Source organism: Glycine soja, chromosome 10 (genome assembly GCF_004193775.1).
Source record: "Glycine soja cultivar W05 chromosome 10, ASM419377v2, whole genome shotgun sequence".
Lineage (NCBI taxonomy): Eukaryota > Viridiplantae > Streptophyta > Magnoliopsida > Fabales > Fabaceae > Glycine > Glycine soja.
In genome coordinates this window covers 23,696,955-23,769,043 of record NC_041011.1, presented here as the reverse complement: position 1 = coordinate 23,769,043, position 72,089 = coordinate 23,696,955, and the positions used below count along the sequence as shown (strand labels likewise).

The following is a 72,089-nucleotide window of genomic DNA, read 5'->3' as shown; positions in this document are numbered from 1 at the left end:
AAACGGTACTCTTTGCTTTTATCGGTTAACATAGACCGTTCAAAAGCATAAAATCAACACATAAGTTTACCGCTTTTTGGCAAGAACTACGTAGGTCTGAGTTCCTCACCACAAATCGAGAATACGTTGGAGCAAAAGTCTCGCTTTTCTCGACCACCCATTTTCAAACAAACCAAGAGATCGTTAATGATCCAATGCCTTAACGTTTCTCTCCTTTCAAAAAAACCAAGAGATCGTTAATGGTCCAACGCCTTAACATTTCTCTCCTTTCAAAAAACCAAGAGATCGTTAATGGTCCAACGCCTTAACATTTTTCTCCTTTCGAAAACAATAGATTGTTAATGGTCCAACGCCTTAACGTTTCTCTCCTTTCAAAATCAAAAGATTGTTTAATGGTCAAACACCTTAAATGACCTTTGTTTAATTAAAATCCATCTTGTGAAAAAAGATAAAAACAACTTAACCAACGCTTAGTTCTGAAAGAACTACGTAGGTCTGATTTCCTCATCGCAATTAAGGATACGTAGGAGCGAAGGACACACCCTTGTCGACCACAAAAAGATAAAAAATACAAAAAGCCCATAAAGAGCAAAAAAAAATAAAAAAAAAAGGGAAATACGTAGTTTTGAAGTCATATTTGCACACTTGATTGAAGGTTGTCGTCCCTTGTGATGGATGCGTGGGGTGCTAATACCTTCCTTGTGTGTAAAAACAACTCTCGAACCTTTCACGATTAAAGTTCGTAGACCACACGTTTCGGTTTTTCTGACATTTTCCTTGAATAAACGTTGATGGCGACTCTGTGCATTTTCCTCCCTTGGAAGACACACCTGTGAGCCTCGCGTCGCCCTCCCGCTGAAGGGTAGGTCGCGACAATTCATATTTTAGTTACCATACATTCATTGTTCTTTTGTACTAGATAATTGTTGTTCTGTTTTCTTGTATGCAAAGAAGATCTACTGCAGGTGATTTGATTCCTATTGATTTGGAGATTAACGCCACTTGTAGAAGGCGTAATTCAAAGAGAATCAGAAATTTTTTGCAGGATTTAGAAGCAACAGCAACTCCTAAAGAAGAACCTCGATCTTCTGAGGCATCTTCTAGTTTTCCTTTTGCAGGACATTCTCATATAGAACCTGTTGAAGACACAATCATGGCTGAAGAGCTAAGAAGAGTAACCATGGAGGATTATTCAAGTTCTATTGTGCCATAATTTTTCACTAGTATTGCACAGCCAGAAGTTCAAGCTCAGAAAATTACATATCCCCTTTCTTTGATACAGCTAATTCAAAATAATCTATTTCATGGTCTACCCAATGAAGACCCTTATGCTCACTTGGCCACCTATATAGAGATATGCAATACTATCAGGTTGGCCGGTGTGCCTGCGGATGCAATCAGGTTGAGTCTGTTCTCATTTTCTTTATCTAGAGAAGCTAAGAGATGTCTTCATTCTTTTAAAGGAAATAGTCTAAAGTCATGGGATGAAGTGGTAGAAAAGTTCTTGAAGAAGTACTTCCCTGAATCGAAGACTGCAGAAGGCAAAGCTGTCATCTCTTCCTTCCACCAATTTCCAAATGAATCGTTGAGTGAGGCACTTGAAAGATTCAGAGGTTTATTGTGGAAGACTCCCACTCACAGTTTTTCAGAACCAATATAGCTCAACATATTCACAGATGGGTTGAGACTACAATCTAAGTAGCTTTTGGATGCTTCAGCTGGGGGTAAGATCAAAATGAAGACCCCTAATGAAGCAATGGACTTAATTGAAAGCATGGCCGCTAGTGACATTGCCATTTTGAGAGACCAAGCCCACATTCTGACCAAGAAGAGTTTATTGGAGCTAACCTCACAGGACGCTCTGTTGGCACAAAACAAGTTGCTATCCAAGCAACTCGAGACATTAACAGAAACACTCAGTAAGTTGCCAACTTAGCTTCATTCTGCACAAACTTCACATTCTTCTATTTTGCAGGTTGCAGGATGTACAATTTGTGATGGAGCTCATGAATCTGGATGTTGTATTCCTAATGAAGAGCAAATTGCACATGAAGTCAATTATATGGGGAATCAGCCCAGAGGCAATTTCAATACAAGTGGATTTCCAGGATTTTAGAATAACCAGTAATATCAATAGTAGAGACAGTGGCAAAATCACCCTGGTAACCAATTGAACAGAGACCAGGGTAGTTCATCTACAAGGCCACAACAGCAGATGCCAAGTCTCTATGATCAAACCACAAAGATGGAAGAGACTCTAGCTCAATTCATGCAAGTGTCAATGTCTAACCCAAAGAGCACCGAGTCTGCAATTAAGAATCTGGAAGTCCAGGTGGGCCAGCTTGCAAATCAGTTAGCTGAAAGACCATCAAACAACTTTATAGCAAACACAGAGAAAAATCCTAGAGAAGAGTGCAAAGCTGTGATGACTAGAAGCAAAATGGTGATTCAAGCGGAGGAAAGTAAAGCTAATCAGAAGGTGGAGGGATTTAAACAACAGCTGGCTGATGAACTGGCGTTGGAACCGGTTGATGACTTAGTTGAACTTGAAGAAATTGTTGAGGAAGTATAAGGTGATGAAGAAGGAGAGACACCAATAAGAGACTGTCAAGAGAAAATAAAGAAGAAGGAAGAAAAAAGAAAAAGAAGAAGAAGAAGAAATAAAAGAAGAAGAAAAAAAGAAAAAAAGTTGAAAAATGAAAAACAAAAAGAGAAGGTTGTTGAGACTGAGAAGAAGAAGGGCAAGAGTGAGGCTAACATAGAAAATAAGAAAGAGGCTACTCCTATTGAATGCAAGGAGGTACCTTATCTGTTGGTACCTTCCCAGAAAGATAAAGAGAAACATTTGGCCAGATTTCTTGATATCTTCAAGAAACTGGAAATTACTTTGCCTTTTGGAGAAGCACTTCAGCAAATACCCCTCTATGCCAAATTTTTGAAGGATATGTTAACCAAGAAGAACCGGTACATCCATAGTGACAAAATTGTTGTGGAAGGTAACTGTAGTGTTGTTGTTATTCAACGCATTCTTCCACCCAAGCACAAAGATCCAGGAGTTGTCACAATTCCGTGTTCTATTGGTGAGGTCGTTGTAGGCAAAGCTCTATTAGACTTGGGAGCTAGTATCAATTTAATGTCTCTTTCCATGTGTCGGCGACTTGGAGAGATAGAGATAATACCCACACGCATGACCCTTCAGTTAGCTTACTGCTGTGACATCCTAGAATTATTTCTACCCGGAATTTTGTAAGTGTTACATTTTAAATATATATATATATATATATATATATATATATATATATATATATATATATATATGTATGTATTATTCAGTGTGTGTATATATATATATATATTCTTGGTAGAAGTATGTACATTGGGGGAAAGATACGCGGGTTAGACTAATTAGCGAAGAGTAATCCATAACTGGACAGTTATAGATTAATCCTCAATTAATTAGTCTAAAAATTATCATTTTGCGTGCAACTTAAAATTTAACAAAACCAACCTCTGAACCACGCTCAGGGTCTCATTCTGAGCGTTTTGATATATATATTGCCTACTTTTGAAAACAGGCCCCGATGGGTGCAGAGAAACGCGAGGAACTGGAACCAGAGAAGCGGCATGCAAACCGAGGCAGGATTTTAGCATTAAAAAGGTCAAATTTTTCTCTCCTTGTGGCTGAGTATGAAGTCACATCAAGGGGAAAAGGTGGGCCCCTTTTGCTCCACTCAAAATGAGATATGTGGCATTGCTTTTAGAAAAAGGAAAGAGAAAATCTTTTTTTTATAAATAAAAGCCAAATTCTCTCTCTCCTTCTTCAGCAGATTTCAGAAAAGCTTTTCCTCCCTCTTCCACGTTGCTTTTCTTCTTCCTTTCGCCTCCACCATTGTTGCCCTTTGAAGCTCCAAAATTCCTCCACATTTCTACTCCAAATCGCAAGGAGAAGCCATTTTCGGAGTTGTGAAGCACACCTCTACGTTGTGGGGCTTCGAATTTCAGGTATGGGTGGACTTCTTCTCACATGAAATTCGTGGGTATTGGGTTTTTGGGAGCTATGATGGGTAGTTCTACTAGGTTAATGCCTTATGGTAGTTATTTGTGAAGGAATTTGTTGAAAGCATGCGAAACTTGACATGTTTGATGTGAGTAAAGCTACCCATTCTATTTTAGGGTTTTATGATGATGCTTTGTGATGTTTGTGTGCTGAAATTGTTGATAGAAAACTGGTAGAGATGATGGGGAAAGTTAACTTAGGGTTAAATGTGAGAATGACAATGTTGTAGGTAGAAAAGTGTGAGATTTTGAGGGTGTGAGAAGCCAAATTTGGGGTTAGTGGAAATTGGAGTCTAAAGTGAGTTGATTCTAGTTTAAAATGTCAATTAGGACTTGTAGGAAAGCTTGGGCAGAGCAAATGAGAAAAATGAGTGACAAATGTGAAAGAGGAGAGCCATTTCTAGGGTAAATTGGGTGTTGAGAGGTCAAATTTTGAATCGCTGGAGTTTTCGCCTTAAAACCAGTTTGAGCAAGTCTAAATCAATGTTATAGACTTGATTGAGATGAGAGTTTACCCCAAAATTAACCAATTCTCATTTTCACTTCTCAAACCTTGAAAATCCACTAAATTGATGGGTTTTGGATACCTAGATTTTGATTTACCTTGATCTGAAGCTTTTTTTTTTTTGGTTTCAATATGATTTATACATGATTTAGGACTTGTAGGATCAAATTTGAGCAAAAATTGGATGTGGGCAAGATGGATTTCGAAATCTGCCCTATTATGCAGAAAAATGTTGTTGAATTGTGCAGCAGATTTTTGATGTGTGTAGAAAAATGCTTGTGCATTGCTAGTTAGGGGAAAGGTAGTACATATTGGGTTCTAGACATTTTCTTGCAGATCCCAACGGTCAAAATGTAGATTTATGTACTAGGAACCTCCAATAAAATTTTCAAGTCGATCCAATGGTTAACAAATCGGAACAAAGAGAATGTTACTGGGATATATGAGTAAGGAAAGTTGTGATATGTGAATGTGTTTTGGGCAGAGTTTTCTGCCTCTGCCCTGTTTTCTTGGTTTAGGATAGTTTCATGGTATTTGGAATTGAATTGCTTGGATATTGTGGAAGCTTGGAGGGGTTGATGGGGACCCGGTGCTGAGAGGAACGAGGATAAGGGCTACATAGGAGTGCGTGAGCTCTGTTGAAAGGTGGGCAACTGGGGATGGTATGTTTATGTTTGACTTGTGAAAGTGGGAGAGTTGATTTGCACCATCGCCCAATCGCCACCTAGTACCACATATGACGGGTACCCCATAATCCACTAAGCTTGATGTGAGAAAGCGTGGAAGAGTTAGTCTTCCTACTTTTGTTTGTTGACCACAGAGTGGTACCTGGAGATATGTCGCAGGGGTCAGGATACCTTGGGGACGTCAGGTGGGGTGGTATTGCCCAAAACCAAGCTTGACCAATCCCGACCCAACCCGGGCATAGTCAGTCAGTGAGAACCTGTGACGTACCTAAACAGGCGAGCTCTTGGCAGTCAACCAATAAAAGAACAAAGTCCACGAAGCAAGGAAGCTTGTGTGGCGGCTGGCCAGCTATGAATCTTGAGTGGTATCTGGAAATTGGCCTCTGGCAACTGCGGCCGCATTTTATCTTTCAAGGCCTCCATATCGGCCTTCATTTGTTCTTGCACCTCTTCTATTTCACCCATGACTCTAGTTTTGGAACGGGTTCGATAGGGGTGCCTTAAAGCGTGTTTAGTTATGGTGTTTACTGCTAAAAGAACAAAAATGCAGTGAGCAATGCGACAAAGAACTAAACATGAATGCATGCTAAAGATAAGTTGTCGAAGTATTGGACTCGTGCAGAATTTTTGAGTAAAGACATAGGATTGAACCAAACTTATTTTTATTAAGGAACAAAAATATTCATCTTGTCAAAATTAAAGCAAAACTACAAATGCCTTAGCGGTTCCTAATTATGTGGGCCATTAAATCGATCATGTGCTGACAATAATCAAGGAGCCCATGAACTTCCTCGGGATCCAAGTACACGTCCGTCATCGCCTTGGCTTTGGCTAGCAGTCTTAGAAGCTCTTGACTCCCATTCAAGGTGAAAGCAAACCTATCCATCCACATCATTGCTTCTCTGTGTAATGAATCAATCACCCTCTCCCTTGCTTCCCTTTCTGCTTGTAGGATTGATACCTTCGCATACTCGTCCTCTAGCCTTTGCTCATGGGTTGAAGCTAGATTTAGCTTCTCTTTGTATAGGTCAATGATGGCCCACATGTTTTCTTCCATCCTACTCAATTGTTCGGACAAACTCCTCTTTGACCTTTGATAAGCCTTCAACTTGTCCTCTAATATCATACCTTCGACTGGTCTCTCTCGGTCCTTCGAAGCTTGAGCTTGTTGTTGCTGCCCTACAAAGCCCCTCAGAACTTGTTTTGACCCTATTCTTCCTTTTAGGCCCTCTTTGTTTCCTATTCCAATGCTTCGGCTGTGGCCACGTTGACATCTCTCAGCTTGTCGCACTCTTTTCGGACCTTGATGGCCATTGTCTTGAACCTTTCCTCAACCGCTTACGCCCTTTCAAGTTCCGCCTTCAAGGCTTGCACCTCTTCACTCTCCTCAGGGGTTTCAGCCTCTTCCTTACTTGAGAGCTTTAGCTTTAAGAGCCAAGTTATTTCTTGCGCTCTAGCCTTCTACCACTTGTGATAACCACCGACGATCCCATTGCTACTTCCCCTAAGCTCCTTATCCTTCTTTTGAACCACACTCTATGCCTTTCAGACTCTTTGAAACATCCTTACATTGGGGCCACTGAAACCCCGTGCGATGAAAGGCATGATGCTTTCTTCCGACGATGCTCCTCTCATGGGATAGTCAAGTTGTCTTATGGCAAGTACGAGATTATAATTGATACAACCCCTTGTTCCCATTAAGGGGACGTTTGAGAACCTCTCACATGAGGACAAAACTATAGCTTTTCCTTCCTTCCATCGGGGGAACCAATTAATGGATGCCTCTACCATTCCAGCCAAGAGCTGCTCCCAATTTGCCTCCCCTTTCTCGACGCACATGCGGTGACCTTGTAGGGGACAGACAGGTCTACTTTCATGATGAAAGAGGTGAGAGACCAACCATATATAAGGAACGGTTGTGCAACAGACGATCCTTGCGCCTCTCTTCTCGCATCTCCGGTCAAATATGTCATAAGCATCGGCCAAAACAGCAACGACCGGACTTTCCTTGCTATAGTGATAAGCAAGGAAGGTGTCGATCGCCACTAGATCCACTAGCCCATCCGTATTTGGAAAGAGGACAACTCCAAACACCAATAGCACCAAGATATCAATGAATGAAGCCCATTCACCTTGAACCGCTAAAGCCTTCGCTTTCTCCTCCAAATGCTTCCTTGGTATTTCGACCACCCCATTTCTATTTTGTTTTACTCAGTCCAATTCTTGTGCCGAGATTTTGATCACTTTGCCTATTCTTGCCATGGAGGGGTAGAACCCAAAAAAGAAATATGGTTTTCTTCCCCCTAGTGGGCATCCCAAGATCTCTTCAAACTCTTTACAGTCGGTACCAACTAAAAGTCCCCAAACATGAAGCACCTTAGCGACTGATCGTAATACTGAGTGAGGGATGCAATGGCTTCAACAGAGACTTTATCATAGCCAGATCCCAGCTCTTTCCATATGTCTTGTGGAAAGCTTGACGTTGGAGTTGATCCATCCGCTGTTCTAATTCTCACAAACTGGAAACTTCTAGGCTTTTGATTTTGACATGATAGAACCTTTTCTTAAAAGTGGGTGCTTGATTCAATCCCATGTTTTTGCAAGAATGAAAAACTTTGTTGATCAATACTTCGACACCTTATCATGGAGGAAATATGATGAATGCATGAGGGAATGTTTATGCTATGCATGGCACAAATGCTTTTATAGACACAAGAGCCCGGAAGATCATCTCTTCTTACTCACAAACATTTGGGCATCATGGTTCATTTGCAGTCCTTACCATGGTGCCCCGTGCATGCATTTAAGAAGGTGATGCGGACCTTCCAATTTCCCGTGACAAAATGATGAGATAAATGCAATGCATGAGTGACGACACAATACATGCATGAGAGCACATGGTTGATAGCATGAAAAGAAACATACTAGACGGACAAGCATGGTAACACAATTAATTAATGCCAAAATGACGTAACAACATAACAAGCATAGGAAAGACGCACAATATCATGACATCCTAAAGATATGCATGGCAACAACACGTAGCATGTTTGCTCCGTGCCCCTATTTCAGGAACCTAATGGGAGGAACTAAGGGTTTTGCTATTTAGTGATAATTCCTAAGGTGGTTGCACCTAACTTTCAAAGGTTTCTAGAGATATCATTCCCTTTGATATCAAACATTATGGTGGTAGGGACTACCAGTGACAACGTATCATCAAAAAGAAAAACTCTAGATGAGGTTTCACTGTCATCAAGCAAGTCAGAGACTTAGCATGACCACAGATTCACCTCCACTTCCTATGTTCCCATGGACCCAGGTATAAGGCCCTTAATAACTCACAGTGTGTGCAAAAAGTGTTGGTGTTGTGTGTGCATCAAATGAACAAATATTTATCAGTGCACGTATGTTAAATAAACAACCACACAAACTACAACAACATCCAAGAATTATATGAATACAAGAACATAAAAGGAAGAGAGGCGAACAAAAATCAAATAGAAAGTCATGATAAATATTGCACACGGATTAAATGGCTTAACTCTCTAAAAAAGGTCCCCAATGGAGTCACCAACTGTCACAACCTACCCTTCGGCAGGAAGGCGACGCGAGACTCACGGGTGCATCTTCCAAGGAAGGAAAACGCGCAGAGTCGCCACCAACGTTTATTTGAGGAAAATGTTAGAAAAAAACCAAAAGAAGGTCTACGAATTTTAAGAACAAAGGTTCGGGAGTTGTTTATGCACAGGGAAGGTATTAACACCCTACGCATCCACCTCAAGGTACGGCAGTCTTTAATTAAATATGCAAAATCATGACTTTAATATTTTTTTATTTTCCCTTTTATGTTTTTCATTTAATTTTTAGGGTCGACAAGAACATGGCTCTTGCTCCTACGTATCCTTAATTGCGATGAGGAACTCAAACCTATGTAGTTCTTTGAAAGCAAGAAACTTACGCGTAGGGTTGATTTTAAACTTTTAAAAGGTTCATTTTAACCGATAAAAGTAAAAGAGACTATTTAAGGTGTTGGACCTTTGGACGGATTCAAGCGATTTTTGTGGATAAAAGCTTGTTTTGTGTTGATTTTAGCTTTGGTTTCACTTGGTTATTTTCAAACTCATTAAAAGAGGGCTTGCAAAGTAAATGACCGGTTGAAACTTTATTTTTCAATGATTAACCAAGGTTACAGCACAAACGATCGGTTGAATTTTTATTTTGCATTGATTAACTGATATTACAGCACAATTAATCGGTTGAAACTTGCTTTACAATGATAAAAAGGAGATTACGGCATAATTAATCAGTCGAAACTCGCTTTACAAAAAGAAATAAAATTACTGATGGTACAAGAATGAAGAAGAAGATGCGAAAAGCAAGAGTGGACCCCTAAGGATGCATAGAATGAATTCGCAACTTCAAAAATAAAAACTAACTGGTCGACGAATGAAGAACGATGAAGAACGATCACGAAAAATTTATAGAAACGTTACGGAAGTGCCTCGGCCTTGTTTTTTCTCCTTTTTCTCACAAATTTCAGTGAAAATCTGTCAATTTCAGATGTTGGACCTTTCTCCTCAACCCCCTCACACCTATTTATAGGAAATGAAGGGTGGAGGTTGCACAGTAGCTCACCCAAGCGAGCTGCTTGCTTTCTCTAGAAGTAACCTAGCTCGCCCAGGCAAGCTGGTTACTTCAACCCTAAGCTTCCTAGTGGGCCCAGGGGCTGGAAAATGCCCCAAAAGTGACCCTTTTGTCCTCCTTTTGAATATTTTGCTCATTTCCTTCCGAAATGTCACAAAACCTTATAGATTGCATGGCAATTAGTGTTAAGCAACTCAATTCGGCTGGCAAGAATCCAAATGTTGGCAAATGATCGTCCCTAGACGAAACTAGGGTATGACACACACTATTCAACCCCCCTCACCCCCTTTTAGTGTGTTTCTTGTTATTTCAATTGGTATCAAAGTTTGGCCTTAAGGGTTGAGTATTTGACAATACTAAGGAAAAGATCCTATATTTCAAAGATATGGAAGAGGGATTCTCCACCAACAAATGACCTCTGTTCAGAGGGATAAAGTATGATTACTAGAAGGAACGTATGATAGCCCACTTCAAATCGATTCATATAGATCTATGGGATGTGGTGGAAAATGGAGATTATATTCCATATGATGATCAATTGAATGAGATTTCTAGAAGCCAGTGGACGAATCAACAAAAACTCAATGAATTGTGTTGAGTTTAGGTTCCTTTAAGTTTTGTCTTGCTATTTTTTGTGGCTGAAACCTAAACCATGAAATTCTTACAAAAACATTAAAGTAGAAGAAAACCTCAATAATGTAGAGTGACGTGTTCAGCTATTTTAGTTTTGTCATAGAAGTCATGTCGAGTCATGAAACTTGTCACATAAGATTTCTTATGTTGTACTGAATTTTATTTTTCTTGTTTCTTTGTCTAACTCATTTGTTCATGAATGTATGAAATTCTTTTAGCGTATTAGTCCTTAACATGTTCATGCAAAATTCTTAGAGAGTCTTTGATTGTGAACCTTTTCTTGAACTTTTAGGTTTTCTTATGATTGTGTCTATTGTGAATTTGAGTTTTGGTGATTGAATTGCTAGCTGAAATTTTGATCCTAAGTGAATATTGAACTCCTAAAATTGTGGTAAACAAGCCTAGTGAGTTCAACATACATAGGAAGGTTGAAAGTAAGCCCAAGGCAATCAATATACCATGCTTAAAAAATTCGAAGTCCAAAATCGCTGGTGCTGGCAGCTTGAACATACAAACTTGTAAACATTACTGGGAATAGGTCACTGCAAATTTTGAGCTGAAATTTCAACTTAATTTTCTAGAAATCTGGAAAAAATTAGAAAAAAAAAAGAACCAAGCGATTTGGATAAAAGGAAAAATACGAAAAATCACACAAGTTGGCAGAAAAATCAGTATCTAAGAAAAAAAAAGTGAAAGAGAAGTGTGCTTGTTGTTTTGGCTCAAATTTTGTTCTATAACTTGTGCCTACTTTATACCAATCTTAGTTCTGAAATTTCAATTCAAAATTAGTGTGAAAAAAAGTGCCAAAACTAGAGGTTTGTTGAGTCTTTTATTTTTAGTTTTTTTACTCTACTCTAGAGCCATTCTAAGTTTCTCTTTGAGTCCTAGCTTGCTTCTATGTCCTTTTCATTGCTTTAATTGTTGAATAATCCTTGAAAATTAGTCTTGTTAAAACTATATTGGTTTAGCTTTCATTTAATTTTTTGATCTTTGGTTATTGCGTGTCTCTTTGTTTCCTTGTTTGTGAGTTGCCATATAGGGAATTGGAAAGGAGGATTGGTGTCATCCATTGAAGAATTTTAGTCAAGAAGCAAGGGGCCAACCACCTTAAGAGCTATTGGAATAAGAAGTAATCCAAATTGAGTGAAACACCAAAGAGAGAATAGCCACCACAATTGAGGACCCTTTTGTAATTGGACACTTGTACGTTTACCTTTATTACTTTCAAATTTTGTAACAAAAAGGCCTTTCATTGGAAGTAAGTTGGGGGCCTCCAATAGGTCACCCTACTTCCATTTGTGTTTAATGATTCTAGGCAATTTTCCCTTAGGATAGTGAGTGCTTTGTTGGGAACCTTAAATGAGGTCATCCAAACACTTTTAGGATCCGCCTAGTTTACATCTCTTGCACTTTAATTTCTTGCTTATTTACATAGCTTATTTTGTTTACTAGTCTCCCCTAGTTTATCTTGTTATTGCATAATACTTTCTTCTTTCTTATCACGCTTATCTTGAGTTCTTTTAAACCCTAGCTTTTACCTTTTGCAAATCCCCAACAAGAAAGAACCACAACTTAGGAATCATCATGAGTCATCATTCATCTAGTGTTAATGGTGAGGGTACTAGACAAAAGGACCCTCTATCTAGAATCTTAGATGAGTTGAGTTCCCTCAAGTTATGAAAAGAAAAACTAGAAAGAAAAGAAAAAGGAAAAGAGAGGGTAGAAATAAATCAAGATGAGAGGGAACAAATAAGGGAATAAGAAAGAAGGAAAATACTAAAAGAGTTAAGAAAAGAAAAACATGTCTCCTATGGTAGTCATGACTCTTGCGAGAGCCTAAGTGAAGAACTTTATGACTATTATGAAGGAAGGCATAGGTCACATCTTAAACCTCACTCCCATAGGAGAGAAAAGGAAAGAAAGCCTCAAGAGACTAACATTAACCTCCCATACTTCTATGGGAAGGACAATGTAGAGGCTTACTTAGATTAGGAAATAAGGGTAGAGCAACAACTTAAAAGGAAGTCTACTTCAAAATCTTATGGCTCTCACTCATATCCAAAGAAAGACCAAGGTCAAGGCATCTTAGGGGCGGCACCTTCTAAGCCCAAAGATGATAAGGGGAAGACAATAGAAAAAGCAACCCCCTAAGGCTAGTATGCAAGAAAAGACTAGCTCTATAAAGTGCTTTAAATGTCTTCGAAGAGGACACATTACTTCTCAATGCCTCACCAAGAAAGTCATGATTATGAGGGGCCAAGACATTTATAATAGCCAAGATGAAGCTACTACTTCACCTTCCTCTAGTGAAAGTGAAGAAGCAAAAGGGGAAGAATCTAGTGAAGAAGTCTATCACCAAGAAGAAGGACAACCTTTAATGGGTGAGAAGGAGTGTAAGGAGGTAAGTGTCTCCTCCAAGAGGTTATCTAAGAAGGAAAGTCATTTTTCAATAAAGACAAAAATTAAAGAAGGAAATCCATTAAAGACAACCATGAATATGGTTTTCAAGGAAGTTTTTCAAAATCTATGGTAAGTATCTCAAAATTGATTCATTGTATTTATAATATTTATCTCTCTATAAAATACTAATCATATTCCTGATAATTATGCAGATTTACACACTTCAACAACAATGAAGTGCATTTTGAATCGACACCAAATATATTCTGGTAAGTGCTTTTAGGAAATGATGTTCTTAGATTCAGTACTTTTGCTTGCAATTCACAAATTCAATAATTATTGACAATACACTTTCTGATATAAAAACCCAAATAAGGATAATGCTAGCTATTATACTGTGAATTTTACTGATAAATATTTAGAGATATACATTTGTGATGACACTAATCAGTCAATATTCGAATTTCTGATTACATAAAATACTAATTTGCTAATATAATTTGTCACTAGGTACCACTTTATGACAACAGATTCAACAACGACAGTACATGCAACAGACTATACATTGACCAACTTTTATCAATTTGGGTTATAAGTTTCTTTTGAAAAGAATTTGATTAAACTCCTTTTGTAATATTGTAGCTCTGTCTTTTTGGCTATGTAGTTTATTGTCAATCTTAATTGTATTACATACATTCATTTATAAAGAAAATCACTAATAATATTTTGTTTTTTAAAAAGTCAATCAATAGTATATTTTTCTCCTAAATATATAGTTTTAATTAATTGTTCATTTCACATATATATCGTTTATCAATTGATATAAAAAAACGTGTAGATAACAATATTACCCGTGAGTACGCATGAGTATTGTACTAGTTAAGCCTAAAAAATAAATTCTCTTGTACCAAGTGTTATCATTCTATGTGTGTCACCATTTCCTTTCTCCTCATGTTTTTCTTCTTGTTTATCTTCTTTTTACCCTTTATTTCCTTCTTCATCTCTTTCACTCTCGGGCACTCCTTTCCTCCTTTCCTTCTCATCTCCACTTCAAAAAAAATAAAAAATTATCTGTTCTTTCCCTTTTTTCCGTGTATATATATATTTATAATAATTACTCTTTTATTAATATTATATTACTATTTAAAAATAACTTCTTAAAGATATAAACTTTAAGAAAATATGATTAACAATCACATGCTAACCTTTATTTAATAAGTATAATTTAATAAAAAAAATTAATCTATCACTCTTAATTCAACGTAAGTTTTATTTTTTTTTAAAACTTCTTTTAAAAATTTAAAAAGTAATTGCTTCTCTAAAATAACTCAAATAAAAAATTTATTAAGATAGATGAAATATAAATTAAAAAAATTATTAACAAGTATCTGATAAAAAACATTAATAACATTTGTGAATAATTTTTTACTGTGAATAATGTCAGATTTATTTTGTATTTAAAGCTAAATTTTTATATATCCTTTTGTGGAAGAAATAAATCAACCAATTCAGTGCTTTCTAGAAAGCTTTAGCATGAAATTTTGTTACACCGTAAAATTTATTTCATCACTTTATATTTCATAATAAATTAGATTTCAATTTATATTTTTAAATAAAAAACAGATAAAGTAAATTATATTTTTGAAAATTACATATTTCCTAATTTTATTTTATTTCTATAATATTGTTAAGAACTTTATATATATATATATATATATTACAACATTTGCATGTTTAAATATTTTTATGGTTTTGAGAGATATTTCTCATTGAATATTCAATTTTTATAAATTCATTATTTAGGGATAGGGATAATAATGGACAAGATTGAAACAAGTGCTAGCCTATTTAATATGTTCTATTAGATAAATATCTTTTATGTACTTGCATGTGTACCCATTAAACAAGTATTCAAAGATTTTTTTAAATCCATGTGTATCCACATATATCCTTGGATATTTAATGAAAAAAGTTAAAATACAATTTAACTATAATTTAATTTATTCTAACATTTTCTTCAAAAAATATATTTAAAGATCAAAACCAAAATTATTCAATTATTAATTTTATAAAATTAATCTGCATAATTTTTAAATAATTTTGTTTAAATTATTAAAATATTTATAATGCTTCAATCTCATAAGTCTAAATAAAAGATAATAAACTAAAATAATTTGATCTTATAAGTCCAAACAAAAATTTACAAAGGTACGATACTTCAATCTCATTAGAAGTCAAAACAAAACCATTTAAACGGGGACATTTAAGTAAGACAATTAAGTATTAGCTATTTGTAAGACAATCAACGTTACTTTTTTACTCTTTGAACGCTGTCTTCTCTCATGGAAAACAACGCAGTTAGGATTGGGGAATCCTCGAAGGAGGAAGAAGTAACATGAACAGGAGCAAAAAACACGTGAGAGACGCTCATAAAGTTTGTTCCGGTGAATCATCTAAGCCTTTTCATACGAAGATGTTGAGAGTGTGAAGGAACCAAAAGGGGTCGATTTGGGGTCCCATTACAAGGATGTTATGCTCGGAAATAACAAAGAAGATTTTAGTATTGCTAGTGACAAAGAAACAGAGGATGAACTTGAAAGTGAAGAGGAAGGTTCTGAAATCAGGATTGAAGAAAGGAATGTGGGGCAATATGCATGTTCTGCTTTCTTTCTATCTGAAAGGGAGAAGGCTCGACTCAATAGACCATGGAAAAATGTGGTCATCGCCAAGCTCTTGGGAAGGAAGATTGGTTACAAAGTTTAAGAGACACGATTGAATCAGTTGTGGGTACGTAATAGGGTTTTCCGTATGATAGATCTGGGGAATGATTTCTTTCTCAAACAGGGAGGACCATTGAAAAAGTGCCTTGGCTTATCTATGATCATTACCTTACACTTAGGGAATGGTCTCCAGATCTTCACTCGACTAATGAGGCCATTGAAGAAGTGGCAGTGCGGGTAAGATTCTCTAAGCTTCCGATTGAATACTATGATGCCAAACTTCTTCAAGTGATAGGAGATAGGATTGGTAGGCCTATGCATGTTGACAGAAACACTTTAACTCAAGAAAGGGGGAAACATGCTAGACTTTGTGTTGAAGTGGATCTTACTAAACCACTGCTAGCTTTGTTTGAGATAAACAATAGATGTTACAAGATTGAGTATGAACGGCTCCATTTTTTATGTCTTACCCGTTGTCGTTTTGGCCATTATATGGAAGGTTGCCTGGATAAAGTTGTTAACACTTGGTATGGTAAAGGAACAAGGAGGTGGGGGTCCTAATATAGTTAGAGGTTCTGGGTCCCGCTTTGATCTGTTGGGGAAGCAAGTGGAGGATATTATATAGCAGCAACTTGAGGAGGTAGCAGCTGAACAGTCAAAGAATTAATTAAGTAATGAAATTGGTGATAATTTGAGTAGTTAGCTTTCTCTTCCTTTGAAAATTGGTTCCCTCAATCGGGAGAAAGGAAAAAACAAAGCCACATAAGGGAATAATAAAGAGGCTACACATTCAAATTTTCAAGAGGCCAATAAGGAAGATAAAACAGGGGACATAGTCACCAATAATGGAGAGAAAGAGATCGAGAATCAACATGTGACTCATGAGGTGGAAATTTGTGATGTTAACATGCAGGAAAACTTGTAGTTCCTAATACCCAAAAAACAATATGCAGCACTCTCCTAGACCGCCGGATATTGTGGTCCATAAGAGTGGGTGTGCTAACAATTATATGTGAATGACCTTCATGGGGTCTACTACAGAAGTGGTGTTAGTGCTTAGCTTTACTGAGTCTTAAAAGATTGGCTAAAATTTTGTTAAAACATAAGCACTTAGACAATGAAGGAAAGCTGGAGTTGCTGCACATGATGTCTAACATTATGTCAAGGAATCAGATCGGGCTGCACAATGCACAAGGCAAGATAAAATGTCAAATGAAGAATTGAAGCTGCAGGATCCACGATGTCGGATACAATGTCCAGGACATCCTGCCCGAAAATACTGGACACATAAATCTGTTATACCTTTAACAGATTAATGTGCAGTCAGCAACAGATTAGGCGATCTATCTTTAGGAACGAATTAAAAGATAATTAAAGTTCGAATTACAAACTTGAATAGTTCGTTCAGGGATTAAAGATTAAAGATAAAAACTAAAAGATCAAACTTTATCTTTTAGATCTTTAAGTGCAGATTTTTCAGGAGAATGATAGATCTTATCCAGCGCAAGTTGTTGCAGCCCAGATACGCACACTGCTATATAAACATGAAGGCTGCACGAGTTTTCTACCAAGTCCGAGATTGAAGAGTTATTTTGTGAGTTTTGAGACTTGAGTGTTTTGTGAGCCACCTTGATGTTACCCTAACATCAAGTGTTGGACCTGAGTGTGTAGAGTTGATCTCTATTGTTCAGAGAGCAATCTCTGGTGTGTCCTTGATTTGTTTGTAAACACGGGTGAGTGATTGAGAGGGAGTGAGAGGGGTTCTCATATCTAAGAGTGGCTCTTAGGTAGAAGTTGCATGGGTAGTGATTAGGTGAGAAGGTTGTATACAGTGGCTGTTAGATCTTCGAACTAATACTATTCTAGTGGATTTCCTCCCTGGCTTGGTAGCCCCCAGATGTAGGTGACGTTGCACCGAACTGGGTTAACAATTCTCTTGTGTTATTTACTTGTTTAATCTGTTCATACTGTCATATATAATCTGCATGTTCTGAAGCGGGATGTCGTGACATCCTGTACGACATCTGTCCTCAGTATCAGAATTTCAATTGGTATCAGAGCGGGCACTCTAAATCACTGAGTGAGATCTAGGGAGATAAATTCTGATGAACATGGAGAAAGAAGGAGGACCAGTGAACAGACCACCAATTCTGGATGGAACCAACTATGAATACTGGAAAGCAAGGATGGTGGCCTTCCTCAAATCACTGGATAGCAGAACCTGGAAAGCTGTCATCAAAGGCTGGGAACATCCCAAGATGCTGGACACAGAAGGAAAGCCCACTGATGAATTGAAGCCAGAAGAAGACTGGACAAAAGAAGAAGACGAATTGGCACTTGGAAACTCCAAAGCCTTGAATGCCCTATTCAATGGAGTTGACAAGAATATCTTCAGATTGATCAACACATGCACAGTTGCCAAGGATGCATGGGAGATTCTGAAAACCACTCATGAAGGAACCTCCAAAGTGAAGATGTCCAGATTGCAACTATTGGCTACAAAATTCGAAAATCTGAAGATGAAGGAGGAAGAATGCATTCATGACTTCCACATGAACATTCTTGAAATTGCCAATGCTTGCACTGCCTTGGGAGAAAGGATGACAGATGAAAAGCTGGTGAGAAAGATCCTCAGATCTTTGCCTAAGAGATTTGACATGAAAGTCACTGCAATAGAGGAGGCCCAAGACATTTGCAACATGAGAGTTGATGAACTCATTGGTTCCCTTCAAACCTTTGAGCTAGGACTCTCGGATAGGACTGAAAAGAAGAGCAAGAACCTGGTGTTCGTGTCCAATGATGAAGGAGAGGAAGATGAGTATGACCTGGATACTGATGAAGGTCTGACTAACGCAGTTGTGCTCCTTGGAAAACAGTTCAACAAAGTGCTGAAAAGAATGGACAGGAGGCAGAAACCACATGTCCGGAACATCCCTTTCGACATCAGGAAAGGTAGTGAACACCAGAAGATGTCAGATGAAAAGCCCAGCAAAGGAATTCAATGCCATGGGTGTGAAGGCTACGGACACATCAAAGCTGAATGTCCCACCCATCTCAAGAAGCAGAGGAAAGGACTTTCTGTATGTTGGTCTGATGATACAGAGAGTGAACAAGAAAGTGATTCTGACAGAGATGTGAATGCACTCACTGGGATATTTGAATCTGATGAAGATTCAAGTGATATTGATGTTGAAATCACTTTTGATGAGCTTGCTATATCCTATAGAGAACTATGCATCAAAAGTGAGAAGATTCTTCAGCAAGAAGCACAACTGAAGAAGATCATTGCAAATCTGGAGGCAGAGAAGGAGGCACATGAAGAGGAAATCTCTGAGCTTAAAGGAGAAATTGGTTTTCTGAACTCTAAACTGGAAAACATGACAAAATCAATAAAGATGCTGAATAAAGGCTCAGATATGCTTGATGAGGTGCTACAGCTTGGAAAGAATGTTGGAAACCAGAGAGGACTTGGATTTAATCATAAATCTGCTGGCAGATCAACCATGACAGAATTTGTTCCTGCCAAAAACAGCACTGGAGCCTCGATGTCACAACATCGGTCTCGACATCATGGAACGCAGCAGAAAAAGAGCAACAGAAAGAAGTGGAGGTGTCACTACTGTGGCAAGTATGGTCACATAAAGCCTTTTTGTTATCTTCTACATGGCCATCTACGTCATGGAACTCAAAATAGCAGCAGCGGAAGAAAGATGGTGTGGGTTCCAAAACACAAGATTGTTAGTCTTGTTGTTCATACTTCACTTAGAGCATCAGCTAAGGAAGATTGGTACCTAGATAGCGGCTGTTCCAGACACATGACAGGAGTTAAAGAATTCCTGGTGAACATTGAACCTTGCTCCACTAGCTATGTGACATTTGGAGATGGCTCTAAAGGAAAGATCACTGGAATGGGAAAGCTAGTCCATGATGGACTTCCTAGTCTGAACAAAGTACTGCTGGTAAAGGGACTGACTGCAAACTTGATCAGCATCAGTCAGTTGTGTGATGAAGGATTCAATGTAAACTTCACAAAGTCAGAATGCTTGGTGACAAATGAGAAGAATGAAGTTCTAATGAAGGGCAGCAGATCAAAGGACAACTGCTACCTATGGACACCTCAAGAAACCAGTTACTCCTCCACATGTCCATCCTCCAAAGAAGATGAAGTCAAAATATGGCATCAAAGATTTGGACATCTGCACTTAAGAGGCATGAAGAATATCATTGACAAAGGTGCTGTTAGAGGCATTCCCAATCTGAAAATAGAAGAAGGCAGAATCTGTGGTGAATGTCAGATTGGAAAGCAAGTCAAGATGTCCCACCAGAAGCTTCAACATCAGACCACTTCCAGGGTGCTGGAACTACTTCACATGGACTTGATGGGGCCTATGCAAGTTGAAAGCCTTGGAGGAAAGAGGTATGCCTATGTTGTTGTGGATGATTTCTCCAGATTTACCTGGGTCAACTTTATCAGAGAGAAATCAGACACCTTTGAAGTATTCAAAGAGTTGAGTCTAAGACTTCAAAGAGAAAAAGACTGTGTCATCAAGAGAATTAGGAGTGACCATGGCAGAGAGTTTGAAAACAGCAAGTTTACTGAATTCTGCACATCTGAAGGCATCACTCATGAGTTCTCTGCAGCCATCACACCACAACAAAATGGCATAGTTGAAAGGAAAAACAGGACTTTGCAAGAAGCTGCTAGGGTCATGCTTCATGCCAAAGAACTTCCCTATAATTTCTGGGCTGAAGCCATGAACACAGCATGCTATATCCACAACAGAGTCACACTTAGAAGAGGGACTCCAACCACACTGTATGAAATCTGGAAAGGGAGGAAGCCAACTGTCAAGCACTTCCACATCTTTGGAAGTCCATGTTACATTTTGGCAGATAGAGAGCAAAGGAGAAAGATGGATCCCAAGAGTGATGCAGGAATATTCTTGGGATACTCTACAAACAGCAGAGCATATAGAGTATTCAATTCCAGAACCAGAACTGTGATGGAATCCATCAATGTGGTTGTTGATGATCTAACTCCAGCAAGAAAGAAGGATGTCGAAGACGATGTCAGAACATCGGGAGACAATGTAGCAGAAACAGCTAAAAGTGCAGAAAATGCAGAAAATGCAGAAAACTCTGATTCTGCTACAGATGAACCAAACATCAATCAACCTGACAAGAGTCCTTCCATTAGAATCCAGAAGATGCACCCCAAGGAGCTGATTATAGGAGATCCAAACAGAGGAGTCACTACAAGATCAAGGGAGTCTGAGATTGTCTCCAATTCATGTTTTGTCTCCAAAACTGAGCCAAAGAATGTGAAAGAGGCACTGACTGATGAGTTCTGGATCAATGCTATGCAAGAAGAATTGGAGCAATTCAAAAGGAATGAAGTCTGGGAGCTAGTTCCTAGACCCAAGGGAACTAATGTGATTGGCACCAAGTGGATCTTCAAGAACAAAACCAATGAAGAAGGTGTTATAACCAGAAACAAGGCCAGACTTGTTGCTCAAGGCTACACTCAGATTGAAGGTGTAGACTTTGATGAAACTTTCGCCCCTGTTGCTAGACTTGAGTCCATCAGACTATTACTTGGTGTAGCTTGCATCCTCAAATTCAAGTTGTATCAGATGGATGTGAAGAGCGCGTTTCTGAATGGATACCTGAATGAAGAAGTCTATGTGGAGCAGCCAAAGGGATTTGCAGATCCAACTCATCCAGATCATGTATACAAGCTCAAGAAGGCTCTCTATGGATTGAAGCAAGCTCCAAGAGCTTGGTATGAAAGGCTAACAAAGTTCCTTACTCAGCAAGGGTATAGGAAGGGAGGAATTGACAAGACTCTCTTTGTTAAACAAGATGCTGAAAACTTGATGATAGCACAGATATATGTTGATGACATTGTGTTTGGAGGGATGTCGAATGAGATGCTTCGACATTTTGTCCAACAGATGCAATCTGAATTTGAGATGAGTCTTGTTGGAGAGCTGACTTATTTTCTGGGACTCCAAGTGAAGCAGATGGAAGACTCCATATTCCTCTCACAAAGCAAGTATGCAAAGAACATTGTCAAGAAGTTTGGGATGGAAAATGCCAGCCATAAAAGAACACCTGCACCTACTCACTTGAAGCTGTCAAAGGATGAAGCTGGCACCAGTGTTGATCAAAGGTTGTACAGAAGCATGATTGGGAGCTTACTATATTTAACAGCAAGCAGACCTGACATCACCTTTGCAGTAGGTGTTTGTGCAAGATATCAAGCCAATCCCAAGATAAGTCACTTGAATCAAGTAAAGAGAATTCTGAAATATGTAAATGGCACCAGTGACTATGGGATTATGTACTGTCATTGTTCAGATTCAATGCTGGTTGGATATTGTGATGCTGATTGGGCTGGAAGTGCAGATGACAGAAAAAGCACTTCTGGTGGATGTTTCTATTTGGGAAACAATCTTATGTCATGGTTCAGCAAGAAGCAGAACTGTGTGTCCCTATCTACTGCAGAAGCAGAGTATATTGCAGCAGGAAGCAGCTGTTCATAACTAGTTTGGATGAAGCAGATGCTGAAGGAGTACAATGTCGAACAAGATGTCATGACATTGTACTGTGACAACATGAGTGCTATTAATATTTCTAAAAATCCTGTTCAACACAGCAGAACCAAGCACATTGACATTAGACATCACTATATTAGAGATCTTGTTGATGATAAAGTTATCACACTGGAGCATGTTGCCACTGAGGAACAAGTAGCAGATATTTTCACAAAGGCATTGGATGCAAATCAGTTTGAAAAACTGAGGGGCAAGCTGGGCATTTGTCTGCTAGAGGAGTTATAGCAATTACTTCTATCTGAACGTGCTCAAACGTCAATAGCACGTTCACTACTGGGCCAAAACAAATTCAACCTTCGTTTCACACGTCCCTCTACATTCCTCATTCAAACTTACATTTTCGTGGCAATCTTGTTTTCATCAGCATTCCCCAACACTTCTCAGATATTCACGAAACCACTCCAAAAGCTCTGCTTCTCCATGGCTACCTCACCAAAAGAAACCTCATCCCCTGTTTCACCCTCTGTACCATCATCCCCATCATCCACCAAAACTCCATCAAACCAGGAACAACCTGAATTCAACATCCAACCCATACAAATGATTCCTGGTCCAGGCCCTGTTCCTGAGAAACTGGTCCCTAAAAGACGACAGAGAGTGAAGATTTCTGAAAACCCTAGCTTTGCACCAAGCCCTAGGGAAGAAGACACTGAGATGGATAAGAAGATCCGCAGTCTTGTGAATAGCATTTTGAAAAATGCTTCTGTCCCTGATGCTGATAAAGATGTTCCAACATCTTCCACCCCAAATGCTGAAGTCCGCTCTTCATCCAGTGAAGAGGAATCAACAGAGGAAGAAGATCAAGCCACAGAGGAGACCCCTGCACCAAGGGCACCAGAACCTGCTCCAGGTGACCTCATTGACCTAGAAGAAGTAGAATCTGATGAGGAACCCATTGCCAAAAGGTTGGCACCTGGCATTGCAGAAAGATTACAAAGCAGAAAGGGAAAAACCCCCATTACTAGGTCTGGACGAATCAAAACTACTGCACAGAAGAAGAGCACACCAATCACTCCTACCACATCCAGATGGAGCAAAGTTGCAATCCCTTCCAAGAAGAGGAAAGAAATTTCCTCATCTGATTCTGATGATGATGTCGAACTAGATGTTCCCGACATCAAGAGAGCCAAGAAATCAGGGAAAAAGGTGCCTGGAAATGTCCCTGATGCCCCATTGGACAACATTTCATTCCACTCCATTGGCAATGTTGAAAGGTGGAAATTTGTATATCAACGCAGACTTGCTTTAGAAAGAGAACTGGGAAGAGATGCCTTGGATTGCAAGGAGATCATGGACCTCATCAAGGCTGCTGGACTGCTGAAAACAGTCACCAAGTTGGGAGATTGTTATGAAAGCCTAGTCAGGGAATTCATTGTCAACATTCCCTCTGACATAACAAACAGAAAGAGTGATGAGTATCAGAAAGTGTTTGTCAGAGGAAAATGTATTAGATTCTCCCCTGCTGTAATCAACAAATACCTGGGCAGACCAACTGAAGGAGTGGTGGATATTGCTGTTTCTGAGCATCAAATTGCCAAGGAAATCACTGCCAAGCAAGTCCAGCATTGGCCAAAGAAAGGGAAGCTTTCTGTAGGGAAGCTAAGTGTGAAGTATGCAATCCTGCATAGGATTGGCACTGCCAACTGGGTACCCACCAATCATACTTCCACTGTTGCCACAGGTTTGGGTAAATTTCTGTATGCTGTTGGAACCGAGTCCAAATTTAATTTTGGAAACTATATTTTTGATCAAACTATTAAGCATTCAGAATCTTTTGCTGTCAAATTACCCATTGCCTTCCCAACTGTATTGTGTGGCATTATGTTGAGTCAACATCCCAATATCTTAAACAACATTGACTCTGTGAAGAAGAGAGAATCTCCTCTATCCCTGCATTACAAACTGTTTGAGGGGACACATGTCCCAGACATTGTCTCGACATCAGGGAAAGCTGCTGCTTCAGGTGCTGTGTCCAAGGATGATTTGATTGCTGAACTCAAGGACACATGCAAGGTGCTGGAGGCAACCATCAAAGCCAACACAGAGAAGAAAATGGAGCTGGAACGCCTGATCAAAAGACTCTCAGACAATGGCATTGATGATGGAGAAGCAGCTGAGGAAGAAGAAGATGCAGCAGAGGATACAGAATCAGATGATGATGATTCTGATGCCACCCCATGACCATCAGACCTTTATTTTTTTACTGTTACTAGCTATTGGGGCATGTCCCTTTGAACAATGGATTGCTATTGGTCTGTAATATTTGCACCTTAATTTCATGCATTCTACTTTTGCCAAATTCTGTCTAAAAAGGGGGAGTAGTAGGATAGGATATTATGCATGTAGATTATGCAGTAGATTATGCATGTAGGATATTATGCATGATTTATGATTTTGAGGGGGAGTAGTATTTATACTGCTGCTGCTGATGATGATTGATGTAAGCTACTGAAACTAGTAGCTGATAGAAGATGCTGCAGTAAGAGCATGGAGACAGGGGGAGCAGAAAGCTGATGTCACGTGAGATGTCTTGACATCCTGGAAAAGACTTGTAGATTTGCAACTTGCAGAATTTTGCTGTCACCACTACAGAGACTGCTGTGCTTGATTACTCTGATAATGAAAGTTGCTGATCCCACTTGCATGACTGCTCGTACCTGCTCAGGAAGTGTCTAAGTATGTTTTAGACAAAATTTGCCAAAGGGGGAGATTGTTAGTGCTTAGCTTTACTGAGTCTTAAAAGATTGGCTAAAATTTTGTTAAAACATAAGCACTTAGACAATGAAGGAAAGCTGGAGTTGCTGCACATGATGTCTAACATTATGTCAAGGAATCAGATCGGGCTGCACAATGCACAAGGCAAGATAAAATGTCAAATGAAGAATTGAAGCTGCAGGATCCACGATGTCGGATACAATGTCCAGGACATCCTGCCCGAAAATACTGGACACATAAATCTGTTATACCTTTAACAGATTAATGTGCAGTCAGCAACAGATTAGGCGATCTATCTTTAGGAACGAATTAAAAGATAATTAAAGTTCGAATTACAAACTTGAATAGTTCGTTCAGGGATTAAAGATTAAAGATAAAAACTAAAAGATCAAACTTTATCTTTTAGATCTTTAAGTGCAGATTTTTCAGGAGAATGATAGATCTTATCCAGCGCAAGTTGTTGCAGCCCAGATACGCACACTGCTATATAAACATGAAGGCTGCACGAGTTTTCTACCAAGTCCGAGATTGAAGAGTTATTTTGTGAGTTTTGGGACTTGAGTGTTTTGTGAGCCACCTTGATGTTACCCTAACATCAAGTGTTGGACCTGAGTGTGTAGAGTTGATCTCTATTGTTCAGAGAGCAATCTCTGGTGTGTCCTTGATTTGTTTGTAAACACGGGTGAGTGATTGAGAGGGAGTGAGAGGGGTTCTCATATCTAAGAGTGGCTCTTAGGTAGAAGTTGCATGGGTAGTGATTAGGTGAGAAGGTTGTATACAATGGCTGTTAGATCTTCGAACTAATACTATTCTAGTGGATTTCCTCCCTGGCTTGGTAGCCCCCAGATGTAGGTGACGTTGCACCGAACTGGGTTAACAATTCTCTTGTGTTATTTACTTGTTTAATCTGTTCATACTGTCATATATAATCTGCATGTTCTGAAGCGGGATGTCGTGACATCCTGTACGACATCTGTCCTCAGTATCAGAATTTCAAGTGGTAACGGCTCCAACGGAAGACATGGAATTAGTTATGGAGACTTTGCCTCTTCTATAGGGAGAGAATTTGAGTAACCCTATCATTTAATTGATGTTTATTATGAATAGTATTTTTTTGTGGAATTGCAGAGGTGCAAAGTCCTCATCTTTTTTTGGTTATTGCAAGCAGTATCTCGATAATAATAAGGCAGATATAGTCATTATAATGGAAACCAGAATTAACCCCTAGAAGCTTGAGAAAACTTTTCGTCTTCTAGGTTATGATGTTTTTGATTTTTCAGACACTAATGGATTTTCTGTTAGAATAAATCTCTTAACCTGTGATATTACAAATTATAAAAGAAACACAGGTTATTAATAAAATGCGGAAATTACAGATCAAATCATACCTCCAGCCATTGCTATGAAGAGTTTCTTGTTTTGGTTCTTCCAAGCTCTCTCTTCCTCTCTCTAGATGGTGTATAAGACTGAATTCGAAGGGATGAGTTCAGGGACCAAATTCATGTGCTTATATAGGCATTCTACCATCAAGAAAGCATTTACCAGTCATTACCACTCATTATTGGCTGTTACAATTCATTAGTGGTCATTACCACCCATTAACAGCCATTAAATTTGGCTTCCAAAACTGACGAGCGTTACAGATTTTCAAAATGCTAGGACCAAATTATTACATTCTCCCACTTGGTCCAAACATTTTGACTTAATGCTCAATCTTCTTAAGAAATAAATATACAAATCATAGCGATAGTTCCTCTTATAACGAGTAATATCATCCATGTATTACAATATACTCAATTTCCCAAGAAATATACTCAAAGTGGTAATAAAACTTAATGAATAAACCCAATGTGCACTAATGAATTTTTCTCAAAAACATATTTTTTCTCAAATAAATCAATGTGCACCTAAATATGAGAAAATATCATAATATAAAAGTTTCAATTTTAACATATAAGTATACAATCATAAAGTGGAACCAAGTCCTATTCTTTCTACATGATCCTTAAATTTAAATGGTGGCATGCCCTTAGTTAAAGGATTAGCGATCATCAACTCAGTGCTTATATGCTCAATGACCACTTTCTTGACTTTTACTCTTTCTCTAATGGCTAAGTACTTAATGTCGATGTGCTTACTTCGACTTCCACTTTTGTTATTCTTAGCCATAAAGACAGCAGCTGAGTTATCACAAAAAATTCTTAAAGGCCTTGAAATAGTACCAATTATCTTCAGCCCAGAAATGAAACTTTTAAGCCATACACCATGTGTTGTAGCCTCAAAACAAGAAACAAACTCAGCTTCCATGGTAGAAGTAGCAGTCAAAGACTGCTTAACACTCCTCCATGAAATAGCTCCACCAGCCATCATGAAAATGTACCCAGATGTTGATCTACGAGAGTCAACACAACTAGCAAATTCTGAGTCTGAATAACCAATCACATATAGATTGTCTGTCTGTCTATACATAAGCATGTAATCTTTGGTCCCTTGAAGGTACCTCAACACTTTCTTAGCAGCTCTCCAGTGGTCAATACCTGCATTACTCTGATATCTTCCTAACATTCCAACTGCAAAAGCAATGTCAGGCCTTGTGCATACTTGAGCATACATGAGGCTTCCAACAATTGAAGCATAAGGAATGTTTTTCATTTGTTCCCTCTCAAAGTCATTCTTCGGACATTGGTTCAAATTAAACCTATCACCCTTCACAATGGGAGCAACACTTGGTGAACAATCTTTCATCCGAAATCTCTCTAGAATTTTGTTAATATAGGTTTCTTGTGATAGACCTAAAATACCTCGAGATCTATCTCTATGAATCTTAATGCCGATGACATAAGATGCATCACCCATATCCTTCATGTCAAAATTCTTAGAGAGAAATTGTTTCACCTCATGTGGCAAACCCCGATCGTTGGCTGCAAGTAAAATATCATCTACAAATAAAATAAGAAAACATATTTTACTCCCACTAACCTTGTGGTATATGCATTGATCCATGTGGTTTTCATCAAAACCAAATGAAGAAATTATCCCATGAAACTTAAGGTACCACTGACGGGAAGCTTGTTTTAAACCATATATAGATTTATTAAGCTTGCAAACCAAATGCTCACCACTATCAGAGGAGAAACCTTCAGGTTGTTTCATATAAACCTCCTCCTCTAAATCACCATTAAGAAAAGTTGTTTTCACATCCATTTGTTGCAACTCAAAGTCAAAATGAGCAACTAATGCCAAGATTATACGAAGAGAATCTTTCTTAGATACTGGAGAAAAAGTCTCTTTGTAATCTATTCCTTCATTTTGAGTAAATCCCTTAGCAACAAGTCTTGCCTTGTATCTCTCAATGTTGCCTAATGAATCCCTTTTGGTCTTAAAGACCCATTTACATCCAATGGTCTTTGCCCCATTAGGCAACTCTACAAGGTTCCAAACTTTGTCTGCATAGAATTCATCTCATCCTTCATGTCATCATACCATAAATTTGACTCTTTACAACTCATGGCTTGATCAAAAGTTTCAGGATCATTTTCAGCTCCAATATTATAGTCAGATTCTTGCAAATATACAATATAATCACTAGGAATAGCTGATTTTCTTACTCTAGTAGACCTCCTTAATGTTGCATCAACATTTTCTTGGGGATCATGTTGTTCAACTGGTTGTTCATCATTTTCATGAATTTGATGATCAACTTGATCTACTGGATTATCAACAATAGTTTGTGGAATGCCAATCATGTGTTGTTCATCATCCCTTTGGACTTGAGGGGTATGAATTACAACCAATCTTTCATTTGATGTGGAAGGTTGAGATTCTATATAATCAATTTCAGAACCTAAGTCCCTCAATTGATCACTCCCACTGATCAAATCATTTTCAATAAATTTGGCATTTCTTGATTCCACAATCCTAGTAATATGATGTGGACAATAAAACATATAACCTTTAGACCTTTTGGCATATCCAATGAAATACCCACTAATGGTCCTCGGGTCAAGTTTCTTCTCTTGTGGGTTATATATTCTCACCTCAGACGGACAACCCCAAACGCGCATATGTTTCAAACTCGGTTTCCAACCTTTAAACAACTCAAAAGGTGTCTTTGGGACAGCCTTGGTTGGAACATGATTTAATATATACACTGCCGTCTTTAGTGCTTCAGCCCACAAGGATTTAGGAAGATTGGAGTTGCTAAGCATACTCCGCACCATGTCCAATAATGTTCGGTTCCTTGTTTCTGCCACACCATTCTGATTTGGAGAACCAGGCATAGTGTATTGGGCAACAATCCCATGTTCTTGAAGAAACTTTGCAAAGAGACCAAGTGATATGAACCCTCATGGCATAAGGGCTGACTTAGGATCGTCTAGGATTAAACCTCGATGGAAAATGCGAAAATTGATTAAGGATGAAAAATAAGGTGGTTAATTTCGTGGGTCTTAATAAGGTGGTTCTTGGCATAAAATGGATTAATGGGATGGTAAAACGTAGGTTAAGTGGTGGTTGGACAGAAATATAGAAATGACAATAACTTAAGCTACAGGGCTCCAAATGAGGTGATTCCAAAACGAGGTGAAAGGTCTCGTTTTGAAATTCAATTTAGGCTCAAGAATCACTTAATTTGAGTGCGTAAAATGGGAGTTATGGCCACCAGATAATTCTGGGCAGAAGTGGATTTTCTGGAATTGTGGTTTGAAAGAACAAGGTTGAAGATGAAAGGAAGGAAAGAATCACTCTTTCCGGCGAGGGCAACACACAAAGGTTGTGAAAGTCCTTTGATACAGCCAGGGTGTTCTTGAATCACTCAAGAATTTAGGAGAATCACTCTCACTAAGATAAAAGAGATAAACTCTAATTTTCTGAATAAAACTCAACTTGTGTTTATTGATAAAATGGTTTAGCTTATATAGAAGCTTTACAGCAGATTTTAGTAATGACCCACTAACCTAGAATTAAAATAACTTAATGCCATTAACCTAGGGAATTAAAAAAAACTTAATGGCTGAGTGTAACTAAAATTGTGGCAACCAAAAGTCACCCCAACAGCTAACAAGTCAGCCACCATTTGGTCTCCCAAAAGGCTGATGCCTAGGTTGCCAATTGGGCCCTTATTACAACTTGAACTAAACCTAACTAAAGCACTTTTAGTTGATTAACCCAAAACATATTTTTGGTCAGCCAACTTTACAAGGATTGGACCATTATTTAGACAAACTAAACACTCTAAAATTGAGACAAAGTGGTCTCATTTAGTCCTCCTCCATTTGGGCCATGATACAACTCACAACCTTGGACTTTTCTCCTTGAAACGTGGGCTTGTATTCAAATAGTATGGACAGCACTTGTTGAAGAGCTTCCTTGGCTTTCCTTGCTCTAGCCCTTGTCATAGGTCCTCCAAGTCCTTCAAGTGGATCCTTGCCCTTGCTCTTGGTCATGTCCTCATCACCAGGTGCTTGTCCATTCTTAGTATATCTGCCATAGTATTCTCCACCTCTATCTGATCTCACTATTTTTATTTGCTTGCCACATTGGTTCTCAACTTCAGCCTTAAAGACTTTGAAGGCATCCAATGCTTCGTATTTTTTATGAAGCAAATAAACATTCATATATCGTGAATAATCATCAATAAAGCTGATAAAATATTTCTGACCACGTGCATCCATATTTGGACAACAAATATCAGTATGAATTATTTCTAATATGCTTGAACTCCTGTTAGAACCTTTCTTAGACATGTTGGTCTGCTTACCCTTAATGCAGTCCACACAAGTCTTAAAGTCAGCAAAATCTAGAGTATTGAGTACCCCATCTTTCACTAACCTTTTAATCCTCTCAATGGAGATATGTCCTAATCTCCGGTGCCACAACATAGAGGAATTCTCATTAATATTACACCTTTTAATACCAGTTTGAACATGCATAGAACTATAAGTGGCATTATTTTGTAAACCAAGAAGATAAAGACCATCAGACAAGATACCATTCCCAACACATTCAGAATTATAAAATAACTCAAATGATGTGTCTTTGAAATTAAAGGAATATCCAAACGGTACAAGCCTTGAAATAGAAATCAAGTTTCGGGAAAAACTTGGTACATAAAAAGTCCTTTCTAATTTTAAAATAAAGTCACTACTTAAAGTCAAAATGCAAGTTCCAATGGCCTCCACATGTGAGCCTAGCTTATTGCCTGATAAAATGCTTTGCTCACTTCCCACTGGTTTCCTTAGGTTTTGCATACCCTGTAAAGAATTTGCAATATGAATAGTAGATCCAGAATCAATCCACCAGGTGTTAATATTAACACTAACCATATTAGATTCATAACATACTAATAAGATTGATTTACCTTTCTTCTCAAGCCATTTATGGAACCTGGGGCAATTCTTCTTCATGTGTCCCTTCTTCTTGCAAAAGAAACACTTTGCCACCTTCTTAATATCAGCTTGAGGTGGTATTTTACCATTCCCCTTCTGATTAGCTTGAGACTTAATTGCTTTGTTCTTCCCATAAGCAGTAGTCAGCAATGCACTCTCACCCATCTCCATCACAAGCCTTTCTTCTTCCTGAACACACATGGTCATTAATTTATTGATAGACCATTTATCTTTATGTGTGTTGTAGGAGATCTTAAACCACCCATATTCATGTGGAAGGGTGTTCAAAATGAAATGCACTAGGAAGGACTCAGACATATCAACCTCTAGTTTCTTAAGTTGAGCTGAAATATCTCGCATTTTCATGATGTACTCACACACACCTTTCACACTGGTGAGGCGAAGAGAAGAAAACTTCATGATCAAGGTGCTTGCTAAAGTCTTATTTGAAGTGATGAACTGATCATCAATGACCTTAAGCAAGTCTCGGACCTTTTCATGGTGGTCAATAGAACCACGTATCCCAGCCGAGATTTTGGTCTTAATGAACATCACGCTGAGCCGGTTGGATCGCTACCACCGCTCATATAGCGCAACGTCAGATGGGCTACTTTCATCAGTGATTACAGGTGGTTTGTCTTTCCTTATAGCATAGTCTATGTCCATCCACCCCAATTGTAGAAGAATTCTCTCCTTCAATATCTTATAGTTATCTCCTTTGAGTTCGGGAACATCACATTGAATATCAGAAAAACTAATAGTTTTGAGAAGCTGCAAAATCCAAAGGCTTATGTCAAAATTTGAGACATACTAATCTTAATTGTATCTTTTACCAATGTAAACATACCATAAATTTGAATCATGTGACATAAAAATTGCCTGTGGGCTAAATTTTTAATTCAATAAGAAACAATTAAATCTTATGATAGAATAATCAAATTACTTGCTCAATATTCATGCTTTACGGGTACAACATGAAAATAATTTAATTTCTATCGTAAATATTTACTTTATGATAAAATCGACAAATTATACATACATCATGATGCCTGTGGGTAAATCATGAAAAATAGTACGTCATTTTATCCCAATTAATTATACAGATATAATAAAAATTCCTGAGAGATAAAATTCATTATATAAGTATAATTAATTACAATATTATGTCTAATTCCTTATATGATCTTTAACCAACTTAATATATAATTTTAATCAAATATAAATGTTGTGGCTAATCCACAATTAATCAAAATTATAAAGATCACTTAGACATAAAACTTTATTATATGAGAATAAATGGTATTTTGCATTTCAAAATTAAGATACAATATGATTATGAATAAGATTCTCATATAATTTTATAATTGAAACATAATATTATGCATTTGATTTCATATATATATGCATTTAGAATAAAATTTTCCAGAATATATTCATGCATAAATTAAATCAAAATTCCAAAAACTGTAAAGCAGAATGAGTATATAAGGTATTAAAAACGACTGCATATCAGAAAAGCTTTACTGGTTTAGTGGTCTTCTTGTACTATTGCATTCTAAGAGTCAAGGGTTCGACACCCAATTAGCTCAAAACGTAGGAGTTTTCATTTTTTTTAACACTGTTCATCATCTTCACCCTTTAGCGGGTCAAACCCGACCCATACACAGACCCGGTCGGGTTTCATTCATTTGGACACCATTTTTCACGATTCAAAAGCCAAAATTAAGGAAATCAAATGAAATATAGATTTCGAATTTTATTTTTAAGAAACAAGGTCCTTCATACCATAAACAAAATCAAATCGGAAAAATACCGAAAACCTAAAATGGACAAGGCAGAGGCAATTGTGGCTCTGATACCAAATGTTAGAATAAATCTCTTACCCTATGATATTACAAACTATAAAAGAAACACAAGTTATTAATAAAATGCGGAAATTACAAATCAAATCATACCTCCAGCCATTGCTATGAAGAGTTTCTTGTTTTGGTTCTTCCAAGCTCTCTCTTCCTCTCTCTAGATGGTGTATAAGACTAAATTAGAAGGGATGAGCTCAGGGACCAAATTCATGTGCTTATATAGGCATTCTACCATCAAGAATGCATTTACCTGCCATTACCACTCATTATTGGCTGTTACAATTCATTAGTGGCCATTACCACCCATTAACAGCCATTGAATTTGGCTTCCAAAACTGACGAGCGTTACAGATTTTCAAAATGCTAGGACCAAATTATTACATTTTCTAGTGGCATTGTGGCTTCTTGGAGAAAGGATAAAATCTGGGTTCAAGTGGAAATCAAGGAGTTTCAGTATATGCTCTTGCAAGTGAAGCTTCAAGAGGAGCATCCCTGGTGGTTCTCTCCTACTTATGCTAGTCCCATTGAAAGTAATCCCTCTAGTCTTTGGAAATCTTTCAAGCATCTATTGTCTCTTATTACGGGAAGCTGGCTAGTGGCTGGTGATTTGAATGATATTGCTTCTTATGAAAAAAAGGAGGTGCTCCAGCCTTAGCTAGGAAGTGCCAGATTTTCCAGTGTAGAATTAATGAATGCAATCTCATGGACCTAGGTGCAGTGGGCTCAAAGTTTACTTGGAGAGTACAAATTTCTCATGGTTATAGTAGAGTTTTTGAGAGACTTGATAGAGCCTTATGCAGTACTCAATGGAGGCTTCAATTCTCTGGAGCTATAGTTAAAGTGTTGCCTCGGGTGGATTTCTTTGACCACCACCTGATTTTAGTCTCTCTTCATGACAATTTTAATAACAGACTTCATTGCCAATTCCGTATTGAATGTGCTTAGGTTACTCACCCGACTTAGAGTGCTGCTAGGTGCACCCAGCATTATTGCTGGTGCACCCAGCAATTAAGAGGAAAAGACAAATGTACCCCTGGGCTAATTAATTTAAAAAAAAACAGTTCATTTCCGCCATTTCTTCTTCTTTGTCATTTCTGTTGCTTATTCCTCTTCCTCGCCATTCCTCTTCTTCCTCGCCATTGCTGCTTCTTCGTGACCTTCATTGGTGACCTTTGCATCCTTCTTCTTCCTCTTGAAAAAGCTTGGCTGCGTCTTCTTCTGCGTCTTCTTCGTGACCTTCCAATCGTGTGATTCGTTCGTCTTCTATGGGTGTTGACGGTGGTGTTGTTGTGTCCTCGCGTCGGCATTGTCGAGGTAAGTTCCTCTTTGTCTTCGTCTCCGCCATGGGTGTTGACAGGGAAGCTTACGGATCAACTTGATCCGTAAGATTTTCGGATCATGTTGATCCAGAAAAGCTTACGGATCAAGTTGATCCGGAAGGTTTGTAAACATAATTTCCGGATCAACTTGATCCAGAAATTGTGTTTACACCTTTTCTTTATTACGGATCAACTTGATCTGTAAGTAGTGTAAAAACAGCTTATAGATCATGTTGATCCGGAAGTTGTCTGAAACTGCATTTTTAAAATTGCTAACTCTGAATTTTGTGTGTTTTTGATTCTGAAATTTGCAGCTTACTTCATCAAGGCTATTTCTTTAATACAAGGTCTTCGTTTGAACTTTGAACAAGGTGAGTACTTGATATATTTGACGAATTTTTTTTTCAACGTTTAGCATTACTTTGGTAGAATAGTAAATATTGGCTGTAATTTGGATCATTCTTATTAGATTGTTGTTACAATTTGTTTTGACCTTAGTCACAATTTGGTTGTAAATAATGACATGTTGACATATAGATAGATAAATAGTATTGATTGATTAGTATGAATTATGATTATATATACATATATTGATTATCCAAATAGTATGAATTATGATTATATTGACATGTAAATAGTCAATGTTACATTCAACCATTTAGACACTTTTTTTACCCAAAGTCTTTCACAAAACTTCTCTTGACACTTGTGTAAGTCTCTTTTTTAATTAGGTACCTTTCCATCAAAATCTCATTAAAGATAAATGACTTACGTTGTAAACCTTCCTAACATAAATTGATTCTCTGCAATCCTCATGTCTTCCTTTATAAAGTTTCGAAGTCATGATAAAGGGTCCAAAACTAGCCTCCCGGATGTTGAGAGAAAAATTTTCCCTAGAAGCTTGTTTACATTGATGTAGACTACAAGTGTAGCACAATTTAATCTATTAAGAGAGGGTAGTGTAATTTTAAAAAATATAAGAGAAAACAATATTATTTGAGCATCTCTCAAAGGGAGGGGAGTGTAATTTATTCTAATAGATAAAATAAATGGTTTAGTGTTTCTAGGTTACACCACTATATGACCCATGTACTATTTGAATGTGAAAAGTAATTGATCCTTACAACAACAACAACAACTACAAACACCTTATTCCAACATGCATGTATTGAACCAAATCCCTAAATTTGATCCTTACACCAGTTAAATATATCCAAATGCTATTTTCCAATATTTTAGTTTATTTATATAATTCTTAGCACTTTGGTTAATTTACATTAACACGATTAGCCACACTCATTCTGACTATCTTAAATTCCTCCAAAAATGTCTCTTGAGAAACAGGCTTATCCAAATCAGAACCATTCCTGCTTCCCATGTGTGAATTCATTCAACACCTATGGAATAAATCATTCTACATGTCAATTCTCTCTTCCTGATTGGCTCAACATTGGCCAATCAAAGTCTTGATACACAAATATAATTAATCTTATAGACGAAAAGGAAAATTTAATGAAGAGATAAACAATCCATTTAATCCTCATAATGTCAAGTTATTTTAGAACTAATTGCTGCAACTTTTTTTTTGGCTTCTTGTGACATTTATAAAACCATGCATGGAGATATTTATAAAACAATCCGTTTAATCCTCATAAGGAAAATTTTACCCTTAATTCTCGCAACAAAGTCCTTAATTCTTTGATCCATTGAATTTTGTGCCTTCTCTGGCCTGAATTAAATTGTCCATACTCTACTGATGTTAGTATCAATGAGACGAACACAACCAAAACCATGCATGGAGTTAGGGTATACTATACTGATGTTAACAGGAACGATCTGTTTCTCAGATTCCTAAATCAAGGTCAATACCACTAAGCATTTGAGATGTTGTTGACCATTGTTTCTCAGATTCATAAAGCTGAGCAAGTTTCTCTCTAATAACTAAAACATATGATAAAACAACAAGTTGGCATTTAGAGTAATTGAATTGAGTCAACCAACTGCTTGAACAACCATTAGGTGATGGTGCTTTGTTGTCCCAAATCAATGTCCTATATGCGTTAGACGCATGAAATTTGAGAAAATGAAATGAGTGATGGATTTTGTGGTACTCATTTGCAGATCATGGTTATGACCAGAGGATTAGGTCGTGCCTTAGGTCAGGTCACTAGCAGAGGTGTGGGCAGAGGAGAACATGATGATTCCGATGATGCTCCATAGGGTCGACGACCTACTGCATCCACACGGAGGCAGCGAGTCACTGTGACTGTGGATCACGTCGATGAGCCAGTCATCCCTGACCCAGATGTTCAAGATGACCCGATGGAGGCACCAGCTGCTGTGGAGGACATTCTTGTGGACGCAAGCGCAGGCGGCTGAGGATCAGCATCAGGGATTTCCGGGTGGTCTGAGCGACCCATCCGTGTTGACAGCGTATGCGGATCACATTGCTTGTAGCGTATGGACGGGAGAGGTATTTATACTATTTATTTTTAGTTACTTGTAAATTATACTTTATGATTGAAATTAGTTTTCCTTTAAATGATAATTTTAACGAATTTTGTGTTCCTTTATACTTCAATTCAGGAGTGTCCTGAATTGAAGCTATCCTCTCATGGGAGGAAGGTCCACAGTTTAGGCAGGCCTGTCCCTGCCATTGAGGGACTTATTGCTGGTACAGGACTAAGTCCTCTAATCGCGTGTTTGGCAGACACCGGCGATCGGTGACTTTTGTCCGTGTTTGTGGAGTGGTGGCACCGGGAGACGTCTAGTTTCCATCTCCCGGTGGGAGAGCTCACCATCACATTGGACGACATCTCCTCTCTTCTCCATCTTCCCGTTATTGGCGACTTACACGCATTTCAGCCCTTGCACGTGGACGATGCGGTTCAGATGCTGGTGGAGTTGTTGATGGTCTCTCCAGAGTCTGCTAGGGCTGAGACAGTCCAGTGTCGCGGACCATACGTATGCCTGCAATGGGTACGTGATATTTATCAGCGCTGATGCCAGGCAGGTCATTGGACAGCTGCGACTCGCGCATATCTTCTTCACCTACTGGGTTGCACTCTATTTGCTAACAAGAGTGCAACCAATGTCTATGTTGTCTACTTGGAGGCCCTTTGTGACCTCAGTATGACAGAGAGGTACGCCTGGGGAGTGGCTGCTTTGGTTCATATGTACGACCAGCTGAACGATGCATCTATGAGCCACAGTCGACAGCTTGGCGGTTACATCTCACTGCTGCAGGTAACAAATATGTTTTTCATTCATTCAGGCTAAACAATGTTTAACTTTAAATTTTGTTACACTTTCATTATTAATGTTTATAATTTGAATGTTACATCTATAGTGCTGGATTTATGAGCACTTTCCCTCGGTCACGGAGTCCACCGCTGATCAGGACTACGACAAGGCTTCTCCGCGTGCGTGCAGGTGAATTGTGACGAAGAAGACCGTGAAGAGCATTCGCACGCCGTCATACAGGGAGCGCCTGGACCGACTCCGGATTTCGGATGTCTGTTGGATCCCTTATGGGGAGCATCGGGAGGTCCGGGACTTCCACGTCAGATCATGCTATTCCAGTCTCTTGCGCTGGGGGCCTGTTGCTGTTTATTATCGACCGGAGAGGGTCGTGCAGCAGTTTGGCTACACACAGACCATTCCTGCTCCTCCTGTCGATTCATGGGTCTCGTATGATGATATACACGACAGGTGGATGCACTACGAGGATCATATCGTACCAGCAGGTGAGGTGTGCGTTGTGCCAAGGGTGTGTTCTAGTGACTACATCGACTGGTTCTTCCGCATCTCCCATCCTTTCATGACACCAGGCCACGTATTAGATCCTCTGTCTCATGGTCACGCCCCGCAGCCCCGAGTCGTCCCTGAGGCCCCGCAGACGGATATCCCTCACGTGTCGGAGCCAGGAGCATCGTCAACATCTGCGGAGGAGCCCAGACATGCAGTGGTAAGTAATACTAATAATTTACGTCATTTACATCAATATTTGCATAATAATTTGTGTAATAAGTTTTTTTTTGTATGTAACAGGAAGTTTGTGATGATATTGTTGAGAGGTTGGAGCGCCATCTGAGTCTAGGGGTGGTCACGCCTGGCTCTTCGACACATGAAGTGATCGAAGAATGCCTCAGATTGGCCAGGAGTGTGACACATGACCATCTAGTATATGTTAGGTGTAGACGCAGGCGGCGCACTAATCAGGCGTGGTTTATGTACATATTTTATATTGATATTCCTTGTATATACATATATTGTACATGAACTCATTTCATGAGTATTATTGGTTTTATTTATTTTCATTACTAATGTTAGTTTTATTTATTTTCATTGATTGTGTATTCCATTTGGTCTATATACACGCTTGTTATTAAAATGGTCTAGTTAACTTAGTTATAGTATATGTAAATTATTATAAATGGTCTAATTTAAAATATAACTTTAAATATAATTGAAATAAAGAAGTTGAAAAGGGTGTAAAAAAATGAAACAAAAAATGGACATCATTCGTTATCTAAGATCCTTATTTTATATAACGTACTAATATTTTTAAATTCCCTTATAATTACTATTTTCCCACGTATACTAATGATCATGTAAAAAATGTATTATAAAGTAGTTAGTATTTTAATTTTTAATATAATACTAATTGTTTTTTTTATATTCTTTATAATATTAATAATGATATGATTAATTATAAAAATAAAAAATAAATTAATGATGATAATATTAATTTTATAAAATTATTATTATCTTTTATGTATTTATTGATTTTTATTAATATGTATAAAATAACCTTAAACAATATCTTTAAATATGTAGTTAAAAAATTATTATTTTTCTTCTTACGAATCAATTTGATCCGTAAGTCACTTACGGATCAAGTTACAGATCAACTTCATCCGTAGGAAGAAAATCAAGCAAGGGCAATTTCGCCATTTTTATAGAATGTTGGGTGCACCAGCAATAATGCTGGTGCACCTAGCAACACTCCCCGACTTATAATCAATTTATTCAAGCCCAATGCTGTAGATGCAATTGCCTTTGATGTTTTGATGATGATCATGATGATGTGTTGCAATTGATGCAAATGGGCTTTTCAAGATTAAATTCAAGACAATACTTCAAGATTACAAGTCACAACATCAAGATGATCACTAGAATATTAGGAAGGGAATTCCTAATTGAATTAGCAAAAGTTTGGCCAAGTGATTTAAATTAAAAAAAGTGTTTCTCAAAGGTTTTACTCTCTGGTAATCGATTACCAGAGGATGTAATCGATTACCAGTGGCCAAATACGTTTTATAACAGCTACAAAAATTTGAATTCGAAATTTTAGACTGTGTAATCGATTACACAATTTTGGTAATCGATTACCAGCAGTTAGTAAATGTTTTAATTCAAATTTTAAAAGCTGTAATCGATTACAAAATTACTGTAATCGATTACCAGACAGGATTTTCAGAAAAATAATTTTAAGAGTCACAACTTTTCAAAGGCTTTATTCATGACCACCAATGGTCTATATATATGTGACTTAAACACGAAATTGCTTAGAGATTTTCAGAACAACAAGTGTTTATCCTCTCAAAGAGCAAATTCATTTTATCCTCTTAAGAATTCCTTGGCCAATTCAATTGCAATTCATTAAGGAATTATTTGAGTGCTCAATCTGTAAAATCCATCTCTTTCTAGAGAGATTTGTTCTTCTTCTTCTTCTCATTCTCTAAGGGATTAAGAGACTGTGAGTCTCTTGTTGTAAAGGAATTCTAAACACAAAGGATGAATTGTCCTTGTGTGTTTAGAACTTGTAAAAGGAATTTACAAGATAGTGGAACTCTCAAGCGGGTTGCTTGGGGACTGGACATAGGCACAAGGGTGTGGTCGAACCAGTATAAAACTGAGTTTGCATTCTCTCTTCCCTTAATCTCCTTTATTTATTATTGCTTTATATTCATATTCAAATTGTTTTATTTGAAGTAATATTTAAGAAGATTGTCATTAAGGGAATTCATAACTTGAATAAAAAGTGAAATAGATTTTTAATTGGGGAAGTAGTTTGGAATATCTTAATTCAACCCCCCCTTCTTAAGATATTTGAGGCCACTTGTCTAACAAGTGGTATCAGAGCTTCATTCTTGTATAAAGTTTAGAAGCTTCAAGAAAAAGATGGCCTCAGCAAATTCCTTATTTCAAGATGGAAATTCTATAAATAGACCTCCAATCTTCAATGGAGAGGGTTACCACTACTGGAAAACCCGAATGCAAATTTTTATTGAGGCAATAGATCTAAATATCTGGGAAGCCATAGAAATAGGGCCTTATATACCTACCACAGTAGAAAGAGTTTCAATAGATGGTAGTTCATCAAGTGAAAGCATAACCATAGAAAAACCTAGAGATAGATGGTATGAAGAAGATAGAAAACGAGTACAATACAACTTAAAAGCCAAAAACATAATAACATCTGCCCTGGGAATGGATGAATATTTCAGGGTATCAAATTGTAAGAGTGCTAAGGAAATGTGGGACACTCTTCGATTAACACATGAAGGAACTACAGATGTTAAAAGATCTAGGATAAATGCACTAACTCATGAGTATGAATTATTTAGAATGAATGCAAATGAAAATATTCAAAGCATGCAAAAGAGATTTACACATATAGTAAATCATCTAGCAGCCTTAGGCAAAGAATTTCAAAATGAGGATCTTATAAACAAAGTGTTAAGATGTTTAAGTAGAGAATGGCAACCCAAAGTAACGGCTATTTCTGAATCAAGAGATTTGTCTAACATGTCTCTTGCCACTTTATTTGGAAAGTTGCAGGAACACGAGATGGAACTATTGAGATTGCACCAAAATGAAGAAAATGACAAGAAAAAGAAAGGAATTTCTCTTAAAGCGTCATCCTCAATTCAAGAAGAAAGTGATCAGGATAATGATCCAGATGATGATGATGATCTAAGTCTTTTTGTGAAAAGGTTCAACAAATTTCTTAAAGTAAGAGGAAATCAGAGGCGACCTAATTTTAAATCAAAGAAAAGGACAGAAACTTCATCCTCTACTCTAAAATGCTTTGAATGCAATCAACCTGGACATCTGAGGGTTGATTGTCCCATCTTCAAGAAAAAGATGGAAAAATCTGAAAAGAAAAATCATAGTGAAAAGAAACTGAAGAAAGCATACATCACATGGGATGAAAATGATTTGGAATCCTCTGAAGATTCTGAAAATGAAGAGATAAATCTCTGCCTTATGGCTAAAAGTTACGAAAGTGATGAAGAGGTAACATCTTCAAATAACTTATCTATTTCTTTTGATGAATTGCAATATGCATTTGTTGATTTGCATAAAGAATCAATTAAACTTGCAAAATTAGTTTCATCATCAAAGAAAACAATTTCAAATTTAGAAAATGAAATTTCGAAATTAAACAAAGAATTAGATCTTCTTAGAAATGAAGTCTCAATTTCTAAAACAAATGAAAAAGTTAATATCTCCACTATTAATGACAAGAAAATAACAGATTCTTGTAGTTGTTGTGATAAATATGTAAAAGAAATTAAAGAGTTGAAAAATTCACTTGCAAAATTTTCATATAGTAGAAATAATTTAGATGTTATATTAAGTAAACAAAGATATGTGTCTAATAAAAATGGACTAGGGTATAAATATGAAAAACAACAAAAGTTTCATAAAAACTTTTCCACTTCCACACAAAAATGTAATTCTAATTCTATCACTTGTTTTTACTGTGGAAGAAGAGGACATGGCATATCAACTTGCTACTTCAAGAAAAATTACAGTAACATTAAAATGATATGGGTCCCAAAAGGATCCTCAGTTTATACTAACATGCAAGGACCCAATAAAATTTGGGTACCTAAGTCAAAAACTTGATTATGCAGGTATCTTTGAGAAAGAAGTGGTACATAGATAGCGGATGCTCAAAACATATGACTAGAGATGCATCAAATTTTACACATATCTCTCCAAAGAAAAGCGGGCATGTAACATATGGTGACAACAACAAAGGTAGAATCCTTGGAGTGGGTAAAATAGGTACAAATTCTTCAAACTCCATTGAAAATGTTCTACTTGTTGAAGGCCTTAAGCACAGCCTGCTTAGTGTTAGTCAATTATGCGACAAAGGCTATCTAGTATCATTTGATTCTCATAAATGTCTTATAGAACATAAGCATGACATTAATATAAAGCATGTGGGACATAGAGTCAATAATGTTTACATGATAGACTTAAGCATAAAACAAGAAAACAATCATTGCTTTCTTAGTAAAGATGATGATCCATGGTTATGGCATAAAAGAATTGCTCACATAAACATGGATCACTTAAATAAATTAATTTCAAAAGATTTAGTAGTTGGTTTGCCTAAATTGAAATTTGAAAAAGATAAACTATGTGATGCATGTCAAAAGGGCAAACAAACAAGAGTCTCATTCAAACCTAAAAATGTTGTTTCAACCACTCGACCCTTACAGTTATTGCATATGGATCTATTTGGTCCATCTAGAACCATGAGTTTTGGAGGAAATTACTATGCTCTAGTTATAGTTGATGATTTCTCTAGATATACTTGGACATTATTTATTACACATAAAAGTGATTCATTCCAAGCATTTAGGAAACTTGCTAAAGTCATACAAAACAAGAAAAATCTCAAGATTGCATCCATTAGAAGTGATCATGGGGGTGAATTTGAAAATAAAGATTTTGAATTATTTTGTGATGAACATGGTATTGAACATAATTTTTCTGCACCAAGAACCCCTCAACAAAATGGAGTTGTTGAGAGGAAAAATAGGTCATTGGAAGAAATTGCAAGAACTTTATTAAATGATACTTCTCTTCCAAAGTATTTTTGGGCTGAAGCTGTCAATACTGCATGTTACATCATGAATAGGGCCTTGATAAGACCTATTTTAAAGAAAACCCCATATGAGTTATTTAATGGTAGAAAACCTAATATCTCTCATCTACATGTTTTTGGTTGCATGTGCTTTGTACTTAATAATGGTAAAGATAATCTAGGAAAATTCGATGCAAAATCTGATGAAGGCATTTTTCTTGGATATTCATTACAAAGCAAAGCATATAGGATATATAATAAAAGAACTATGAATATCGAGGAATCCATTCATGTTACCTTTGATGAATCTAATGCTATATTGTCAAGAAAGAATATGCTAGATGACATTGCAGATTCTTTAGAACATATGAACATTCATGAACAAAATTCCAAAGGAAATGATAAAGGAAACAATGAAGATCCTCCAGAAGAAGTCAAATCCAATGATGAACTTCCAAGAGAATGGAAAGCTTCAAGAGATCATCCCCTCGACAACATTATTGGTGATATCTCAAAAGGGGTAACAACTAGACATTCTATTAAAGATTTATGCAATAATATGGCTTTTGTATCCATGATTGAACCTAAAAATATAAAAGAAGCCATAGTAGATGATAATTGGATCATTGCCATGCAAGAAGAACTAAACCAATTTGAAAGAAACAATGTGTGGAAATTAGTAGAAAAACCTGAAAATTATCCTGTCATAGGAACAAAATGGGATTTTAGAAATAAATTAGATGAACATGGTATAATTATTAGAAATAAAGCCAGGTTAGTAGCAAAAGGGTATAATCAAGAAGAGGGAATAGACTATGAAGAAACATATGCTCCTGTTGCAAGATTAGAAGCCATTAGAATGCTTTTGGCATATGCATCCATAATGGACTTTAAACTTTATCAAATGGATGTTAAGAGTGCCTTTCTAAATGGTTTAATTCAAGAAGAGGTATATGTTGAACAACCCCCTGGTTTTGAAATTCCTGATAAACCAAACCATGTTTATAAATTACAAAAGGCTCTTTATGGTTTGAAACAAGCCCCTAGGGCGAGGTATGAACGCTTAAGCAATTTTCTTCTAGAAAAAGATTTCTCCAGAGGTAAAGTGGATACCACATTGTTCATAAAGAGAAAGCATAATGATATTTTGTTGGTTCAAATATATGTTGATGATATAATTTTTGGATCCACTAATGATTCATTGTGCAAGCAGTTTTCCCTTGATATGCAAAGTGAATTTGAAATGTCAATGATGGGAGAACTAAAGTACTTTCTGGGATTACAAATCAAGCAAACTCAAGAAGGTGTATTCATCAATCAATCCAAATACTGCAAGGAATTGATCAAAAGATTTGGGATGGATAGTGCAAAACACATGTCTACACCGATGAGCACTAATTGTTACTTAGATAAAGATGAATCTGGTCAGTCTATAGACATAAAACAATATCGAGGTATGATCGGATCTCTTCTTTATTTATCTGCTAGTAGACCTGATATTATGTTTAGTGTATGCATGTGTGCTAGGTTTCAATCCAACCCCAAACAATCACATTTAAGTGCAGTAAAGAGAATCATGAGATATCTATTAGGAACAATCAATTTAGGATTATGGTATCCTAAGAATTCAACATGTAACTTAATAGGATATTCTGATTCTGATTTTGCCGGATCTAGAACTGATAGAAAAAGTACAAGTGGAACTTGTCAATTTATTGGATCGGCTCTTGTCTCGTGGCATAGTAAGAAACAAAACAGTGTTGCTTTATCTACTGCTGAAGCGGAGTATATCTCTGCCGGTAGTTGTTGTGCACAGATTTTATGGATGAAGCAACAATTATCTGACTATGGCATCATTCTTGATCGCATACCTATTAAGTGTGATAATACTAGTGCCATAAATCTATCCAAAAACCCAGTTCAACACTCTAGAACTAAACATATAGAGATTAGACACCACTTTCTTAGAGATCATGTCCTAAAGGGAGATTGTGTATTAGAATTTGTTGATACTAAGAATCAACTTGCTGATATTTTCACTAAACCTCTCCCCAAGGAAGTGTTCTTCTCTATTAGAAGAGAATTAGGTCTCTTAGATGTAAGAGATTTAGAAAAATAGGGATTGATTGGTTGATTGATTGGTTGATTTACTCTTACCTTTTTGATTGTAGATTATTTTGTTTGAATTCTTGTTTTTATGATAAAATTTATGATTTCTTGTATATATAATAATTGAATGATTGAATTTAGTATATTAGGAGTAATAATTAATCATATAGGATATATTTTAGCATAAACATAGATATTCTCTTAAGAAAATAGCCTAGGATAGGCTCTGGTAATCGATTACCACCCAGTGTAATCGATTACACATGAACAGGCAGCCTGTAATCGATTACAACATCCTGTAATCGATTACCAGAAGGCTTATTGGGCCTGTAATCGATTACCAATACCTGTAATCGATTACAATATGTCATCTTCTATAAATACTCACGAAATCAGAGCTGCTGCTCAGCCAAAGCCTCCTCCACGTTTTCCTCCATACCTAGAACTTCAAACCTTCGATTCTCACTCAATTCTTCACCAAATCATGTCCCGTAAAGCCCAATCTTCCTCTTTTTCACTCCTCTTTCACTTCCACCGATCAAAATCCACAAAAACTTCATCAAATGGCAGAGCCATCGAAGAAGAGAAAGGGATCATCCTCCACCGCTGCTGCTGCTGCCCATCGCCGCCATGGCCCATCCGGAGCACCCACAGCACCTATTCCTCCTTCTTTGTCATCTCCAAGATCATCAACATTGTTTTCATCTGATGATCAGCGTCTACGGTACCTTTCTCAGTTTTCTTCTAGAATAATCTTAGACCCTAAGTACCTAGATGTAGAATTCTTTAATGATGAAACGTTTGATTGTTATCAAGTGTTTCAAAATTCTGGTCTTGTTGATTTCATGTCATTAAAATTGTCATATTATCCTGAACTTGTAAAGGTCTTTTACTGCAATTTAAAAATTCAGGATGGTATTATTATGTCTGAGGTGCATGGTACTTCTATGGTCATTGATCAGTCACTATTCTTTTCTTTGACTCATTACCTTTTGAGGGCACCATTGTTGATGACTGGAAATTCGATTATTCGAGTCATGATGCTCGTCGCATGGTATGCAATGATCAAGCTGAAATGACCGGTAGATTGTTGGCCGGGTCATTAACTTTTGATAATCGCATCATGCATTATATCATTGTTATAATTTTGCTTCCTCGGTCTTCAAATTTAGCACAAGCCTCTGAGGAGGATTTGATTCTTATGTGGGCTTTTCTTACCGGTCGTCAGATCGACTGGGCCCATTTGGTTCGGTACCGAATGCATAAGGCATTACAGGCCAATGCACCTCTTCCTTATCCACATTTGATTACTCTGTTTTTGCATCATTTTCAAATTCCGCTTGATGATGAACCCTTTGTTCAAGTCAAGCATTCCTTTGCAATTGGTGCTGGTGCAGTGACCTCCTTTGGGTATCGTAAAGATCGGAATGGAGAATGGCTGAAGAGGGATGCACTCCCTCCTCAAGATGAACGTACTCCTTCACCTCCTCCTCAACGTGAAGATTCCGCACTCATGAATGAAGTCCTCTCCGAATTACGGGGTCTTCGTTCTTATGTTGGTGACCGCTTCAACTCGTTAGATTCACGCTTTGCCGGTATGAACATTCGCCTTACACAGCTTGAAGAGGATGTCGGATACATTTGTCAGAGTTTCGATCTTCCACCATCACCTCCGTCTTCTTAGATTTTAGTTTCTGATTATATGTCTTTTATAAGTCGTGTATTTTGGCTTTTAGTTTCTTAGAATTTACATTATTATGCTAAGTACTTTGCTTATTCATCTTGTGGTTTTTAAATTTCAGTCTTGGATGTTTTGTGGTTGTTGACATTTTAAGTTATTTGGATTCTAGTTTGATAATTTCTTCTTTGTGAGTTTGGCTTATTGTGTTTTATACTCTGATATTTATATCTTTCTACTCCATTGTTATATCTGTGTTGATTTCCGAGTTCTTTGGCTTTTTGATGTTGCCAAAGGGGGGGAAAAGGTTGTAGAAAAAGCTTAATAAACTTAGAAATCAAGTGATCATGAATTCCGAAATATAGGGGGAGTAAACGCACATTTTATCTATATACAATTGTTTGTTGCTTGCTTGAATCTTGATTTCAGGTATTGTATTGTCATTATCAAAAAGGGGGAGATTGTAGATGCAATTGCTTTTGATGTTTTGATGATGATCATGATGATGTGTTGCAATTGATGCAAATGGGCTTTTCAAGATTAAATTCAAGACAATACTTCAAGATTACAAGTCACAACATCAAGATGATCACTAGAATATTAGGAAGGGAATTCCTAATTGAATTAGCAAAAGTTTGGCCAAGTGATTTAAATTAAAAAAAGTGTTTCTCAAAGGTTTTACTCTCTGGTAATCGATTACCAGAGGATGTAATCGATTACCAGTGGCCAAATACGTTTTATAACAGCTACAAAAATTTGAATTCGAAATTTTAGACTGTGTAATCGATTACACAATTTTGGTAATCGATTACCAGCAGTTAGTAAATGTTTTAATTCAAATTTTAAAAGCTGTAATCGATTACAAAATTACTGTAATCGATTACCAGACAGGATTTTCAGAAAAATAATTTTAAGAGTCACAACTTTTCAAAGGCTTTATTCATGACCACCAATGGTCTATATATATGTGACTTAAACACGAAATTGCTTAGAGATTTTCAGAACAACAAGTGTTTATCCTCTCAAAGAGCAAATTCATTTTATCCTCTTAAGAATTCCTTGGCCAATTCAATTGCAATTCATTAAGGAATTATTTGAGTGCTCAATCTGTAAAATCCATCTCTTTCTAGAGAGATTTGTTCTTCTTCTTCTTCTCATTCTCTAAGGGATTAAGAGATTGTGAGTCTCTTGTTGTAAAGGAATTCTAAACACAAAGGAAGGATTGTCCTTGTGTGTTTAGAACTTGTAAAAGGAATTTACAAGATAGTGGAACTCTCAAGCGGGTTGCTTGGGGACTAGACGTAGGCACAAGGGTGTGGCCGAACCAGTATAAAACTGAGTTTGCATTCTTTCTTCCCTTAATCTCCTTTATTTATTATTGCTTTATATTCATATTCAAATTGTTTTATTTGAATTAATATTTAAGAAGATTGTCATTAAGGGAATTCATAATTTGAATAAAAAGTGAAATAGATTTTTAATTGGGGAAGTAGTTTGGAATATCTTAATTCAACCCCCCCTTCTTAAGATATTTGAGGCCACTTGTCTAACAAATGCCGCATGAGGCCCAACTTCCAACCAACATAAGGTTGATGCTAGGTGCACCCAGCATTATTGCTGGTGCACCCAGCATTTTTTAAAAAATGCCAGAAATGCCCCTCTTCTATCTTCTTCGTTAAAAAGGTGGGTGTGCAGTGCTTTTCGCTGCGAAGCTTTTTTTTTCTTCCGTTTCTCTCTTCCATGTGATGTTTTCTTGCGATAGGTGTGCTTTGGTGAAGGTGAAGGGGTCGGTGTTCATTGTTGTAGTAGTTGGTTCGTCGGCGGCGGCATACGAGGTACGCATTTCTACTGGGTGTGCGTGAGTGGGGTGGTCCGTAAGGCTGATACGGATCAAGTTGATCCGTATGTTGAAATTAAACATATGGATCAACTTGATTCGTATAAGCCTTACAAATCAACTTGATCCATAAGGCTTATACAGATTTTGAATTTGTAACATTTATTTAAGTTTAATTTTTTTTTAATTATTACTTTGTTTATATTTTCATTTTAAAAAATAATTTAATTGTTTATACGTGTAATTGATTAAAATCGTATGTAGAATGATATAGGGTTTTTGTATTTTACTAATCATGAGTTATTGTGACTGACAGTAAAAGATTATGTAGAGTTTTGTATTATATGTATAGTGCGATTAGGTGTTGTATGTATGTGCTGAAATTTATGATTTATTGTTAAGATAGACGAAGATCAATGGATGTATGACACTATAATGTCTGAAGAAGTTGATATGAATGATCAAAATGAACAAGAATGTGGTGTGAATGAACCACATGTTGATTGTTCGAATGCATTCAATACTTCTCAGGTAATAATGTTCATTATTGTGAGTGATTTAATAAAATGAATGTGTTGTAGAAAACTAAAATTGTCTGGGTTGCGTTGTAGGTGTTTAGCAGCCGAGATGATGTTTTGCAGTGGGCTCGATCTGTTGCTCATGAAAACGGATTTGTGGCAGTCATTATAAGGTTTGACATAAACATTGGTAGTAGAGGAAGGACTTTGTTTGTGTTAATTGGCTGTGAAAGGAGTGGTGAGTATAGGTGTAGGAAGAAAGAATTTGTTAGAAGAGATACTGGGACTAGGAAATGTGGGTGTCCTTTCAAGCTTCATGGCAAACCAGTGGTTGGAGGGCAAGGCTGGATTGTGAAGTTGATGTGTGGGATTCATAATCATGAATTGGCCAAGTCATTAGTTGGACATCCATATGTTGGACGATTGACTAAAGCTGAAAAGACACTTATTGCTGATATGACCAAGTCAATGGTGAAACCAAAAAACATTTCGCTAACTTTGAAGGAGCACAATGCCAATAGTTGTACAACCATCAAACAAATATACAATGCAAGAAGTGCATATTGTTCTTCCATTTGAGGAAGTGATACTGAAATGCAACATCTAATGAAGCTTCTTGAACGGGATCAATATATTCATTGGCATAGATTAAAGGATGAAGACGTGGTACGTGATATCTTTTGGTGTCACCCCGATGCAGTGAAGTTAGTCAATGCATATAATTTGATGTTTTTGATAGATAGTACCTACAAAACAAACAGGTACAAATGGTATATTATAATTACTTGAAGAATGATGATGATGTTAACACAATGTTAATGTGTAATCATCAATTTTCATGTGTGGGTACGATTGAGTTATTATGCACCATTGGTAGAACACCAGATGGTATATTAAACTTACTTGAAGCGACTATGACCCCTACTCATGATGCCCTGCTATATTACAATGGGAGGTGGAACATGCCATGTCAGCATGAGTTTGTTGGTTACTTGTTCATAGGAAAAAATCCCAAAAAGTTTGACATTCCTTCTGGATGAACTGAAGGATTTGATCAAACAAGTTGCACCTAATGGGATTCCCCCTTATGGTATTCATGAAACACAAACGGTAAGTCGATTGTTTTTTTGACAACCAAGCCACCATGAGTATTTAGACAAAATTATCAAATTCAAAATTACTGATTTGAAAACTAATGATGACATGCTAAAGGTCTTAGTGCAGTCCAACTACTGGAAACAATTTGGGCCAATAGAAATTTTAGTTGTTTTTAGTAAACATGTAATGGAAATAGAAGACGACGTGTCCTTGTTGCAAAATTAGCATTACTTAGTTGTAGTATTTCACACAAATTTTATTTCTTTCCACTATGTTGAAGTTAATGTAATGTTTGAATTCGTGTCCATTACGGAATGAAACTGTATGATTATTATTTTATTTTCATGGTTTACCTAAGTCAAGAAATTGGTTAAATTAAAATGATAACAGTGGGAGCAAAAAATAAATTTGTTGGTAAATAAAAAATTGTAGAAAGATAAAAAACAAAGAGAGTAAATAAAAAATAAAAAAAAAAACTCCCCATCTATCAACTTATTACATTTTTACTTTTTTTTCATATTCTTCTTTTTCAACTCACTTATAATATTAGTTAGTATTTTTCGATCTCGCAGTTTAATCTAAAGAGAGAATGAAAAATATATTTAATTATGATATTTAATTGGTAATATCATAATTATGATTATCATAATTATGATATTTAATTATCTAGTAAAATTTCAAAGTATATTTTAGTCCTTTGAATTAATTATAGAACTAATATTTAGTTTTAGATTGAGGTTTAATGATATTCACAATATTTCGTTCCTAATTAATGACGTGTTTTGCAAAAAATTGAACTGATATTTTCTCTATAAATATAAGTGGGTTTATTTTATCCTCCCACTGTTATCATTTTTTGTAATTTTATATCAACTTAGTTGTTAGTTGTTTGCTTCAATTTGGAATCACATTCATACTATTTCGACGAATTTGGAATCAATTTGGAAATACAAGAAAATATTTCGACGAATTTGGAATCACATTCATAAAATTTTAGCGTTAACACTAATATTTCGACGAATTAACGTTAAATTAAAATTATAAATCAAAATAGCTTAAAATATACAAAATGTTCATTCAAAACAAAATGTTTTCAAATACAATAAAATTATAAACATCGTCCAAATATGATAATATAAAATGTCTAAAGAAACTATGGTTGATCCGTGTGTCGCCTACGTCGAGACCTCACATACACATTGTCGTCTTTTGTGACACCCCTGGCAATCCTGATGCATTCTTCCATGACCTCGTGTGTCTCTGTGCCTGCCGTGACTATCCTAAGGTTGAGCAGACGCTCCAACCTTTCAGTGATCGCATGACAAGCATCCTATTAAATAGAAAACAAACAAATTAGATAAATTAGTATTAAAATAATTGACAAAAATGACATTTGATGCATTTAACCAAATAGTAACACTTACCACTGCATGTCTAGACTGGTCCACATAAGAGCGAGCATGTGTTGGTGTTGTTGCTGGTGGCTTTGGGACCTGAGGGATATGTGGCTCCATAAATGAGGCATCATGCATCGCAGGTGAATGTCACGGCAGATCTAATTGCTATGCCGAGGTCATGAATGGATGAGAAATAAGGAAGAACCAGTCCTTGTACTCGGCAACACACTGAGCTGGCACAACACAAATCTCCCCTGCTGGTGCAAGATGGTCTGAGTAGTGCATCCACCTGTCATCTATTTCTTCAAATGACACCCATGAATTGATGCAATCCTACCCCCCAAGGGCATTGGATAGAAGACTCCGATAAGATTGGGCCAGAGATGCAAGAGAAGGTCCTAAGGTTCTCATGAGCCTTAAGGTAGATTTTGGACCCATGGGCTAAGTATGAGCCCACTTATCTTTGTACATATTAGATTAGGATTTCATTATTTTTGGGCCTTGTATTTAAGGCTGCATAATGTAGGTAGCGTACCCTAGAAATGTAGGATTTTTCAGCCCTTGTATTTTAGGGCACCTAGACTAGTTTTTGTATTAGGGGTAGTTTTGTAATTTCACATGCATTAAGTGAATATTTGATGTGTGTGTTGAAAAATAAATTTAATTAAATTGGAAGAAGCCCAAACTAATTAAATTTTAGAGGGGAAGGTGAGCATTTGCTTGCAACACCCCATTGCCACATCATATAGTCACACTTTGTGCATGTCCTTCATACTTTACATGTCTCATGACACCTAAGCACACTTAGTGGAGAATCTTGGACTTGATCTTGGATTAGAGGGCTGAACCATAGCTAAAATTTACTAATCATAATTAGTGAAATTTTGGCTCCAAAATTTGGCTCCACAAATTCAATTTCAAATTCAAGTGAAATTTTTTCCTTCCAATTTTGTGTAACACTTAGGCTATAAATAGAGGTCATGTGTTTGCATTTTTGGAACTTTGATCATTTGAAAGTTAAACTTCAAATTTCAGAGCTCTTTTCGAGCACAAAATGTCGTGCTTTTCTCTTCCTCTCCTTTCATTCATCTCCTTCTTCCTCCAAGCTCTTATCCATGACCTCTTATGGTGGTGAGCTTCTTCTAGACTCATCTTCTCCTTGAAGTGGCGTCTCCTCTCTCTCTCTTCCTTTCTCCATTCCGCTGCCATTCATCTTCCAAGAAGCAAAGGAATCCATTGATGAAGAAGATCCAAGGCCTACAAGCTCCAATGGAGCTACACCATGTGGTATCAAGAGCATCTTCATCTAGGTGATGTTCTTTTGCTTCCTCTATCTTTTTGTTCGGTGAATTCTATTTAATTCCTTGTTATTCATCTTATTCTCCATGTATATCCTCCATTGTCTTGTGGTTTGATGCTGTTTAGAGTAGATTCAAAAAAAATAAACCGACTAAATCTTAGATCTACACTTGTTCTTGCATTTCTATGGTTCAAATTTTGTAGATCTACTCTTGAATCATGTTTTTGTGTTGATTTTAGGTTCTATCATTTTTAATTCATAATATTCTTGTGCTGAACCTTTAGATCTAAATTTTCTTCCAAAATATTGATTAGAAAAAAAAAATACAAAAATCTAAGTGTACATCACTTCATCCATGTTGTCTTAGGGTCATGTTTAGTCATAGTAATTGTCACATTATGTTCTAAGTTTGTGTTGAATTTTTATTTTGTTTATTGAATTCTAGATACATTTGTTCATGTATTCTTGTCATTCTTAGCCTATGTTTTTAATTTTGAGTCTAATTCATGCATGTTATTTAGTTCATAACATGTTCTAAATCAATTCCTAGAAGTAATCTTGTTGTTGAACTCTTTTTTTTTGTTTTCTAAGTTTCCTACATGATGGCTATGATGAAGTTGAGTTGTGGTGCTGAGTTGTGGCTGGATTTGAGAATAAAAATAAGTCTTAAGCTCTATTGAATTTTGTTATTCAAGATAATTGAGTATAAGCAAACACAAATTGTAACTATCCAAGCCTTAAGCAACATAAACACTACTCTTGATTTCTAGGTTGAAATCGCTGGTGCTGGCAGCTTGAATATACAAACTTGTATAAATTACTGGGAATTGGTACCTACGTGTTTTGAGCTGAAAAGTTTACTGAATTTTCTAGACATCTTGAATAAAATTATGCAAAAAGAACCAAACGATTTGGATTAAAGGAAAAAATAATAAAAATCACACAAGTTGGCTGAAAAATCAGTGTTCAAGAAAAAAAAGTGAAAGGGAAATGTGCTTGTTGTTTTGGCTCAAAAATTGTTCTATAATTGGTGCCTATTTTATACCAATCCTAGTTCTAAAATTTCAATTGAAAATTATTGTGAAGACGAGTGCCAAAACTAGAGGTTTCTTGAGTCTTTTTTTTTTAAGTTTTTCTACTCTGCTCTAGAGCCATTCTAGGTTTCTCTTTGAGTCCTAGCTTGCTTTTGTGTGCTTTTCATTGCTTTAATTGTTGAATAATCCTTGAAAATTTGTCTTGATAAAACTCTATTGGTTTAGCTTTCATTTCATTTTTTTTTGTCTTTGGTTATTGCTTTTCTCTTTGTTTCCTTGCTTGTGAGTTGCCATATAGGGAATTGGAAAGGAGGATTGGTGCCATCCCTTGAAGAATTTGAGTCCAGAAGTAAGGGGCCAACCACCTTAATAGCTATTAGACTAAGAAGCACTCCAAATTGAGTGAAAAACCAAAGAGAGAATAGCCACCACAATTGAGGACTTTTTTTTTTGTAATTTTGTAATTGGCAATTTGCTTTGCTTTCAAATTTTGTAACAAAAAGGTCTTTCATTGGAAGTAAGTTGGGAGCCTCCAATAGGTCACCTTACTTCCATTTGTATGTAATAATTTTAGGCAATTTTCTCTTAGGATAGTGAGTGTTTTTTTGGAAACCTTAAATGAGGTCATCCAAACACTCTTAGGATCCGCCTAGTTTGCATTTCTTGCACTTTAATTTCTTGCTTACTTTCATAGCTTATTTCCTTTACCCTCCATTGTCAAACCGCCTAGATAGCTTGCCTTTTACCAATTAGTTTTTACCTTATCATTCACACCTCTTTTAGTGTTTATTTTGGCTAGTTTCAACCATAGTTTCTTTTACCTTTTGTTTTCAAACCCCCAATAAGAAAGAACCATAACTTAGGAACCAACATGAGTCTTTATTCTTCATCTAGTGTTAATGGTGAGGGTTCTACTCCTAAGGACCCCATGTATAAGATATTAGATGAGTAGAGATCCCTTAAGTTGTGGAAAGAAAAACAAGAGAGAAAAGAAAAAGGTAAAAAAAGAGTGGAAGAAATAAGTCAAGATGAAAGAGAGAAAATAAGAGAGGAAGAAAGAAGAAAAATAATGAAAGAAATGAAAAGAGAAAAACATGCCTCCTATAGTAGTCATAACTCTTGCAAGAGTTTAAGTGAAGAACTTAGCAACTATTATAGAGGGCGCCATAGTTCACATACTAAACATCACTCCAAAAGAAGAGAAAAGGATAAAAGGCCTCAAGAGGTTAACATTAGCCTCCCATATTTCCATGGAAAAGATAATGTTGAGGCCTACTTAGATTGGGAAATGAAGGTTGAACAACTCTTTGCTTGCCATCATCATAGCGAAGAGTGCCCTTAGGATTCATGGGGATCCTCCAGTAGAGTATTGGAATGATCTTAAGAGTGCCCTTAGGAAGAGACGCATTCCCTCCTACTATGAAAGGGAACTCATGGATAAGCTCCAAAGGCTTAGACAAAGGAGTATGAGTTTTGAAGAATATAAACAACAAATGGAACTACTCTTTTTAAGAGCTGGACTTAGGGAGGAGGAAAGAACACGCAAAGCTAGGTTCCTTAGTGGGCTTAATATAGAAGTGAAGGACAAGGTTGAACTCCCTCCATATAGGGACCTAGATGAGCAAGTCCAACTTTGTATAAGAGTGAAGCAACAACTTAAAAGAAGACCTTCTTCAAAATCTTATGGCTCTCACTCTTATCCAAGGAAGGACCAAGCCCATGGAATTTTGGGGGCTGCACCTTCAAAACCCAAGGAAGATAAAGGTAAGACCATAGAGAAATACACCCCTAAGACTAGTTCCCAAGAAAGGACTAGCAACATTAAATGCTTCAAATGTCTTGGGAGAGGTCACATTGACTCTCAATGCCCCACAAAGAAAACCATGATCATGAGGGGTCAAGACATTTATAGTAGTCAAGAGGAGACTACTTCTTACCTTTCCTTTAGTGGAAGTGAAGATGATGTAAGGGGTGAAGAGTCTAGTGAGGAAGTCTACCCCCATGAAGAAGGTGACCTCTTAATGGTTAGAAGGCTCCTTGGAGGTCAATCTTGTGATCTATCTCAATCCCAAAGAGAGAACATCTTTCATACAAGATGCAAAATTTTAGATAAAACTTGTTCTCTCATTGTGCATAGTGGATCTTGTTGCAATTGTTGTAGCACAAGATTAGTTTCCAAGTTGAACCTCACTATCATTCCCCACCCAAAAACTTATAAACTTCAATGGCTCAATGAGCAAGGTGAAATGATAGTTAATCAACAAGTGAAGGTACCTTTATCCATTGGGACATATAAGGATCAAGTTAATTGTGATATAGTTCCCATGGAGGCAGGACATATTCTTTTAGGAAGACCATGACAATTTGATAGGAAGATCATTTACAATGGCCTAACTAATGAAATTACCCTCACCCATCTTGGCACTAAATTTGTGTTGCATCCTCAAACACCTTCACAGGTGGCCAAAGATCCACTAACTATGAAAGATAAGAGGGATGAGGAAGAAAAACTAGAAAAACAAAAGAAAAAGAAGGATAGCAAGACCTTATCTTCAAAGGCCAAGGGGAAGGAAAAGGAGGAAAAGGATTCCTCCAAGAAGATCATTTTGCAACAAAAGGTGATATTAAAAGAGCACTCCTTCATAAACAATCTTTCTACCTTCTCCTATCTAGGGAAACATCCCTTAGCACTGCCATATCTCTTGAAGGTTTGGTTCGCAAAAGCTTAAATCCTTGTGCTTTGTTGGTGCCTAAAATAAGTATTATTAGGCACCAAATCCATATGATAGGTGGTATGATGAATGTGTTGAGTGGTGCAACACTCTTTTGTATGATTTGTGTACATAGGGATTCATTAGGTAGGTTTGTTCTTATTTTTTGTTTCAATGCAAACCTAGGTGCTCATGTGGGACACCTTAGGTTTGTCGTAATTTTTTGTAGGAATAATCAACATGAAAATAAAGAAAAAAATATGTTTTATTCCATTACTTTCCCTAACTTTTAAATAGTGATCAAGGGTTTCTCATGGACCCTAAGAGAATAAAGGTCATTCTTGAGTGGCCTACTCCACCAAGTATAAGGGAAATTTGGGGCTTCAATATCTTAACAAACTTTTACAAAAGGTTTGTCCCATATTTTTTTATACTTGTAGCACCACTCATTGAGTTGGTGACGAACTATATTCTTTAATGGGAAGATGGTTAGGAAAGGGGTTTTCAGTCCTTAGTGTACTCTAACATACCCAACATTACTAATACATATGTTTTTATTCTTTTTACAGGTGTTGAAGAAAGAATACATGAGTTTCAAGAACCTCTGGATTTGAGGTCAAATCCTTTTCAAAGGGGAGGGAATGATGCAATCCTACCCCCCAAGGGCATTGGATAGAAGACTCCAAGAAGATTGGGTCAGAGATGCAAGAGAAGGCCCTAAGGTTCTCATGAGCCTTAGGGTAGATTTTGGGCCCATGGGCTAAGTGTGAGCCCACTTATGTTTGTACATATTAGATTAAGATTTCATTATTTTTGTGCCATACATTTAAGGCTCCATAATGTAGGTAGGGTACCCTAGAAATGTAGGATTTTTCAGCCCTTGTATTTTAGGGCACCTAGACTAGTTTTTGTATTAGGGGTAATTTTGTAATTTCAAATTCATTAAGTGAATATTTTATGTGTGTGTTGAGAAATAAATTTAATTGAATTGGGAGAAGCCCAATCCAATTAAATTTTAGAGGGGGAGGTGAGCATTTGCTTGCTACACCCCATTGCCACATCATATAGTCACACTTTGTGCATGTCTTTCATGCTTTACATGCCTCATGACACCTAAGCACACTTAGTGGAGAATCTTGGACTTGATCTTGGATTAGTGGGCTGAACCATAGCTAAAATTCACTAATCATAATTAGTGAAATTTTGGCTCCAAAATTTGGCTCCACAAATTCAATTTCAAATTCAAGTGAAATTTGAATAGAAATTCAAATTTCCCTCCAATTTTGTGTAACACTTAGGCTATAAATAGAGGTCATCTGTGTGCATTTTTGGAACTTTGATCATTTGAAAGTTAAACTTCAGATTTCAGACTTCTTTTAGAGCACAAAATTTCGTGCTCTTCTCTTCCTCCACCTTCATTCATCTCCTTCTTCCTCCAAGCTCTTATCCATGACCTCCTATGGTGGTGAGCTTCTTCTAGACTCATCTTCTCCTTGAAGTGGCGTCTCCTCTCTCTCTTCCTTTCTCCATTCCGCTGCCATTTATCTTCCAAGAAGCAAAGGAATCCATTGATGAAGAAGATCCAAGGCCTACAAGCTCCAATGGAGCTACACCATGAATCTACAAACTCTATAGGAATACTTTGGACGTATCCGAACTGGCGCATGACTCTCTCTTGTCGGTGTCTGACGGCAACGGGCCCCATCATAGCTAACCGGAAAAGCATGAAATCAAATCAAACTCCTGAACGGGTTGATGCTCCCCATAAGGCATCCAGCAAACATGAGGAATCTTGAGTCGATCTAGACGCTGCCTGTACGTGGATGTAGATATGGACTTCAAAGTAGCCTTCGTAGCAATCCATCGACATGCACGTGGTTACAGGTCATCGTAGTCCGGATCAGCCATAGACTCCGCAACTGACGGAAAGTGCTCATATATCCAACACTACAAAGATTACATGAAAATGGTACAAATTTCAATTGAACATCTTAAATACCTTTTTTAAAACATTGTTCTAATTAACTTATGAAAAAAATATTAATTACCTGTAAGAGAGTGATGTAACCAGCAAGCTGTCGGCCGCCACTCCTACAAGCATCATTCAAATGATCGTACATATGCACTAGGGCGGCAACTCCCCATGCATAGCTTCCAGTCTGACTGAAGTCACGCAAAGCGTCTAAGAAAACAACATGAACATGGGTTGCACTCTTGTTAGCAAAATGAGTGCAACCTAAAAGATGAAGAACATAGGCACAAGCTGTAGCAGTCCAATGTTCGGCCTGACATCTGCTCTAATATATATCTCATAGGGAAGATAGGCGTACGTATGGTCCATGACACTGTGTTGTCTTGGCCTTGGCTTCCTCTTCGGAGACCTCTAGTAACTCCACCAACATCAACACAGCCTCGTCGACGTGCAGAGGCTCGAAGGTATGGAAGGCGCCAACAATGGGAAGATGAAGCAGAGATGCCACATCATCCAGGGTGATGCTAACCTCCCCCGCAGGAAGATGGAAACTACTAGTTTCCCTATGCCACCTCTCCACGAACGCGGATATAAGTCCTTGATCGCTAGTGTCTACTGAACATGCGATCAAAGGACTTAATCTTGTGGCAGCAACTAGGCCCTCAATTTCAGGAGCAGGCCTACCAAATTTCAGCACTTTCCTCCCGTGGGAGGATAACTTCAATTCAGGACGTTCCTAAATTGAAGTATAAAGGAACAGACACTTTATTAACATAATGATTTAAAGGAACACAAATTTCAATAATAACAGATACTTAAAAAATAAGTTAACTTCAAAATTATAAATACCTCTCTATTCCATACGCTAACTACAACATGGTCAACATACTCCGTAAGCACTGATGGGTCACGCGACCCACCTGGAAATCCCTTAGCTTCATCACCAGCGTCTGCACCAGATGCATGTACGTCTGCAGCTACCACAGGCTCATCCTCGACACCAGGTGCATTGTTTGCTTTAGAGCAACCAATGTTAACACCACTGCAGCAATGTTCTCAGCCTCCACAACCTCCTTCTCCGTCTCCTTGACAACTCTAATCAAACCCCTTGTGATGCCCTTGAGACAGAAACCACTCCTTTTCATTTCCTCATGTAGCTTTTTTTCCATTTCCCAATCCAAACCCTCCAAGCAGACAAACTCTATTAACTTATCATACTCATCAACGCTTGGGCGAACACGATATACCATTTTGTTAGCAAGTTGCCATCCTAAAAAAATACAAATTGTATATGTTTAGCAAATTCATCACAATGTAATTAATAGCCTACATACTTATCTAAAATATGTCGTTCGGTATGCCAATGAAATTCTCCATAACTACTTATAGGATAAGTAATTAAAAAAGAAAGAAGATTGAGTTCCTCATATCCCTTAAAATCAACTTATGCGCTTAAGGTTTTCACTTAACCCATGGTTTGGCTTCAGGTATGCGCTTAATTAAAGTCATTTGGCTTTAGGTTTTCCACTGAAGTCAAAAGTAATACAAACTAAACAAATTTCAAACCAATATCAACATGTTCATGTTGAAACAAATCAAACAGTACAATACAAACCAAACAATGTAGCATAATCAAATTTCAAAGCAATAACAACATCATCAAACAATTATAGCATAATTTGAAACTTATTTCATTAATCATTTGTATTCTACTTCAGCCTAAAACCCTCAAAATTAACCCTAAACCCTAATAAAAAACATTTTTCATAAACTAAAACCCATTTGACATTTTTTAAAATTAAAATAGGGTAATACAGATCAAGTTGATCCGTGAGAAGCTTACAGATCAACTTGATCCGCATGAAGCATACGGGTTAAGTTGATCCGTATGCTTCCTACGGATCAACTTCATCCGTGAGAAGCATACGGATCAAGTTGATTCGTATGCAGCTTATTTCATCCATAAACCAAAACACATTACAGATCAACTAAATCTTATTGCGGATCATCAAAATCCTAACCTATCTACTACGGATCAACTAAATCCCTACAAACTACACTACACCAGCAAAAATGGAAGCAGAAACGCAAACGACACAACAAAAAGGAGAAGAGGCTTACCTCGACGGTCGACAGTGGAGCAGCGTAATGCACGTCCTCAATGCCAAAAGAGAAGAACCTCCAAAGCACCATGAACACGCCAACACAGACAACAAACGCAAGAAGGAGATAAAAAGGGGGCGGGTTGAAGAAGAAGAAGGGGCTGAAGATAAAGGGGCACTCGCAGTTGCGGAAGAAGAAGAGGCTGGGTGCACAAAAGTTTTTAAAAAAAGGCCAGGGGTACTTTAGATTGTTATCATTAAGTGCTGGGTGCACCAACAATAATGCTGGGTGCACCTAGCATCACCCACAACATGAAGGGTGATGCTAGGTGCACCCAGCATTTATTGTGAAAGGCCGAAAATAACCCTGGCCTTAATTTAAAATATTTTGGTGCACCCAGCACCATTTTATGCCTCCGTATTACAGCACAATGAGCTTCCATTTGTGCCGCCACCAATCTTCTTCCCTTCCCTCCGTTTGCGTCGCCGCTATTCTTCTTCCCTTATGTCAGTGTCATTTGGGCTTTGATCCTTCTTTTCCTCCGTCGGCATTGTGTACGTGCTCCACCGTCGAGGTAAGCTCATTCTCCCCTTTAATGGTTGTCGATTGCGTTGATTGTTTTTAGTTTGTTATGGATGTAGTTGATCCGCAATTATTTGTAGGAAATAGGTTTAGGCTTACAGATGAAGTATTTTGTAGGATTGTACATATGGATCAAGTTGATCTGTATGAGGTTTAGGGATCAAGTTGATCTGCAAGCCTCATACGGATCAACTTAATCCGTATGAAGCTTACAGATGAACTTGATCTGTAAGCTTCATACGGATCAACTTGATTCGTATGAGGTTTAGGGATCAAGATGATCTGCAAGCCTCATACGAATCAACTTGATCTGCAAGACTCATACGAATCAACTTGATCCGAATGAGGCTTACAGATCAACATCATCCGTAAGCTTCATACGGATCAAGTTGATTCGTATGAGACTTGCAGATCAAGTTCATTCGTAAGCTTCATACGGATCAACGTATGAGGCTTGCAGATCAACTTGATCCGTAAGCCTCATACATATCAACTTGATCCGTATGTACATTTTAAAAAAAAAACTATAAATGAGTATTATTTTGTTTTAAAAAATGTTTGTTATTAGGATTTAGGGTTAATGTTGATGGTTTAGGGTTATTGATGATTGTTTAGTATTAGTGTTGAGGATTTTTATTGTATTATGTTTGATTTCTTTGAACTAGTTGATATTGGTTTAAGATATTTTAGTTTACTAAGTTAGTATCGCCTTAAAAATCGTACATATGACTGACTTACGAGTTACAAGTAATAAACATCTATGAAATTACAAAACTACCCCTGATACAAAAACTAGTCTAGGTGCCCTAAAATACAAGGGCTGAAAAATCCTACATTTCTAGGGTACCTTACCTATATTATGGAGCCCCAAATACAAGGCTAAAAAATAATGAAACCTTAATCTAATATGTATAAAGATAAGTGAACTCATACTTAGCCCATGGGCCCGAAATCTACCCTAAGGTTTATGAGAATCCTAGGGCCATCTCTTGCATCTCTGGCCCAATCTTCTTGGAGTCTTCTATCCAATGCCCTTGTGGGATAGGATTGCATCATTCCCTCCCCCTTGAAAAGGAATTGATCTCAAATCCCGAGGTTCTTGAAACTCTGGGATTTTTTCCTCAACACCTGTAAAAAGAACAAAAATATATGTATTAATGGTGCTTGGTATGTTGAAGTAAGGTAAGGTCTGAAAACCCATTTCCTGGGCATCTTCCCATGAAGGAGCATGGTTCCTCACCAACTCAATGAGTGGTGCTACAAGTATAGAAAAATATGGGACAAACCTTTTGTAAAAGTTTGTTAAGTCATGGAAGCCCCAAATTTTTCTTATACTTGGTGGAGTGGGTCACTCAGGAATGAACTTTATTCTCTTAGGGTTCATGGGAACCCCTTGATCACTATTTAAAAAATTAAGAAAAGCAATGCAAGAAAATGTACCTTTTTTTGTATTTTGGTGTTGATTATTCCTACAAAAAAGTATGACAAACCTAAGGTGTCCCATATGAGTACCTAAGTTTGTATTGAATCCCTATGTACACAAATCATGAAGATGTTAGGTCACGAGTGATTTTACAAGAGTGTTGCACCACTCAAAACATTTATCATACCACCTATTTTAGGGATTTGGTGCCAAATAATACCTATTTTGGGAACCAACAAAGCACAAGGATTTAAGCTCTTGTGAATCAAACCCTCTTCCAACAACTCCTTTACTTGAGGAATAAACTTAAGTCTAAGAGGTGTGACAATGCTAACAAGTGTCTTTTTACAAAGGAGAAAATGCGGAGGTTGTCTAATAGGGGAAATTTCTTTAATATTTGTCTTTATTTCAAAATGTCTTTCCTTCTTAGCTAACCTCTTGGAGGAGACACTTATCTCCTTACACTCCTCCTTAACCATTATAGGTTGTCCTTCTTCTTGGGGGTAGATCTCTTCACTAGATTCTTCCGCTTTTGCTTCTTCACTTTCACTAAAGGAAGGTGAAGTAGTAGCCTTATCTTGGCTACTATAAATTACTTGGCCCCTCATAATCATGGTTTTCTTGGTGGGGCATTAAGAAGTAATGTGTCCTCTTCCAAGACATTTAAAGCACTTCATGGAGCTAGTCTTCTCTTGCATACTAGCCTTAAGGGGTTGTTTTTCTATTGTCTTCCCCTTATCATATTTGGGCTTAGAAGTTGTCTCCCCTAAGATGCCTTGACCTTGGTCTTTCTTTGGATAAGAGTGAGAGCAATAAGATTTTGAAGTATACTTCCTTTTAAGTTGTTGCTTTACCCTAATTTCTCAATCTAAGTTAGCCTCTACATTGTCCTTTCCATGGAAGTATGGGAGGTTAATGTTAGCCTCTTGAGGCTTTCTTTCCTTTTCTCTCCTATGGGAGTGAGGTCTAAGATGTGACCTATGCCTTCCTTCATAATAGTCACGAAGTTCTTCACTTAGGCTCTTGCAAGAGTTATGACTACTATAGGAGGCATGTTTTTCCTTTCTTAACTCTTTCAGTATTTTTCTTCTTCCCTTATTTGTTCCCTCTCATCTTGATTTATTTTTACCCTCCCTGTTCCTTTTTCTTTTCTTTCTAGTTTTTCTTTCCATAACTTGAGGGAACTCAACTCATCTAAGATTCTAGATAAAGGGTCCCTATGACTAGAACCCTCACCATTAACACAAGTGAATGATGACTCATGTTGGTTCCTAAGTTGTGGTTCTTTCTTGTCGGGGGTTTGTAAAAAAGGTAAAAGCTAAGGTTCCAAAAGAACTCAAGATAAGCGTGATGAGAAAGAAGAAAATATTGTGCAATAACAAGATAAACTAGGTGTGGCTAGTAAAGAAAATAAACTATGAAAGTAAGCAAGAAATTAAAGTGAAAAAAATGTAAACTAGGCGGATCCAAAGAGTGTTTAGATGACCTCATTTAAGGTTCCCAACAAAACACTCACTATCCTAAGGAAAAATTGCCTAAAATTATTACACACAAATGGAAGTAGGGTGACCTATTGGTGGCTTCCAACTTGCTTCCAATGAAAGACCTTTTTTAAAAAAAATTTGAAAGCAATGAAGGTAAGTAAATTCTCAATTAAAAAAATTACAAAAAGGTCCTCAATTTGGGTGGTTGTTCTCTCTGTGGTGATTCACTAAATTTCGAGTGCTTCTTAGTCCAATAGCTCTTAAGGTGGTTGGCCCCTTGCTTCTTGACTCAAATTCATCAAGGGATGGCACCAATCCTCTTTTCCAATTCCCTATTGTTGGATCAAGTGGCCTTGGAATAATTAAGAAGGGGGGATTGAATTAATTATTAATGAACCTTTACTAATTAAAAATCTATTATTCTTAATGTTACTAAATTCAATTAGGCTTTTACTATAATTTTAAGAAAGTAAAGAACAGAAATAGAAACTTGACCAAAAGTAAAAGCGATAATTAAAGTGCACAGTGGAAATTAAAGAGTATAGGGAAGAAGAAGACAAACACAAGAATTTATACTGGTTAGGCAACAACCCGTGCCTACATCCAGTCCCCAAGCGACCTGTGGTCCTTGAGATTTCTTTTCAACCTTGTAAAAGCTTTTACAAGCAAAGATCCATAAGGGATGTACCCTCCCTTGTTCTCTTTGAACAACCAAGTGGATGTACCCTCCACTTGAACTGATCCACAAGAGATGTACCCTATCTTGTTCTCAGTTACAACAACCCAAGTAAATGTACCCTCTACTTGTACCACAAAGGATGTACCCTCCAATGTGTTAAGACAAAGTTCTCAGGCGGTTAGTCTTTTGAAACTTTGTGAAGGGGAAACAAAAGATATCTCAGGCAGTTAGTCCTTTGAAATTTTTTGTTTAAGGGAAAGGGAAGAATCAAAAGAATTCTCAGACTGTGTCGTTTTGAATTCTTTGAAAAGGGAGAAGGGAGACACAAAAGAATTCAGGTGGTTAGTCCTTTGTTCTTTTGGAAAAGGGAGAAGAGAGACACAAAAAGAATTTAGGCGGTTAGTCCTTGTCGAATTCTTTTTGGCAAAGGGAGAAGAAAATGAAAAAGATGAATAGAACACTTTTGTTTTCTGTGAAAGAACAAGGTTTGGAAACCAGAAAACATAGAAAGCTTTTGGCAAAGGAAGAAGAAGAAGAAGAAGTTCAAAGATATGTTCAAAAGTTATTTTAAAATTCAAGTTAAGGTCTTGCTTTTATAGACTCTTCATTTCTGGTCAAGAAAACCATTGGAAGAGTTATATCCTTGAGAAAAAATCTGAAAACTATTGGAAGAGTTACATCTCTTGACTTTTTATTCAAAACTTGTCACTGGTAATCGATTACCAAAACCATGTAATCGATTACACAAAGCCTTTTATGAAAAGATGTGATTCTTCACAATTGAATTTGAATTTCAACGTTCAGATACACTAGTAATTGATTACCAATATATTGTAATCGATTACACCATTTAAAAAACAATTGAAACATTGCAAATTCAGTTAAAAGCTTTTGAAATCAAACTTTGCCACTGGTAATCGATTATAGGAAACTGGTAATCGATTACCAGAGAGTAAAAACTCTGGTAACTTAGAAAATTTTGAGAAAAACTCTTTTGAAAAACAAAATTGTGCTATGTTTGTTTTTTGAAAAATCTTTTCAATACTTCCCTTGTGAAGTCTTCTTGATTTCTTCTCTTGAATCTTGAATTCATCTTCTCTTGAATTTTGAAATCAAACTTCTCTTGATTCTTGAATCTTCTTGATTTCTTCTCATGAAACTTGAAATTAATCTTGATCTTGAACTTGTTGACTCAATCTTGAAATCATTCTTTGGGCTTCTTGTCATCATCTTTGTCATCATCAAAACTACTTGAATCAACTTGATTTGTCATCATGTAGCTTTCTTCTACAATCTCCCCTTTTTTGATGATGACAAACCTGAAATCAAGGAACACATACACATTCTTTTTCCTAGTCGATCACTAACTTAATTGTCCATATTCTCTCCCTTTTTTTTGAGTTTAAGCTTCACTTGAAATTCAATTACTTAATTATATGAGTTCTTGATTTAATCCCTATTTTCTCTCCCCCTTTGGCATCAACAAAAAGCCAAAGTGCGTAAGACATACATGATTTTAAAAAAAAAATCATCCACATAGCATCCATTGTAAATCAATCATAAAAGATTCTAAACTAATCATGAAGCAAGACATGAATAAACCAAATTAAAATATAAACCACATAATCATATAACATAATTCATAAATGTTCAGTCATACTAAGAAAATATTAAAAGAAATACTAAATGTTCAAATGTGATAATAATATAGCCAAATACACTACTAGAAATCAAAGTACTAATAATACTAAAGATTAATAAAGTCTAAGACGATGGTGGTGGTGGTGGTTGTGGTAGATCAAAGCATGTGCAGATGTAAGTGACATCTCCTTCAACCTTGGTGATCCTTGAGTCCATCTCATCGAATTGCATGTCCACTTGTAATTCCAAAGCATCAGACCTTTCACCAACATAAGTTTGAAGACCATCGAACCTGTCCAAAATCCTTTGAAGAAGAGAGGAATCTTCTCCAACTAGTAAGTTTCCTTCATCATCAATGGGTTGAGCACCCTTTTTTACCCAAGAGCCATCATGCTCTTTGTGGTAACCAAAAGATGCAATCACAGCAACATCGATCAAGAAGGATCTCTTGATTGGAACATAAGGTTCAGAATCAAGAGGGATGTTAAAGTGTTGAAGGAAAAGAGTGACTAGGTGTGGATATGGAAATGGAGCATTTAATCGCAATGCCTTATGTATGCGATATCGGACTAAGTGTGCCCAATCAATTTGTTGGCCGGTATGAAAAGCCCACATGACAATAAGATCTTCTTCAGAAACCTGTGCAAGGTTTGAAGATCTTGGAAGTAAAATACGCACAATGAGATAATGAAGCATGCGGCTTTCAAAAGCCAATGATCCGACAAGTAGCCTTCCGGTCATATCTGCTTGGTTGGTGCAAACCAACCGACGGGCATCATGTACAGAGAAATCAAATTTCCAATCATCATTTAGTGCACCTTCAAATGGTACACCCTCACTAGATAATTGGGTCAAGTCATAGAATAGGGATTGGTCAATGACCATTTTTATCCCATAAACCTCAGAAATCAAAGTGTTTTTTTGAATTTCGAGGTTAGAATAGAAAGCTTTAACTAATTCAGAATAAACATGCAATTTTAAAGACATGAAAGGAATGAGGTTTAAGTTCTGAAAATGCATGAATGAATTCAAAAATCTCATTGGAAAAGAAATCCATGTCAATGAATTTTGAATCAATAATGGAACGAGAAGAGAAAATATTTGTGTACAGTATCCGTTGTTCTTCTGATGAGAACAATGAGGAAGAGCAAATGGAGGAAGGAATATGCGTTTCCTGAGCCTCGGAATGCCGTTGGCTTCAACTTGAAGATCCCTTGCGCTTCTTTGATGGTTCCTCCATTTGAGGAAGTTATTTGAAATTTCAATCGGTTGAAGTGAAAGAGAATGAAAAAAGATGAAGTTTGGGCTTTCTGGGGAGTAATTTGGACAAGAAATGAGTGAATTATGGCAGAAAGAAGAATTGGGAACGAGGGTTTCGCGAGAGAAGAGGTGGTTTCTGATTTCTGATTCGAAATCTGAATATATATAGGTGCAGGGACGCGTTGTAATTGATTACAACATTAGGTAATCGATTACACCCTTCTTAACTGCCTGTAATCGATTACACTATTGTAGTAATCGATTACCAGAGAACATTTCAGCCAAAACTAAATGATGAAAGACTCTTAAGGGAAAAAGGATTTGAATGAAAGTCAAAATACTTTTTTAAAAAATATATATAATATTAACTTTTTGAAAACATTTTATGAAAGAACCTTAAGCAAGTAATTCACATATCACATTCAAAATCATGCATAATTATTAAAAAAAATCATTGTATATATTCAATTATATCAAAATAATTAACACAAGTATTGAAGAATAATGATCATAGACATTATCAAATATTTAAAAAGAAACTTCATGCTTTGAGAAAGAAAATTAACTCAATCAAAAACATATAAACACATACTCACAATTTCAATCAATCAAGACAAACAAATAAAATTTTGTTAGTCATCATAATCAAATTAATTGAAAGGAAAATTCCAACCAAAATAAATTTTAAAAGAGAATGGTTTTGATGTTACCTTTTTCATGATTAAAGTGTCTAGATCTTCAAAGATAGAAGTCATACTTTTACTTTTTGCTTAATCTTCTTAAGAGATGTTCTCATCACTCTCATAGTCCTTGGTTAGAAGGTTGATCTCCTTCTCTGAATCATCCGATGAGTCATTGTCATCCTGTGCAATGTAAGCCTTTTTGGTTTGATGTGACCAAGTTGGTTGCATTTGTAGCATCTAAGAATTTGAGAGTCTTCTTGAGATCTTCTTCCATTATTGAAGTTTTGACGCCTCTCGATTTTTCTCTTCTTGACAAATTTTTTAAACTTCTTCACAAAGAGTGAGAAGTCTTCTTCATCTTCTGATTCTTCTTCTTCATTTTCTTCTTGCATTGATGAGGAGGCTTTAAGTGCTATGCTTCTTTTCTTTTTGTTGGTTTCTTCATTTTGATTAAGTCGATGAAGTTCCATTTCATGTTCCTGCAATTTTCCAAACAAAGTGGCAAGAGACATAGAAGAAAGATCTTTACTTTCAGAAATGGCAGTTACCTTGGGCTGCCACTCCCTACTTAAGCATTTTAAAACTTTATTAATTAAATCTTCATTAGGGAAGATTTTTCCTAAAGAGGCAAGATGGTTGACTATGTGTGTGAATCTTTTCTGCATACTTTGGATTTTTTCATTAGGTTTCATCCTAAACAATTCATATTCATGTGTAAGGGTATTGACTCTAGATCTTTTCACATTAGTGGTGCCTTCATGTGTAAATTGGAGAGTATCCCACATCTCCTTTGCATTTGTGCAGTTTGACACTCTAAAATACTCGTTTATTCCTAGGGCTGAAGTAATAATTTTTTTGGCTTTAAGATCATACTGGATTCTTCTTCTATCTTCTTCATTCCACTTATCTCTAGGTTTTTGTGTTGTGGTGCTAGTACTTACATATACTACGATGGGTATGTAAGGTCCTATTTCTATTGCTTCCCAAATGTTTAAATCTATGGCTTCAATGAAAATCTGCATATGAGTTTTTCAATAGTGGTAACCCTCACCATTGAAGATAGGTGGCCTATGGATGGAATTTCCTTCAGGAAACAAAGAATTTGAAGAGGCAATGAATCTTGAAGTGGTTAAACTTTCTACAAGATACCGGCTCTGATACCACTTGTTGGATCAAGTGGCCTTGGAATAATTAAGAAGGGGGGAGGGTTGAATTAATTATTAATGAACCATTACTAATTAAAAATCTATCCTTCTTAATGTTACTAAATTCAATTAGGCTTTTACTATAATGTTAAGAAAGTGAAGAACAGAAATAGAAACTTAACCAAAAGTAAAAGCGATAATTAAAGAGTGTAGGGAAGAAGAAGACAGACACAATATGAATTGGAACAAAACTCAATAGCTTCTTCTGCAATGTACCTTTCAACAATGGATGCTTTAGGATGGTGTAAATTCTTGGTATACCCTTTTAAGATCTTCATGTATCGCTTAATTGGGTGCATCCACTGTAAATAAACGAGGCCATATAGTTTAATTTCCTTCACTAGATAAACAATTAAATGAACCATGATGTCAAAAAATGAAAGGGAAAAATACATCTCCAACTGACACAAGATAATAATAACCTTATTTTCCAAGTCATCTAACTTTAGAGGGTCAATGACTTTGCTACATATAGCATTGAAGAATAAGCACATGCGAGTTATAGCATGCTTGACTTTGTTAAGCAAGATGTCTCGTATCGCCACGACCAACAGTTGTTGCATCAAGACATGACAATCATGAGACTTTAAGCCAACTAATTTCATATCTTTCACCTACACAAGGCTCTTAATATTTGAAGAGTATCCCTGTGGCACTTTCACATGCCATAGACACTAACAAAAACTTGTCTTCTCATTTCTTGACAAAGTATGACATGCGATAGGCAAATATATTTTCTTACATCAGACTTTGTATGTAATTAGTCACGTATACCCATCTCAGCTAGATCTTGACAAGTATTCACCATCATTTGGCTTGCCTTTAATGTTCAGAAGCGTGTCAATTACACTATCACACACATTTTTCTCTACATGCATAACATCAATGCAATGTCTAACATCTAGATCGAACTAGTATGAAAGATCAAAGAATATCGACCTCTTCTTCCATATGCAAGTTTTACTTGTCAGCTTCTTTTGGGTCTTTCCAAATATAGTATTGATGTCCTCAACCCACTCAAAAACTTGTTGATAAGTTAAGGGTATCGTTGCAATTTCATTTTCCTTACTTCCATTAAAAGCTTTTTGAATCGCTGATAAGGGTGATAAGGTTTGAGAAAACTTGGATGTAAAGTGTACATTGTTTTTCTTCCATGTTTTAGTTGTACGTAGCTTGTGTCTTCTTCACAGATAGGGCATGTGTAATGCCCCTTAACACTATATCCACTCAAATTCTCATATGTTTGAAAGTCATTAACGATTGAAAATACCATTGCACGCAACTTGAAGGTCTCATTTTGGTTCCCATCGAACACGTCAACCCCTTTGTCCCGCAACTTTCTCAAGTCTTGAATAGATAAACATCAATGTCATTTCCTAGCTGTCTTGGCCCCAAAATCATTAGAGACAACAACATGTATTTTTGCTTCATGCATAACCAAGGTGGCAGGTTGTAAATTACTAGCAAAACAGGCCATGAATTGTGGTTTGCTTAAATTTCCAAAGGGATTCATTCCATCTGTGGCAAGTCTAGGCCTAAGATTTATTGCCTCTTTCCCAAAATTTGGATACAAACAATTAATTTTCTTTCATTGGGAAGAATCAGCTAGATGGCAGAGCATTCCATCGTAGTTTCTCCCATCTGCATGCCATGTAAGGTCTTTTGCATCATCTTTATTAGCAAACAGTCGTCTAAACCTTGGAATGATAGGAAGATACCATAACACCTTTGTTGGAGGGCCTTCCTTTGTGCTCTCATCACTACTACGTTCATCATCCTTCACTTTGTACCATGATACCCTACACTTAGGGCATTTATGCATTTCTTCAAACTCATCTATGTACAATATGCAATCATTAGGACATGCATGAATTTTTTGATACTTCATACCCATCGGACACAGTATGTTCTTTGCCTCATAGTAACTTTTTGGCAATGTGTTTTA

At 36.9% G+C, this 72,089-nt stretch overlaps 2 protein-coding genes across 2 annotated transcripts; one reads left to right on the top strand and one right to left on the bottom strand.

Moving 5' to 3' along the window:
* The first annotated feature begins 36,821 nt into the window (after nt 1–36,821).
* Nucleotides 36,822–49,927, top strand: LOC114371545. The gene is made up of 10 exons (XM_028328953.1): nt 36,822–37,013; nt 37,127–37,214; nt 37,406–37,464; nt 37,550–37,786; nt 37,890–37,972; nt 38,123–38,507; nt 38,591–38,766; nt 48,980–49,052; nt 49,666–49,745; nt 49,885–49,927. The coding sequence occupies exons 1-10, from the start codon at nt 36,822–36,824 to the stop codon at nt 49,925–49,927; spliced, it is 1,416 nt and encodes a 471-aa protein (XP_028184754.1).
* Nucleotides 49,928–58,990: 9,063 nt separating this feature from the next.
* On the bottom strand, nt 58,991–60,334 carry LOC114371544 (protein MAIN-LIKE 1-like). Its single transcript, XM_028328952.1, has 5 exons — nt 60,190–60,334; nt 59,934–60,100; nt 59,457–59,820; nt 59,161–59,348; nt 58,991–59,059 (listed from the first exon to the last, which is right to left on the bottom strand). The coding sequence occupies exons 1-5, from the start codon at nt 60,332–60,334 to the stop codon at nt 58,991–58,993; spliced, it is 933 nt and encodes a 310-aa protein (XP_028184753.1).
* Nucleotides 60,335–72,089: the final 11,755 nt, after the last annotated feature.

Bases quoted from the DNA above. Each gene is read 5' to 3' on its own strand.
- LOC114371545 (XM_028328953.1), top strand. From the start codon at position 36,822: ATGAGCCAGTCATCCCTGACCCAGATGTTCAAGATGACCCGATGGAGG. The intron at 37,787-37,889 runs GTAACAAATATG...TTACATCTATAG, and splicing joins GTTACATCTCACTGCTGCAG to TGCTGGATTTATGAGCACTT. The intron at 38,508-38,590 runs GTAAGTAATACT...TGTATGTAACAG, and splicing joins AGGAGCCCAGACATGCAGTG to GAAGTTTGTGATGATATTGT.
- LOC114371544 (XM_028328952.1), bottom strand. From the start codon at position 60,334: ATGGTATATCGTGTTCGCCCAAGCGTTGATGAGTATGATAAGTTAATA. The intron at 59,821-59,933 runs GTATTTATAATT...ACTTCAATTTAG, and splicing joins TTAGCGTATGGAATAGAGAG to GAACGTCCTGAATTGAAGTT. The intron at 59,349-59,456 runs GTCATGGACCAT...TTCATCTTTTAG, and splicing joins CAAGGCCAAGACAACACAGT to GTTGCACTCATTTTGCTAAC.